Here is a 72,089-nt window from a genome sequence, read left to right as displayed (position 1 = left end):
TTGAAAATGATTTTAATCTTTTCAGATGTGCATTCCATTACACAAGACTGTGACTGCGCTAATGATACTGGACACTTAAAATGATTAAGATTCTAATTTTTATGTTTTGTGTTAAAATACGAGTTAAAAATTATGGTTGCAAAGAGAAACTTAATAAGCCCTTTTATGAATATATGAGTCAGAATATGAAAAACATACAAAGCATGTTAAACTAGCAAAATACCTATATTTATTATTTATATGATTACCAAGGTGATTTTAAAAATAGTGCTCTTAAGGGGGTATTTATGTACTAATTCAGTACTAATTAGTTTCTAAAATTAGCTCCCACAATTCAAAATCATATCATTGTTTTAATTCTATTTAAGCAAGTAAGCAAAGAAGGAAAATATACATTTGATAATTCTGAACCACTTCCACTTAACTGATGGAAGGAACTCAGTGTGATGTAAGCAAAGTAACTCTTAGAGTTCAGGATTTCAGTATTAAATACCATGGGCACACCTGGATTAGTGTTTAAATTTTTCATGAAGCTATGAAATATCAAAGAATGCATGAGGGCAGAGTTTGTTTTGTAATTTTTATCCTAAAATGAAAATGCAATGGTTTATGAAGAAAGAGGGTGACTGGTGATCAGCATAATATATTTACTTCATAAGTGATTTTTTTGTTTTCATCGGAATTGACAGACTTTTGTTTTTCTCAATATGTTCTGAAAGATGCTGATTTGTTTATCTGACCTTATTTTTTTAATAAGTCAATAGTACACTGAAAATTTTAAGAGAAAGACTGCTCTAGCTGAAAATAGAACTATGGAAAGCATCCAGCCAGGTTGTGTCACAATGAGTTACAGCCACACATCTATACTACTGCTGTTTCCCTACAATCACAGCAATGAATTACAGTAATACATTCAATCCTGATGAATGATCTACTCAGCTTCTGCTTAAATTAAACTGACTGCAATCTGGATGAGTGCAGCCACATATTAACGCTGGGTCCACCATTTCTTGTCTCTATCCTGGTGAATTATGGAATGGTAGTCCTAGCTTTATGCATTGATTAACACTGCTGCTACAGCTTTTTCACAGATCAATGTTCAAGTGGAATGAAAAGTAGGCTCCAACATTCTGCTGCCACATTTAATGCTGTCATCATAAAATAAATGTGTAGTGTTTAAAATAAAATCTTATAAATAACTGTAGACATAGCCATGCCGCAAAATATTAATCACTAATTTCTTTTACCATTGCTATCTTTTTCCTACCACTATGAAGATGATATTCCCGATTGTCAGTATAGGTACCTAAGGAGTGACGACTAGCTTTTTTTCCATAAAATGTCTTTGCCTTTTTCTCAAGGATCTATGAAATACTCTCAAGTTGAATGCGTCAGTATATTTTATACTATCCAGTTATAAAAACTCAGTCAATTGTGTTTAACTTTTTTGTTGTAGAATGTGTGAAACACACATACATATATAATTCTCAGATAAATGGGGTTAATTTCTTGATAAAATAATACTATCATATTAATGATATGCATACATTCTAGCACATTTTTATTTTGTCCATGACTCATTTGAGCTTAGAATTTAATGAGGTACTTAAACATTTGGCAACAAAAGCCAAGATTAGTTGTATAATCATTTTCCACTGCTATGTGTTTAGATGGTACAACTACAAATATTCACTCAAAGTCACCTCAAAATTTTACAGAGATGGTGGCAATAAAGACATCACAATTATGTGTTATGTAGATAAATAGCTTTTGTGAGAGGTGCATGATTTCTACACATTAAAGTTTATAATTAAAAGTATAATACTATAATGCTAAAATAATAGCATATCTTAAATTTGGAAATTGCTATTTTATAATATATTACAATTATTCCAAACTGTTTTTTCTGAGAGCTTTTAAAATAATGTTAGACTAAAGTTGAATACTATGAAAAGATTTTGGTAGTGTTTTAAAAGTAGGAGTCAAAGTTCCAGGGTTTCCAAATTGAAAGAGGAACAATTATAGATGAAATCAAGATGGTGGAGTAGAAGGACATGTGCTCATCTTCTGCTAAAACACCAAAATCACATCTATCTGCTGAACAATCATTGACAGGAGGATGTTGGAAAACATCAGAAAAAAATAAAAATGAAAAAGATATCCCACATTCAAGGACAAAGGAGAAGCCACAAGGAGACAGTAGGAGGGGTGTGTGTGTGTGCGTGCTTAACCACTCAGTCATGTCTGACTCTTTGTGACCCCATGGGCTATAGCCTGCCAGGCATCTCTGTCCATGGGGATTCTCCAGGCAAGAATACTGGAGTGCTGCAATCATGTTAAGATAAAAACACCATACTGTCTAGGTATATAACTGAAAAACTGGAGAAAATCATACCAAAGAAGGCCCCGCACTTTTGCAAAGGTTCTAGGCCCCACATCAGACTTCCCAACCTGGGGATCCTGTGAAAGGACTGGGAATTCCTAGGGAATCTGACTTTGAAATTCAGTGGGATTTGATTGTAGCGCTTCTACAGACTAGGGGAAACAGAATAATAGCGGGCACAGATAAAACCTTGTGTGCACTGGTTCCCAGGGTAAAGGAGCAGCGACCCCACAAGAGACTGAGCCAGACCTGCCTGTGAGTATTTTAGGGTCTCCTGTGGAGGCATGGTCAGCAACGGCCTGCTGCAGGAAGAGGGTCACTGGAGACAGCAGTCCAGGGAGGGGCATGTTGGCATACATCCTCTTGGAGGTTGCCTTTAGCCCAACCATAGAGCCTGTAGACTTCATGAGTGGGCTGCCTCAGGCCAAACAACTAACAGAAAGGGAGTACAGCCCCACCTGTCAGCAGACAATTGGGTTAAAGATTTACTGATCATGGCCCTGCCCACCAGAGCAAGACCCAGTTTTCCCCACAGCTAGTCTCTCCCATCAGAAAGCTTGCACAAGCCTCTTATTCTTATTCCTCAGAGAGCAGATGGAAGAAGAACTACAATCCCACAACCTCCAGAATGAAAACCACAATCATAGGAAGTTAACCAATGTGATCACATGGATAATAGCTTTGTGTTATTCAATGAGACTATGAGCCATGCCATGCAGGGCCACTCAAGATAGATGGTCATGGTGAAAAGTTCTGACAAAACGTGGTCCACTGAAGAAGGGAGTGGCAAACTACTCCATTATTTTTGCCTCAAGACCCTATGAACAGTATGAAAAGGCAAAAAGATACAGTACTGGAAGATGACACCAGCAAGTTGGTAGGTGTTCAATATGCTACTGGGGAAGAGAGGAGAAATAACTCCAGAAAGAATGAAGAGGATTGGCCAAAGCAGAAATGATGCTCAGGTATTGATGTGTCTGGTGGTGAAAGTAAAGTTCGATGCTGTAAAGAACAATACTGCAAAGGAACCTGGAATGTGTGGCCAAGCAGGAGATGGCAAGAGGGAACATCAACATCTTAGAAATCAATGAACTAAAATGGACATGAATGGGTGAATTCAATTCAGATGATCATCATATCTACTATCGTGGGCAAGAATCCCTTAGAAGAACTGGAGTAGCCCTTATAGTAAGCAAGAGTCCAAAATACTGTAAGTATTTGGGTACAACATCAAAAATGAGCCAAGAATGATCTTGGTTCATTTCCAAGGCAAACCATTTGTCATTACAGTAATCCAGGTCCGTGCCCCACCACTAATGCTGAAGAAGCTGAAGTCAAACAGTTTTATGAATACCTGCAAGACCTTCTAGAACACCAAAAAAAGATGTCATTTTCATCATAGGAGATTGGAAATAAAAAGTAGGAAGTCAGAAGCTATCTGGAGTAAGAGGCAAGTTTGACCTTGGAGTACAAAATGAAGCAGGACAGAGGCTAACAGAGTTTTGCCAAGAGAATACACTGGTCATAGCAAATACCCTCTTCCAACAACACGAGATGACTTTATATATGGACACCAGATGGTCAATACCAAAATCAGATTGATTATATTTTTTTCAGCCAAAGATGGAGAAGCTCTATACAGTCAGTAAAAACAAGATCTGGATGGAGCTGGATGTGACTCAGATCATTAACACCTTATTGCAAAATTCAATTCTGGTATTGAAGATAGTAGGAAAACCACTAGGCCATTCAGGTATGACCAAAATCAAGTCACTTATGATTATACAGGGAAAGTGACAAATAGATTCAAAGGATTAGACCTAATAGGCAGATACCTGAAGAACAGTGGACAGAGGTTTGTAACATTGTACAGAAGACAGGGACAAAAACTATCCCAAATAAAAATAAATGCAAGAAGGCAAAGTGGTTTTCTGAGGAGGCCTTACAAATAGCTGAGAAAATAGGAGAAAAAAAGACAAAGGAGAAAGGGAAAGTTATACTCAACTGAATACAGAGTTCCAGAGAATAGGAAGGAGAGATAAGAAAGCCTTCTTAAGTAAAAAATGCAAAGAAGTAGAGTAAAACAACAGATTGGGAAAGACTAGCGATCTCTTCAAAAAAAGTGGAGATATCAAGGGAATATTTCATGCAAAGATGGGCACAATAAAGTACAAAAACCACAAGGTCCTAACAGAAACAGAGGAGATTAAGAAGAAGTGCAAGAATACACAGAAGAACTATAGAGAAAAGGTCTTAATGACTTGGATAATCATGATGGCCTGTCTCTCACCTAGAGCAGACACGCTGGAATGTGAAGTCAAGTGGGCCTTGGGAAGAATTGCTATGAATAAAGTTAGTGGAGGTGATGGAATTCCAGCTGACCTATTTCAAAAACTAAAAGATGATGGTGGTAAAGTGCTGCATGCAATATGACAGTAAATTTGGAAAACTCAGCAATGGCTATGGGATTGGAAAAACGTAACTTTCATTCCGATCACAAGGAAAGGCAGTGCCGAAGAATGCTCAGACATACAGTTGTGCTCGTATCACATGCCGGCTGGGTAGTGCTCAGCCCTTCAGGCTGCTCCTTAAGTAACATGTGAACAGACAACTAGTAGATGCACAAGCTGGATTTAGAAGCGGCAGAGGAACCAGAGCTCAAACTATCGACATCCACTGGATCATTGAAAAAGCAAGGACATTCCAGAAAAACATCTACTTCATTGACTACGTTAAAGCCTTTGACTGTGTGGATCACAGCATACTGGGGAAAATTCTTCAAGATGGGATTACCAGAATACCTTACCTGCCTCCTCAGAAACTTGTATGCAGGTCAAGAAGCAACAGTTAGAACTGGACCTGGAACAAAAAACTGGTTCAAAATTGGGAAAGAAGTATGTCAAGGCTATATATCATCACCCTGCTTATTTAACTTATATTCAGAGTACATCATGTGAAATGCTGGGCTGAATGAATCACAAACTGGAATCAAGATTGCTGGGAGAAAAATCAACAACCTCAGATACGCAGTTGATACCACTCCAAATGGCAACAAGTGAAGAGGAACTAAAGAACCTCTTGATGAGGTTGAAAGAAAAGAGTGAAAAAGCTGGCTGAAAATTCAACATCAAAAAGCAAAGATCATGGCATCCTGACCCATCATTTCATGGCAAATAGATAGGGGAAAAGAGGAAACAATGGTATATTTTATTTTCTTGAACTCCAAAATCTCTGAAGACAGTGACTGAATCCATGAAATTAAAAAAGACACTTGCACCTAGAAAGAAAAGCTATGATAAACCTAGACAGCATATTAAAAACCAGAGATATCACTTGGCCAACAAAGGTATATATAGTCAAAACTATGGTTTTTTTAGTAGTCAACTACGAATGTGATAGTTGGAGCATAAAGAAAACTGAGCGCCCCAAAATTAATGGTTTTGAAATGTCATGTTGGAGAAGACTCTTGAGAGTCCCTTGGACAGCAAGGAGATCAAACCAGTCAATCCTCAAGAAAATCAACCCTGAATATTCACTGGAAGGACTGATGCTAAAGCTGAAGCTCCAATAATTTGGCCACCTGATATGAAGAGCCAACTCATTGGAAAAGACCCTGATGCTGGGAAAGATTGAAGACAGGAAGAAAAGGGGGTGGCAGAAGATAAGACATCTTCTTAGATGTCTTCACTGATTCAATGGACATGAGTTTGAGCAAACTCTGGGAGATAGTGAAGGACAGGAAAGCCTATCCTGTTATAGCCCATGGGGTTGCAAAGAGTCAGACATGATTTAATGACTGAACAACAATACTAAAAGGCAATAACACACAGTTTGAAGAGAGATTCAGAATTTAAAATATATATGATTAATATGGTAACAGGTCTAACAGATAAAATAGACAGCATGTAGGAACAAATGATCAGTGTAAAAAGAGTGATTTTTTCAGAAGAATCAAAAATAAATGTCTGAAATCAAAATCTGTGCAAGAGATATGAATGATACTTTTAAAAAAAGATTTGTTTATTTATTCATTTATTTTTAGCTGTACTGGTCTTTGTTGCTGCATATGTGCTTTCTCTAGTTGCTGTCGTTGTGGCTACTCTCTAGTTGTGGCGCCTGTGCTTCTCATTTTGGTTGCTTCTCTTGCTGCAGAGCATGGGCGCTAGGGTGCATGGACTTCAGTAGTGCAGTACGTGGGGTACGTAGTTGGAGCTTGTGGGCTCTAGAGCATTTGGCTCTTCAGTTGTAGAGCATGGGGTTAATTGCTCCAACGCATGTGAGATCCTCCCAGACCAGGGATCAAACCCGTGTCCTGTTTCTCAACCACTGAAACACCAGGGAATCTCCAGAATAATTCCTTTGATGTGCTCATTAGTGGACTCCACAAGACTGAAGAAAGAACAACTGACTTGAAGATACGGCCAAAGAAACTTTCAAAATGAAAGGCAAAGAGGAAAAAAGACTGGAAAAAAATCCGAATAACAAAGAACTATGAGAAACCTAAATAAGGTGTAAAGTGAAAGTGAAATTCACTAAGTTCTATACAATTCTTAGCAACCCCATGGAATTCTCCAGGCCAGAATACTGGAGAGGGTAGCCTTTTCCTTCTCCAGGGGATCTTCCCAACCCAGGGATCAGACCCAGGTCTCCTACATTGCAAGTGGATTCTTTACCAGCTGGGCCACAAGGGAAGCCCAAGACTACTGGAGTGGGCAGCCTATCTCTTCTCCAACTGATCTTCCCGACCCAGGAATCGAAACAGGGTCTCCTGCATTGCAGGCAGATTGTTTACCAACTGAGCTCTCAGGGAAGCCCAAATAAGGTGTAACATACACAAAATAGGAAACTAGACAACAGGCAGGAAAAGAGAAACAGGAAAAAAAAAAAAATGAAAGCAGTAAAGATAGAGAACCTTCCCAAATTGATGCCAGACAGTGTATGATTCCAAACAGTATTCCAATATAGTGTTCTAAAATAGGCACAATTATGGAGACAGTAAAAAAGATTATTAGTTTTCAGGAGTTAGAGGAGAAGGAGGAATAAATAGGCAAAGCACAGATTTTTAGGACAGTGGGAGAAAACAAATATATAACTATTTATAGTTTATTTATAGTAAATATAACTAAATATAGTAATGATTCCAACTCTAATTCAATAGCATGTGGTTTATCCTATTTGATTTTTATTGCCCTATTTTTTTACCTCCAACACTATTTCTGCTAAAATAATTTTTCATTAAATAGGTTTATATAGTATCTAATATGCAGTGCACATCTGCTTTTTCCTCATAGTACTTTTGTTTATACTATACATATTTACTTTTATAAAGAACTACCGATTCTCTCCTCTGAGTCAAATTACATTTTTCAAATTATTTAATGTACATTTTAAAGTATAGGAAATCCTAAATCATTAAATTTTTAAAGCTTCACAATAATATTTCGTTACAGATATTATGGACACACACTGAAGGTATGTTACAATGCCTGGATTATGTAATGTTACACATAATATATTTGAATCCTTTACAGAGTATGGATTAATAACATTCTAGGACAAGGTAAAGATCCATATAAGATGATTTCATCCAGTTATACCACTTCATAATGCTGTTCCAGGAAACTGATTCTTTAAAACATCTGTATCTGCTAATTCATCAATATAAAACGTAATAATATTAGGCATATTTAAAGAAGATTGTACAGGATAAATGTACATTTTCACCAAATGGCTTGCACTGTCCTTATAACAACAAAATGCAGACCAGTGTGTTTAAATCTTTGCATAGTAGCTAACTGAAAGTTTCTTCAGTAAATGATACTTCTACAAATTATTTTTAAAGCAGTTCATCAGCATTAATACCAGAATGCTTAAGTTTTTAAAAGTAGGTTACAGCCCTTTATATGTAAAATGCAATCCCAGTTATTAATTTGTCTGAGAGCTCTGCAGATCGAGTCAAAAGTCTCACAGAGACCTTGGGGCAACTAATTAGTATACAGGAACATACCTGCCTGAGGATGTGGTTACATCTGGATAGGGAGAGAAGAACAAAATTTACCTTTTTGAAAAAAGAAAAGAAAAATGTCCTTGAGTGTCTTAACTATTACTAGCTCAATTTAAAGTTATTCTTTCTATGTAGAGAAATCTTAATTATATGTTTTATTGTTTAGTGAAGAACATTTTATAACATGAAGAAATGTTAATGCAAAAATGATTATGTTCTAGTTAGTGTCATAGGCTACTGTGAATGAAAAATGTTGTGCACTCTTTATCAGTAAACAAAAAGGATGTTGCAGCCATCAAGTCCCTGCAGCCCTCCCCCACTCCCCGTGGTGAGCCCTGAGGGAATTCAGGGTGGAGACAGAAGAGCTGCCGTCAGCCACAGCAGCCACCCCGGACTGTCCACCCAGACGGAGCTCAGGATGAGAAGGGATACTGGCCCTAGATAGTGAAGGTGCACATCAAAGGAATGATGCCTCTGGTAAATACAAAAATGCTAAATTCATTAACATGACAAATCTGGCTTTCTTTAACAGTAATCTTTTGAAGTTTCAACTCCCTGGTCTTTGTTGCCAAAGTTCCCGTCTATCCTGGCTCCTCCCTTCAGAGTCTCAGAGCTAACTGGGAGGTTGTGCCCCAGCTTAAGTCCTCAGTTTTATCTGCCAGATGAAAGGTAAATCTCAACTTTTAGGCTGTGCATTTTTTTCATTGAGACAAATCATCATTTAGAACTGGATTTAATAAAATTTTTGCAATTGTTACCTTTTCTAAATTTAAGTTAAACTGTTTAAAATCATAAAGTTCACTTTTACACTATCATTTTTTAAAAATATATAAATGCAGTATATTTCCCAGTGATATTTTTTTATTCATCCATTCTGAAAGCACTTAAGAAACTTGTAGTGAGACTTTAGGCACTAGTGGTAAAGAATCTGCCTGCCAATGCAGGAAACATGAGTTTGATCCCTTGGTTGGGAAGATCCCCTGTAGGAGGAAATAGCAACAACCAACTCCAGTATTCTGGCCTGGAGAATCCCATATACAGAGGAGCCTGGTGGGGTATAGTCCATAGGGTCACAAAGAGTCATACACGACTGAGCACCAGCACAACAGAGACTTTATCCTATCATTTCTTAGAAAATTGCTTATACAATACTGACATTATCAGTGAATCGTAAATAATAGAAACTATTAACATACATTATAGTGTTTTGGATTTTATTGTATTATCTAAATTCCGTGGATAGTAGAAAGCTTAAAAATCAGAAAAAAATGAATATACCATATTACCACTTTTATGTAGCAGTAATGAAGTTTGAGCAATGTGTAGTGAGGATGTTTTTAATTTACACCTAGTAATGTCCAACATCATGTATCAGTGTTTAGTGAGTAGAATATATTTGTGATTCCAGGATGTTAAAAATGTCATCAGTTCAAATTGCACCACTGTATTATAAATTACCATATTATTTTAGTAGTAGCAAGATATCTAGTCATTGCAATAATAGATTAAGTAAAGAACATATGACTTCATTTATACTTTGCTTGAGAATATTTCCTGTTGACTGAGGAAACACAAGTTTTGTACTATCAACGTATCTAATTAATATAATTTACATTTTCCATATTTCTTCTTTTCACTTAAAATACATGTTCCAAGTATATCTTTTTTGAAAAGTGAATCTTGCCGTTGTTTTTACACACAGCTGGATAGTGATGCCTGGGATCATTGTAGGTGGACTTGGCCTGCAATTACTTGAAGTGTGTCTTAGGTTCCCAGCCAGAGATTAAGGCCAGGTTTCGGTGGTTAAAGCACCAGATCCTAGCCACTAGGCCAGTGGTCAGTGACAAGGGCCCTGGCCCTTCAGCTTTGCAGAAAAAAACTTCCATGAACATGGCAAGTAGTGAAGCAAATAAAGTATCTATTAAGAGTATAAAGAGTATCTGCCTCAATGCCGAAGACACAGTAGATGTGGCTTGGATCCCTGGTGGGGAAGATCCCCTGGAATAGAAATTGGCAACCCACTTCAGTATTCCTGCTGGGAAAATTCCATGAACAGAGGAGCCTGGTGGGCTAGAGTTCACAGGGTCACACAGAGTTGGACATGACTGAAGTGACTGAGCATGCACCTGTGGACAGAAGCACAGGCAGACCCAGAGTAGCTGTGTCTCTCCCTCATGGAAATTTGAATTACTTTTATGGGACACTTCTTCTGTGTTTCCTTCAGCCAATCATTTGCCTGCTTCATGGTCTATATTTGATATATCTCAGGATCCTCCCGTGTGTGCAAACACCTCTCTTAGCCAAGATAGATTTTACTGAAGAGGTCTGTGGGTAGCCTGGCATTAGTTAACATCACTCCCCTTTGACCTCCAAGGAGTTTTTCTGTGTATATGTGCTTAGAGAGATCTCCTGATTTTGAGAATAAGAAATATATGGTTTGTCAGGGCCCAGCCTCTTCCTCCATTGTCCTGCTAGTCTCCTGTTGAAGTTTGGTCCATAGGAAATGAATCTCCAATCATATTACCCTGCGGGTGTGGTGGGGCATCTACCTCCTGCCTCAGGGAGACTAATGTCAATTAGGATATTTCTCAGAATATCATGTTGAGGAGACCCTTCATATGTGATAATCTTCTACATCATCGTCCTGTCCTACAGAAAAATGACTTTCCAAAATTGTTTCAGTTTGCAGTTCTACCATAATGAAGATTTACCTCTGCCTTTCCAGTGCTTGGTACTATAAAGGTATTTCAGCCTTAGCCATCCACTGCAGAGTAGTCTGGAGGGATTTTATCAGCTGGGCCAGGAAGCAGAATTGCCAAGGAACATACATAGCATTCCTTTCTGAGTTTACCTAGAAATATTGCAAGTTAAGTTTATCTCCTTAGTCCAATTCCCATTTTTAGCTGTACCATAAATGAATATATTTACTTAACAAAGGACGGGCATTAATGCCTTTAAAAACAAGAAAGCAGTATATAAATGACGTAAAGCCTTGATTATGCATAATCTTATCTGTTCACATAGATTATTTAACAAGTATTGTGATGTGCTGAATATAAAGACTGACTTCACAAGATGACTCCAAGAGTGCCTGAACCAAAACATCAAGGTCATCTGCAATTTGTAGTATCATGTACATATTGATTGTAAAGAGAAAAATTCAGATTATATGTATATTTCTCTACTTTGTTTAATTTTCAGGGAGTTACACTTTTGGAGAAAAATAATTTCTCCCTTTTGAGTCTTTGTAAGTTTTTGTTTCTGTATATTTCTCTACTTTGTTTAATTTTCAGGGAGTTACACTTTTGGAGAAAAATAATTTCTCCCTTTTGAGTCTTTGTAAGTTTTTGTTTGTAGACTCCCAGGGGATCTTCTCAACTCTGGGATGGAACGTGTGTCTCTTGTGTTTCCTGTATTGGCAAGAGGATTCTGTACCACTGTACCACTGGCAAGCCCAAGTTGTTGTTTGATTTCTAGTAACTAATATTTGTGAAAGTTAAAATCCTAAAAAGATGAAAGTTCTTTGTACATTCTAAGGTGGCTCAGTGGTAAGGAATCCACCTGCCAGAGCAAGGAGACACAGATTTGGGTTCAGTTCCTGGGTCAGGAAGATCTTCTGGAGGAGGAAATAGCAACCCACTCTAGTATCTTGCCTGGAGAATCCCATGGCAGGCTACGGTCCATAGGGTTGCAAAGAGATGGAAACAGCTGAGCAACTGAGCGTGCGTGCTACAAGATCTAAAACCATATTGTTTTTGGACATTAGAGGTATTTATAGAGTTTGGCTGAATAGAGTTCAGATGATTTCTAGATCAAACAATATTGAAAGTTATCTTTTGAAATTAAAATCTTTTAAAATTAAAACTATCTTTTTAGAAAAATATTATAACATTATACATATATATATATATATATAGTTTGAACAGCTTTAAAATAAAAGACAATTTTTATACATGTATATGTTCATATTATATATGTGAAGTCTTTATTAAAAAAGCACTCATATTTGTAAAGGGTCCATTTCATGACAAAGCAGTCATTTAGGTAGATTTTTAGGTATGTGTAGTGTTATTTTGAAGTTAAGACCAGCAAGGAGAACTTAGCAGTATGTTGATATAATTTTATTGTTGATATAATTTTATTGTTGATATACTGGACTTGAAATTTTCATGGCTAGAGGATAAATTTCAGAATTAATTGAATATGTCTTGACAAAAGGAAAAGCTTTTTAGAGCAGGTTCACAAAGAAGTATTTTGTCAAAGTGAGTGAATTACCAGCAGAACCAATAAAAAGGAAATTGGTTCTACATGTAAAAAATTCCCCTAAATCCATGCCTAAAGTATCACTGAAAGGATCAATATTTTTTGTATTATTCCTAATCCAATTACACATGCCTTTAAATCACTATAGTTACAGTACAGCATTCTGATTTGGTACCATAAATTCATTAAAAAAAAAATTTAGCCAGTGAAAATTGGGTTGCTTTTACAGGAGGTTAAAGGAATAAGCTACAAACTATGTTATCCAATTAGTTTTGTATTTCCACAGAAGTAAATCTTGCTATCAATTCCCAGTATAGCAGATAATTTCAAGTTTGTGTTAAATATGTAGCAGCTGGAGGTTGCCAAATGAATGTGTTGAATGAGTGTATTTTAGTGAAGTGTGTACTATCTTTTTTGACATGCATGTAATGATAACATATTTTCTGGCAGCTGGATTCCCTAGGGCAAAATGAAGCTGTAATAGAAGATAAAACAGCCAGCTTGCTTATGTGATGATCATAAAATAGTATATATATATTTCAAGAAAAAAATGTCTCAATTGGGTGACTGACTTTAGCTGAGGTCATGTTTTATAATGCATATTAGTCAAACATTTTTCAATATCTTGAGTAGAATTGTAAACAGTATGATAAATGCAATTAACTAACTTTAGCTTATAAACAAAAATCTCAAATTTTATTTAACAGTCATCAAACTACCTTAGCAAAGCATTTTTTAAGTGAAAAGAAAGGATGATTTAATTTTTCCAACCACGGTATAACAAAGTCATGTGTGCTTGGTGATTTTTATTCTTTTTATATAACCTGATCTTTAATACATGAAAAATTTTCCCATGAAACACTAGTTAGAAATGATGACTTTCCCACCCCCCCCCAAAAAGGTTTATAGTCAGCCACCAATTTTGAATAGTGATTTTATAAGAACTATATTATTTATCAAATCTACATTATTAAATATATTTGCATCTGTCATCCTGTTTCCATTCTTATACAACATGACTCATTTTAATTCACCATCATTGTAATGTGGACTTCAGTTATTTGAGTATGTTTAATTATACTATAGAAGAAGATAAAATAGTCTTTCAAATAAATGAAATTCATAAGATGTGCTGGTATATATGATGAATATTCCATCAGATTTCAAATATAAGTAGAACCTACAAAATACCTTAAGTATGGATGCAACCTGTCAGGCATTATAGAATAGGCATTAAAATATATCATATATGACAAAAGATTCAGAGAGAATATCCCTAACTCTAAGAGGATTGATAATAATAAACAGGAAGCTTAACATTTGTGTAGACTGTGACAAAAATGAGAAAAAGTGACTAAGAAAAGCAGAAGCAAGTAAAATTCTGAGGGCAATATTAACTTTCAGGCATATAATGTAGTAGTGGGTTAATAACAAATAATAAAAAGGATGGTTTTTCAAAAGGTAATAACTTGAGTTGTTTTTAAATCTCTCTGGTGCAGATTTATTTACTTATCTTACATATTTACTTATTTGTAAATACAAAGTATGTGGCTATATAGGTTCTACACACAATGGCATATTGATGTATACAGTATTTTGCTCTTTGAATATACTTTATTATACTGATTTTCCATCCATAATATTGATGGTTTTGTCATTTCTCTAGTTTCCATTGCTCAGTCTTATCAGAAGCATTTTTTTTTCCTTACTAAGTTGTATGCCTGAAGCAAATATAATGTTGGAAAACACCTATATTTCAATTAAGAAGACAAGAATAAAAGTATTTTAATAGAATTACTTCTTAGATTTTAAAATTTACCTTGCTCATCCTGATTTTTACTTAATTTATTCTTTATATATATATAGTATCTGCTTCCTAAAGAACTAATATTAGTTATACTATGTTTCAATTTCAATAGTTCAGTGACTTATTTAAATTTACTTTCTATTTAATAATAATAATTTATGAGAAACACTTTCCTCTGAATACTGCTTTGTGAACATTCTGTTTGCTTTTTTGGATCTATGGCTCTTGATTAATACAAGAGTCATTTAAGGTAGTGCTTGTACAGTTGTATTATTTTAGGGGGATGATTTTGATTTTTTGTTATTAGTTAATGGTATTGCATTGTAATTAGATAATGCAATATTTCTACCTCAACCCCCCTACATATATACATTTTTATATAGTTCATTTATAAATGTGTAATTTTACATAATATACATGAAACCAATGTTTTAAAGTATATTCTTCAAACTTTATCATGTTCTGTGTTTTTAAAATGATCTAGGAAAGATTTAGCATTTTATTTACTTTATTCCTAGAATTTATATTTTATTGAATATATTTTGATCCATCTGTTCAAATTTACAAAAGCTTAGAATTCATATATTCATTGTAAATTTTGCCCTTCACTATAACTCTCATAATTCCATTTAAATCTTCTTCTTTGAATTATCTTTTTGTTGACATTAATACTGAAATTACTACTTTATTGATTTTTTTCCACAAATAAAACAATTTTATTTTCCACAAAATAAAAGTACACTATGTATTTGGATTTTATAGTTTCACTATAGAAATTTTTGTCAGTTTTTGGTGGTTTATTATTTTATCTTATTATTAACTCTTATACTTGATCTTAGTTCTCTGTGTTGGTTCTAACTTGGTGTTATATGATTCAGCATATCAAATTACATACAAATTGGTCACAGTGTGATTTACCACAACTGTAATTTGCACTTATGTTGCATGTATCATCTTCTGATTTTACTGTTATTTTAAAGAACTGATAAAGTATTTGGGGTTTCCCCTGTGGTTCAGTGGTAAAGATTCTGCCTGCAATGCATGAGACTCGAGTTCAATCCCTGGGTGGGAAAGATCCCCTGGAGGAGAGCATGGTAACCCACTCCATTGTTCCTGCTGGGAAAATCCCAAGGACAGAGGAGCCTGGCGGGCTACTGTCCATAGGGTGACAAAGAGCTGATTGTGACTGAGTACAAAGTATTATTTATGAGCTAAAATAATCAACAAAATTTATATTTTTGAGTTGATTATGCTACTTATGTTTTTAAAAGTTATGCTTTCAACATCCATGAAATAATACATTATATATAATGTAGAAAGGGTGTCCAGTTTTACATTGCTGCCTGTTATGATTTCTGATGGGAATATTTGGATATCTAAGATCTTCAATATCAATTTATCTTTCATAGGTTATTTCTCTTTCCTGATTGGTTTGTGTATTGTTTTTAATTTTAGTTAGGTAGAATTTTTCTGTCTTTTTAGTCACCTTCATGAGGTTTTGAGTTACTGTAATAACAGTGTGTCTTCCCTTCTGGCTCAGTTGGTAAAGATAAAGAATTCACCTGTGATACAAGGGTCTTGTGTTCAGTCCTTGGGTCAGCAAGATCCCCTGGAGAAAGGAAATGGCAACCCACTCCAGTTTTCTTGCCTGGGAAATCCCATGTACAGAAAAGTCTGGCAGGCTACAGTCCATGGGGTCGCAAGAGTCAGACACGATTTAGCCAACTAAACCATCACAACCACCATGAAATTAATGGAATAAAACCAGTAATGTTTTGTGACCATATTGGGGCAATACGGAAAAATAAATTTATTTCAATAAATGATAATAGAACAACAATTATACATAAAAGTATAAATATATATATATATTTTTTTCTCAATGAGTATTTAACTTTATGAGAAATCAATGATATGTTGCTTAATTCATCCTGGTGATCCTGGTGTTTTGTCTGCAGTAATGCAATCAAAAAGAAGTATGAGGATAATTTTCAAACTGTAAAAGCAGTCAGAATTGATCAGACTTTTAAACTTGATCTTAGTATACTGAATATTTTAATCATTGGCTTAGATTTAGCATACAAATAGCATATTAGATACTGTAACCTTTTGCTGTTGTTAACATGAAACACTGCAAAGCTGTGTTACAAAAATGATTTTGACAGACTAGAACAATAGACCACATTGACAAGTGACATTTAATAACTACAAATGAAAACCATGAAATTGATTTCAAAGTATCATATGGCCAAAGAAGCAGATTGTATCAAAAATTCTTAGGGAGTTTAGTTGACACAAATCTCAAATGACTTAATAATTTGATGTGAGCACCAACTAGCTCATATGTTCCTAGTCTAAATTATTAGAAGCACAGTGGTCAGCATAAAATACATAATACATAAAATATAGTTTATTCTTCCTAGAACATATTGCATAATTATTTTGTTTTTTTATTATTTTTAGCACTGGTAACACTAGGACAATTGTGGAGTAATTGGATTTAATGTAAGGGACTATAAACATTCCAGGAAACCATTGACTAAGGGAAAAAGACTAGCCTCTTTTTTTTTTTTTTTTTTTCAGTGGGTTTTGTCATACATTGATGTGAATCAGCCATAGAGTTACACGAATTCCCCATCCCGGTCTCCCATCCCACCTCCCTCTCCACCCGATTCCTCTGGATCTTCCCAGCCCAACAGGCCCGAGCACTTGACTCATGCCTCCCACCTGGGCTGGTGGTCTGTTTCACCACAGATAATATACATAGCCTCTTTTGAAAAAAAAAAAAAATCAAACAAACCAGTAATTGCATATATTCAAAGAGAACCACAAATATTGGCACAATAGCCATAGTTTGTTGAAACTTCAGAGAGTCCAATCATAGCTGGAGTAATAGTCTTTTTTCCCCATGATTATATGATAGCTAATTGCAAAGTATTTAAAACATCTTTCTTATAATACGTCTGCTTTCTATTAAACTTTATGTACAGAAAGTGGTTGTTTAACAAATTAATAAGTTGTTTTTATCCTCCAAATGGTTCAAAGTTCTAGGGAAAAATCAGCTATCAAGTGGGAATGAATAGACTGAATGAAGAAAAATTTGGAGAAAATGAGTGATTAAAATAACTTTCAGTAGACAGTAGTAAAGGAAAAAGTTTTCTAGGCAGATATTTCTGCTTCAGATTAATAAATAATATCAATTCTTCTCACATTATCCACTTGACTTTTCTTCATCCACTTTCACAACACTTTTAGCTCTCAATTGTAGATCTCAGATATTAACAGTTTCTCTCCTTGTGCTTTCTTCCATTTATTTAGTATCTTATCACCAATGGCATTAGGTCTGAATTATTAGTAATAATGTAATAAGATCCCAGTATCCAATATAAAAATGAAACTATACAAGTCCTAGAGGGAAACAATCAATCAGAGTTTTCTCTAAGTTTTATATATGAAGATTCTTTAAAACTAAAGTCAGTGGGAAAAAATTAAAATTCAAAATTTGACTATATAATATTTAAAAGTAATAAAAATTAAATAATAACTGGAAAGAACACATTTTCAACCAATGTCAACATAGGGGCTTCCCTGATAGCTTAGTTGGTTAAGAATCCCCCTGCAATGCAGGAGACCCTGATTTGATTCCTGGGTTGGGAAGATCCTCTGGTGAAGGGATAGGCTACCCACTCCAGTATTCATGGGCTTCGCTTGTGGCTCAGCTGGTAAAGAATCTGCCTGCAATGGAGGAGACCTGGGTTCCATCCCTGGGTTGGGAAGATCCCCTGGAGAAGGGAATGGCTACCTACTCCAGTAATCTGGCCTGGAGAATTCCATGGACTCCATAGTCCATGGGGTCGCAAAGAGTCGGACACGATTGAGTGATTTTCACTTTCACTTTTCTTCCAGTCAGTTCAGTTCAGTTGCTCAGTCGTGTCTGACTCTTTGCAACTCCATGGACTGCAGCACACCAGGCTTCCCTGTCCATCACCAACTCCCAGAGTTTACTCAAACTCATGTCCATTGAGTCCGTGATGCCATCCAACCATCTCATCCTCTGTCATCTCCTTTTCCTCCTGCCTTCAATCTTTCCCAGCATCAGGGTCTTTTCAAATGAGTCAGTTCTTTGCATCAGGTGGCCAAAGTATTGGAGTTTCAGCTTCAACATCAGTCCTTCCAATGAATATTCAGGACTGATTTCCTTTAGGATGGACTGGTTGGATCTCCACATATCCATAAAAATAAATGATATTCTATAGACATTGCTTTGAAAACATTTTGTGGCTTTTCATTAGATCATAATTAATTGGAGGAAAATTGCTTTACAAGGTTGTGTTGATTTCTGCCATACAACAGTGTAAGTATACACATGCTTCCTCCCTCTTGAGTCTCCCTTCCACCCCTCTCACCCCATCCCATCCCTCTAGGTTGTTAACAGAGTATTGGGTTGAGTACTGCAACTTCCCAAGAGCTATCTAATTTGCATATGGAAATGGTATTTTTCAGAGCTGCTCTCTCCATTCACCCCACCCTCTCCTCCCACTGTGTCCACAAGACTGCTCTCTGTGTCTGTTTCTCTATTTCTGTCCTGCAGATGGACTCATCAGTATCATTTTTCTAGATTCCATATACATGTATGTGTGTTATTATATGATATCTTTTTTCTCTTTGTGACTTACTTCACTCTGTATAACAGGCTCTAGGTTCATCCACCTCAGTAGAACTGACCCCAATCCACTCCTTTTTATGGCTGAGTAATATTCCATTGTATAAATGTACCACACTTCTTTATCCATTCATCTGTCAATGGATATCTAGATTGCTTCTATGTCCTATTTATTGTAAATAGTGATGCCATGAACATTGGGGTATATGTGTCTTTTTGATTTATGGTTTTCTCAGGGTATATGGGCTTTCCAGGTAATGCTGATGGTAAAGAACCTGGTTGCCAATGCAGGAGATACAAGAGACTCGTATTTGATCCCTGGGCCGGGAAGATCCCCTGGAAGAGGGCACAGCAATCCACTCCAGTATTCTTGTCTGGAGAGTCCCATGCACAGAGAAGCCTGGTGGGCTACAGTCCATAGAGTCACACAGAGTTGGACATGACTGAAGTGACTTAGCACTCACGCATGCAGGGTATATGCCCAGTAATGGAATTGCTGGGTCATATGGTAGTTTTATTCCTAGTTTTTAAAGAAATCTCCATATTGTACTCCATAGTGGTTGTATCAATTAACATTTCCAGTAACTCTGTAAAACTGTTCTCTTTTCTCCACATCATCTCCAGTATTTATTGTTTGTAGATTTTTTGATGGCTATTCTGACTGGTGTGAGGTGATGCCTCACTGTAGTTTTGATATGTATTTCTCTAATAATGAGTGATGTTGAACATTTTTTCATGTTTGTTGGCCATCAAAATCATAATTTCTTGATGTTGCAAATTGTAAATAAAGATAACATCTACTTCATATTTGCTATGAAAGTGTGAGAATGTTAGTTGCTTAGTCGTGTCTGACTCATTGCATCCCCACAGCCTGGAGCCCACCAGGCTTCTCTGTGCATGGAATTCTCCAGGCAAGAATACTGGAGTGGTTGCCATATCCTTCTCCAGGGAATCTTCCCAACGCAGGGATTGAACCCAGGTCTCACCATTTGAGCTACCCCTCTAGTGAGTATATTCTCATTATACTCTATTTTTTATTATAATGGTATATATAAAATAACAGTTATTACTTAATTTAAAAATCTTCTTAACATACATCCGGAAATCTACCTCTCTTTCACTCTATTGTTGTTCAGTGGCTAAGTTGTGTCTGACTCTGTGACCCCATGGGCTGTCTGTCTTTATATATAAAACTGAATAAACAAGTTCATGCTGATATCTCTAATACATTTGATAAATATTTAGACACAATATATTTACTTATTTGCTAAACCCTAGAATATACATAAAATAATTTCAATTCTTAAATCAAGTTATGAGTAGCAAATGTACTAATGGAAGTATAATAATTTCATTCTGTTCTTTTTGGCTCCAGCTTCACATAGATAATCAGAATGATCTATTCCATACTTATCTAAGTTTGTCTCTCCTTTCTGTTTATATGTGTTATGGTTATTTCATTTACTTATAATTGAATGAATCATTTACTTCTATTTGAGTTTCAATTTTGAGTTTTCTTTTCCTTTTTGATTTTTTTTTCAGTATGTGAAACATGAATATGGTTCTAAAAGATCTGTATATATAAATATATATATTCAGAAAACCATTATCATTTATTTTATATTATTTTATTATCAAGTCATAATTCACATGCTATAAAATTCATTCATTTAAAAGTGTACAAATCAGTGCTTTTGAGTATATCCACCATAGTTCATTTTCCCATTCTTTCCATCCTGTCTCCTATCCATATCGACTATTAAAAAATGTAATACATTATTTAGCTTAATTCTGTTGAGTATTACACTTTGCATCTATAACTTATTTTTACATATATAAACTTCACTTATAGATGAGGATCCTGAAACTAGGAGAGACTGTAACTTTTATAATATATTAACACTGTGTTTATAAATTGGGTTTAGAACCCAACTCCTCTGAGGCCAGGATCCATGTATTTAATAACTCCCAAACTTCTCCTCTATTCCTATAATCCTGGTTCAGGTTTCACAATACAACACCTGGAATTTAGTAAATGCATCCAAATGGTGTCCTTGTTTCTGTCCTTCCCTCCCTTTAGTCTGTTTTTTGCAATGCAACCACAATAATCTACTGAAAGACTAAGGTGAGTTCATGTCTTTTCTCTGCTTGAATGCATGCAAGCTTTCCCATTTCAAAGAGAGTGAAAGCCAAAGTACTTAACTGGTCTAATATTTCAATATGATTTTCCCACCCACATTTCTATGGTTTCATCTCCTAACACTCTATCATTAATGCATCAGCTGCACTGGAATCATTCCTAGATATCAGTTTCTCCTTTTTAAAACTATTGATATTATTATTATTACTTATTTTTAATGCTCATATCCTCATGAATTGTCCACTCTTCTTACATGTATTAATTTATCAGGGAATCATTTTCAGACAACAGTCCACTTTTGCCCTGTCCCAGCATTTTTTTAATCACCTGTCTTGTTTATTTTTCTCTGTAGCACTTATTACTGACAGAGATTAAAAACCTATCTTCATTCTTCTGCCTCCACCATTAGAGTGTGGCCAGGGAATATGAAGGTTTTGTTCCCAACATTATCCCCAGTACCACTGACACATACTCCTCCAACAAAGCAAAGATTAGGCTTTCACAGGCCAAAGACAATGATGAACTATGAAATGTGAGGTAGATTTAGTTATTGTCTACTTCAAAAATACCAAAAGAAAAGAAACAAAATAGAGTATAATAACATCCAGTACTGAACTGATTCTAATTATACTAATGATTTTGATATTGTCATTTTCTACCATACTAAAAAATAAATAATATCTTATTTGCATGTATCTAGATATGTTAAATCATTCAGTTGTGTCTGACACTTGTAATCCCAAGGACTGTAGCCCTCCAGACTCCTCTATCCATGTAATTTCCAGGCCAGAATACTGTAGTGGGTTGCCATTTCCTTCTCCAGGGGATCTTCCCAACCCAGAGATCAAACCTAGATCTCCTGCACTGCAGACACATTCTAAGCAACTGAGCCACCAGGGAAGCCGGTATCTAGGTATAAATTAATACAAATAAGAAAGTAAGTGAAAGATAACTCATGAAAATTATTGTGAACAATGAATTGTTTAAGATTTTATTTTAAAGAATTTTAGAACTCTACAAACTTTGCTAAAATTTGCTTATTGAAGAAAAAAATACAAGAAGTTAATGGAGCATTCTGTTGCTGGACATGTAGTTCTGAATAACAGACATTCATTGCATGAAGAGCTTTAGCTAAACATGGATTAACATGGATCTTTTGGAAAATAGAAACTGCTAAATATTCAAAAGTTATTTGTTCACATCTAGTTGAAAAGTAAAGTTGAAAGAAATGATGTTTAATAGACTCTGACAAGCATTTAGAATAAAAGCATGTCATGAATTATATTACAACTGTGGAAGTGCGTGGGAGTACTTATCACTGATGAACTAAAGATAAAATTATCTTCATTTCTTTTGATTGATAAAAGGAATATTAAACATATTTCATTAAAAATCTACCTTGATTCTTTGCTTTAAAATATCTCATATGTGGAAATTTGACCTTTGCTAATGCATAGTGACAGAGCTAAGCTTGATATCTTCCTCTACTTTGTTTTTTTCATTTTATACTTCCCCAATGGCGCATTTCAAATAACTGAGGAAAAAAAAAGTCAAGTATGTTGATGAATACCTGTGTTTCGTTGTCTGCCTTGGTGTAGTTTGTGTTTTGTTATGAAAATAGACTTTCAGATCAAAAAGAGAGAGAGGTATAGTAATGCAAGGGTTTGGCAGATGAAAAGTAAGGGAAAACATCTTATAATTTTGTATCATTTTTAATTCTATTCCATCATAATTTGTGATGCCTGATATAAAACATTTTAAAATGTCATATAAAAAATGAAGAATTTTATCATTAAAACCCATTTGAAAAACAGTTTTTACATTAAAAAGGAGGTGGAAACCCTAAAACATGATGTGAGATTGTGTACTATTTGGAAATGCTCAATTTTGATAGAAACAGCATAAAAAATAACAAGAGTACTAAAAAAACATTAAACAGATAATAAGTAATCTATTTGCCCACAATATATAGATGCACTTATAGGATGCTTTATTTTGTTTGTTTTCTTTTTATATTTTTACTTTTAGGATTTTATTGTATCTCTGAGAAATTAGTGGTAAAACACATGGTTTAAAAAGTAATATGTGACTGCACTTAAATTCACATAAAAATAGCCTTTTACAGCCATACTGAAATTTAATTTTTTACACAAATTAACATAATGTTTCAAAAGAAAAATTAAACATTGAGTTTACCTTTGAAAGGAGAACAATGAAAACTTTTTTTTCAGAATTTTTACAAATGGTCACCTGTGGGTCAGTTTACTAAAACAGAGGAACAAAGATGTTAAAATATAGCTGTCCTCAACTGAGTTACATATCCACATTGCAGTATATTACTTGATATCAACCTTAAGTCAAGATTTACAACCATTTCAAGAGACAAGACCCTAAATGTTTTAGCCACCTCAGTAAAAGGTGTTCTCCTTCCCCAGTCAAGGCTTAATTAAAAGATTAACTATACATAAGTTTTGTTTCCTCATCATACCTTCAGTTCAGAATACTATTATTATTGATAATATGGACTATATCTGTCTGATAGGGATGATGTGGTTCAAGAAGTGGGGCTTGAGAGGAGGACCCTGCATTTGTGGAGGAGGAGGTGGCCCTCTTGGTGCAGGCTACATACCAGGGCTCATTCCTTGTGGTTGTATAAATGGAAGGCTCAGAGTTCTTTGATCTTCAGTGAACTGGGGTGAAGAGTGATGGTTATAATGGTGAGGAGGATGTACAGTTATAGGACGACCTCCATGTTGAGATGGGGGAGGTCTTGGAGGATGATTCATATAAGATGGCATCTAGGCAATGATATGCCCAGGGGAGGGGTAATTGGTGGTGGAGCAGAGGTAATTGGTGGAGGTGGAACTCAGCCTTACATCAAGTGAGGAGTACCTGTGGCCTGGGGAGGCTGTGGCACTGAATGGTTTATTGGTGGTGGAGGAGGTCGGGGTAGTACATATTATTGCTGTGGAGACATAATATGATAAGGATGTGAGACCATTGGTTGACCCTGATATTCAGGATGATGGTGAGCAGATGCTAGGGTAGGAGGTGATAGTTCTTTCACACCTGAATTTGAGTCATCCTGAATCAGGGGGGTTATTAAGTTGCTGTTGAATATTTTGTTGAAGATTAAATCCTTGTTCAATGAGGAAAGGTTTCCTGACTGAACAAGGTAGAGGTGGAACAGTTCTGCTGGAGGAGCATGAATATCCGTGTGTGGCTGATTACAGTGCTCGTGGGGCACATCTTGCAAAGGAGGTGCTGGCATCCTGACGTGTTGCTGTGTTGCTTTGATAGAATATGGCTCATGTGGTGCTTGTCTGGTGGCATTATAAAATGATCAGGGATTTCAACTGGTGGCGGGGCAATAGGAGGAGGATGGACATTTTCTTTCTCCAAGATTCAAGATTGCCAGGAGAAATAGCAATAACCTCAGATATGCAGATGGTACCACCCTTATGGCAGAAAGCAAAGAACTATAAAGAGCCTCTTGATGAAAGTGAAAGAAGACAGTGAAAAATTTCACTTAAAACTCAACATTCAGAAAACCAAGCTCATGGCATCCGTCCCATCCCTTCGTGGCAAATAGATGGGGAAACAATGGAAACAGTGACAGACTTTATTTTGGGAGGCTCCCAAATCACTGCAGATGGTGATTGCAGCCATGAAATTAAAAGACACTTTGCTCCTTGGAAGAAAAGTTATGACCAACCTAGACAGCTTATTAAAAAGCCGAGACATTACTTTGCCAGCAAAGTTCCATCTAGTCAAAACTATGGTTTTTCCAGTAGTCATGTATGGATGTGAGAGTTGGGCCATAAAGAAAGCTGAGTGCTGAAGAATTGATGCTTTTTCATTGTGGTGTTGGAGAAGACTCTTGAGAGTCCCTTGGACTGCAAGGAGATCCAACCAGTCCATCCTAAAGGAAATCAGTCCTGAATATTCATTGGAAGGACTGATGCTGAAGCTGAAACTCCAATACTTTGGCCACGTGATGCAAAGAATTGACTCCTTGGAAAAGACCCTGATGCTGGGACAGACTGAAGGTGGGAGGAGAAGGGAATGACAGAGGATGAGATGGTTGAATGGCATCACTGACTCAATGGACATGAGTTTGATTACACTTAGTACAGTTCTATTTTGTTCACCAGCTCAGCTCAAAAATTTGGCAAGCTACAGATGTTGGTAAAGCATATATTACCTATTTTTGTGCATCATTGTAGTAAAAGATGTGGGTGTCACTGGCCCAGCCATGGTTCCATCTGTTGGAATCCATTTGTTCAAATTTTGATTCTCATTCTTATACCCAGGTCATATTTGGAGAAGCTGTTGAGGAGGAGAAAGTAAAGGAGAGGCCAAAAGAAAGAGGGGAAGAGAGAGAGATTGAGAAGGAATATGACCATTGCATATCTCAGAATCCAGATAGTATGATTCTTCCACCAATAAGTACCTTTCCCTAAGTGTGTTTATTCCCCTAGTATCTTTCTTCTTGCTTCTCTTTGTGAGCTTCAATTTAGTTTGAGAAGTAATATGTTCTAATCACTTTAAATCAGTCTGTGAGCGTTTCTGTTTCATCGCATCTGGGATTTTCACTAGTGCACTTGGAGACAAGAATTTCGTCAATGTACCACTATCTTTTCAGCATGGAGAAAGGCCATCTGCATCAGTCCCATGTTTTGCAGCCTACTAGATTCCATTTCTACACATACCACTCCACATCATCCAAGGGAAAGTTTCCACTTAGAGCCTGTGCCTCTACTTTTGGAGGTCATACATGGGATACTTGAGAGTGAAATTCTAAATTCAAATGATTCTAAGACCAATACCTGAGTTTGCATGGACATTTACCCCAGGTCTGTCCACAGACATAGTGGCCAACTCAATTTGTTTTCAGGGTATATGAACAAAACTTGGTCTTAAGGGAAACTGGTTCACCTGCATATGTTCTGATCTTCTCACAGTGCAGAAGGGAGCCATGGGTGGGAACAGAATGTGGACTGCAAGCAGGCTGGCTCTCTACATAATATCATACATTATTATTCTGGAACTATAAGAAGTCCAATATTTCCAAATTTTATCCTGACTTTCCAGGACTTATGAAGATATATTTGTCAAGGCAGAAGGATAGAATATACTTCATTTCACAATCTGTTAACTGGATTTTAACTTTTAAGTATCTGGACATATGGTATGTGGGCCACCATTTATACCCAACGTTCTTGCTAGTGCTAAGACTGGGCCTGCCTTTAGGCTGTTATTTATCTATATAAAGAAATAAAGTATAATAGCATGTGAAAGCAGAGTGGTTTTTTGAAGCAATAGCAGAATATTAAAATATTACATAATTTTCAAATAATTTCCTTCATTTAAAATCATTTAGCAAATAGGTTAAGTTTGGGGGGTATCTAAAACAGAAAACAAAAACTGACTTTGAAAGAAAACCAGGTTTAAATGGATAAATGATGCAACAAAAATATGGGCAAATCAGGGTTTGGTGGCACAAAGGCTCTCCTGAAGAAAGGCTCTTCTGGAATAGGATAAATTTTGAGAGAGTGTATGGCTAAATTTTGATATATATATACAATATTTCAGTCAGCTGTTCAGAAATCAAATCATACTGTTGAGCAAAACAAATTCAGGGCAAAATCGACTACTTACCTACCTGGCCTGGTACTTGTTCTAGACTTCATTGTGCTTTTTTGGGCTTCTGCTCACTTAGTCATGTCTCTTTGCGATCGTGACCCTTTGCAACTGTGACCCCTGAACTGTACACTGCCAGGTTCTTCTGTCCATGAATTTTCCAGGCAAGTATACCAGAGTGGTTTGCCATTTCCTACTCCAGGGGATCTTCCCAAACCCAGGGATTGAACCCGTGTCTTGTGTCTCTTGCATTGGTGGGTAGATTCGTTATCATGGCACCACCTGGGAGCCTCTATATGGATTTCAATAGCTACCATTTGGTTTTTTTTTTTTTTACTTTCTACTGCCAATGTTATTTAATATGTAGAAAAGTAATGATCACATGTGTTTGTGAATTTTGAATATGCCATGTGGAAAAGTGTTTACAAACTTTGAATTTCCTGACATTTTCTGCAGATGTTGAAGAACATAGTCATATTTGTCAGAAGTTTAAACTGTTGATCAGTCTTTATTAAAAAACTTAAAAATTCATTTTCTGTCTATAATATATCATTTTATCATCTGTTGTAGATACAAGGAAACTGAGAACCAATAAAAGAGAAAAACAAAACACAAAGAAACAAAGATAGTTTGAGGCACAGAACTTCGAAAAATATGAGCTTCTGAAAGTTTTCAGGGAATATTTTGCATAACTAATGACAAACTAATTTCTATGAAAGAACGGTAACCTAAGAAACAGTGGGTTCATGAATATTTTAAAAAGGTGTATTCTGTGCTCATTCCTATAGAACAGATATATCTAAAGAATCAGTTGTATCATACAAATGATGAAAAATTTAAGTATAAAAATATGCGAGCCTATATGGCTTACGTTTAATTAGTTTTATTTTTAGAAAAACAACGAAGAATAAGAAAGGAACCAGGATAGGAAAAAACAACAAAGATAAATAAAATGTTTCTTTAAAAGTTAATGTCAATCTAATAAAATTACATATTTTAAAATGGAGAAACACTAGCAAACTGCCAAATAATTCTAATGAATTTTGGCATACATAATGATGTAGCCAGGAAGAAAAATTAACATTTAAAAAAAATCCAAATATACACACACATACCTGGGAATTCCCAGGTTGCTCAGTGGTAAAGATGCCTGCTAAGCCATTCAGAAAATTAAGATCTTGGCATCTGGTCCCATTAATTCATGGCAAATAGATGGGGAAACAGTGGCAGACTTTATTTTTGGGGCTCCAAAATCACCACAGATAGGACGGCAGCCATGAAATTAAAAGACAGTTGCTCCTTGGAAGTGGAGAAGACAATGGCAACCCACTCCAGTACTCTTGCCTGGAAAATCCCAGGGACAGAGGAGCCTGGTAGGCTGCAGTCCATGGGGTAGGTAAGAGTCGGACATGACTGCGCGACTTAACTTTCACTTTTCACTTTCATGCATTGGAGAAGGAAATGACAACTCATTCCAGTGTTCTTGCCTGGAGAATCCCTGGGACAGGGGAGCCTGATGGGCTGCCATCTATGGGGTCGCACAGAGTCAGACATGACTGTAGTGACTTAGCTGCAGCAGCAGCAGGAGCTCCTTGGAAGAAAAGTTATGACCAACATAGACAGCATGTTAAAAAGCAGAGACACTATTTTACCAACAAAGATCCATCTAGTCAAAGCTATTTTTTTTCCAGTAGTCATGGATGGATGTGAGAGTTGGACTATAAAGAAAGCTGAGCCCTTAAGAATTGATGGTTTTGAACTGTGGTGTTGGAGAAGACTCTTGAGAGTCCCTTGGACAGCAAAGAAAACCAACCAGTCCATCATAAAGGAAATCAGTCCTGACTATTCATTGGAAGAACTGATGCTGAAGCTGAAACTCCAATATTTTGGCCACCTGATGTGAAGAACTGACTCATTTGAAAAGACCCTGATGCTGGGTAAGATTGAAGGCAGGAGGAGAAGGGGACAACAGAGGATGAGATGGTTGGATGGCATCACCGACTCAATGCACATGAGTTTGAGTAAACCCTGGGTGTTGGTGATGGACAGGGAAGCCTGGTATGCTGCAGTCCATGGGGTCCCAAAGAGTCAGACGTGACTGAGCGACTGAACTGAACTGAACTGAAGCCTTTGAGTGACAAACTATGAGGAACTTTGGAAATTAGTGTGTAAATTATCAAACCAACAAAAATAAAGTAAAACTATTTCATCCAGTTCATCCAAGCCAAATGTTGCTGCCTTGAACACAAGTTCCTGATCTTCCTCAATAACTTATTTTATAATATCATGGAATTTATGCCTAAAATTCCAGCTTATTCCCTGGAAAAAGACAATAAGTCAAATAATGAAGCCCATTCTGGAAGCAATAAGACAACAAAATTTTCAGATCATTTAAAAATGCACCTCTAAAATGATCATTATCTGATATAGATTACAGTTCATTTTTATGAGCATATAGGATTTATACTCAAGATGTTCAATGAAAGTAGATTTAATGCAGCTTAAACATTAGCTGTCAGAAGTAACACAGGTATGACATAGCAGGGGTACATTCATCATTATGAAAATAAAATATTCTAAAAGTGAAGGTTAGTTATCTGTGTAACCCAACTAGGAAGAATGAAGACTCACTAATTTCTATTACATATGCTAAACAAATATGTAAAGCTTAAACATAGCATAGTGTGGAAAGTGTAGTAAGTATTCAATAATTACATTGTTAAAAAAAAAGAACTGATTGTAGGTCATTTGTATATTTTTATGCAGGTGTCACTGTGGTAATGGTGACATTAATTGAAATGTTGCCTCCTTAAAATCTGTCATATAACAGATACATGTTAATTTGTATGAAGACATACAAGAATAGAATAGTGAAAAAATACTACCTTTTAATGAAATTGCATAACATGGAACTCATTTTTAATATGACAAGTTTTCATCACTGGAGGAGGTAGAGTGGTCAAGATATATTTCAAAGTCTATTTTATGTACCTGGGGAAGATCTGTGCACACAACAATCAGTTATTTGTGAAATTATTATAAAAAGATTGCCTTGATAAAGATTAATGCCCAATCACATTATGTTAACAGGGTTTGATGTAATCTGACATTATTAACAGCTCTCCCGTTGGAAGGTAAATCATAACAAGGTTAAACAGTTTACTTCTTATTTCTGGATATAAAGGTATATAATGTATACATTAACAAATATTTATTTGTGGAGAAATATAAAGAGAAATAAACAATGGGAAGTGATGGTGACAATTAAGAAAACTGCATGCAGCTACGTCAATAGAAAACCACAGAAAACAGTACTGGTATGTGACTATCACAGCACAAAGAACTGCTGAATTGTACAAACACCCGGAGGCTAGAGTGTAGTAGAAGATGCAAGAAGGGGTGAATATGTGCTTTGTATAATACATAGAAATCTTGGCAAGCAGGAAATGGTGTCCAGTGTCTAGAGATGCGGGACTAGTGTCGAGAGATGCTGTTTCATCCCTGCTTATGCAGAAAACACTAAGGTCACGTTCCTTTAAATCAAGGCAAACCGAATAGATGCTTCTACATACAGACTGTGGGGCACTTTCTGGGCCTTGGGAATCACAGAATAAACAGTGATTAGAGGATAATATGAAGTAAGTCACTTAATCCTTCTGTATATTTTGATAATGATTAAAGTGTCAATGGCTACACATTTTTCACTTCATTATAGTACTGAGGAAATTTGAAGCAAGAAAAGAGAAGGAAAAAAAAAAGCTGAAGTGATGAGAAAAAGCTAGAGAGAAAATGAATAGCAACTTCACTCTATTAAACCTACTCTGCCTTCACCCTGCTTTTGAGTAAATGTCATGTGCATCATCTGTGAAATAGGAGTGTCAGTGTCCAGGGATGTAAGATCAAATGGTAAGGTGGGGATTTTTCATTTAGGGCAGCTATAGGTCGAGGACTTCAGGTTCTACTCTGCCTCTTCTGGGGCTAAAAGGATTACTCAGAATAACCCTAATTTACCACGTTGCTTCGGATAATTTCCATCAAGGTTGTACTCTAAAACAATATTTATGCTCACTTTCACCTTATTTGGAAGACAAATTATAGGCTCAACCTTGTTTTGGGACTTACCGTGGCTCATGTGGACACAATGACTTGTAGTGAAATGGCAAAAGGATGAATTGACAGAAGTTGGACCCTGGCCTTGCTCCCACTGTGGGTGTGTGTGTGTGTGTTGTGTCTAAGGAAAGCAAACTGGTTGGCATAATAGTTTGGCTTGGAGGTAGGCTGAAAGAAGGAAATTCTCATCCACATGACAATGTACCTGGGAAGTAGGAGGGATTTTTAAACTGTGACAATTAAGAAACAGAGTGTTCCATGGTTCTTCATAGAATAAGGGTAACTATTTATGTCCACAATAGCAGTTATATATACCACATAAGTACACTTGGCACTTTAACTGCATTACACATTTAAACTTGATGTGAACCTTAGGAGACAGGAAATCTTAGTAGAGTTATTTTCTGGAGGAGGAAACTGAAGCAGAGAATTCTGATTGTCCTAAGTTACATGGTAGTAACTGAAAAGACAATATGTTAATGTAGCCTCTTTGGAGTTTCAGCAGGCACTTTCAAAAAAAATCTCTCCCACAGCATTGCTTAATATTTCTTGAGCAATGATGGAAATATTCCACCATGCTGTCCAATATGATAGTCACTGGTCATTTTCAGTGATTGAGCACTTGAAATGTGGATACACTGATTGATAAATTTAAATGTAATTCTATATCATTTCAGTATCAAATATGCTAGTGGTTACAGTATTGGGGTCTCACCAGAAAAATAATTTATTAATAAGAAAATAATACATTTTGTGGATCTTGGGTTTTTATTTTTCATGACCTATTCCACATTATTAACTCAAAAACATTGGTTGTCTGTATTTCAAACAGTTAAAACTTTTTGGGGTACAGAGTATAATTTGTAGATTATGATGATATTTCAAAAACACCTTTGTCTCAATTTATCTAATGAAAATATCTTCGTTAAGCACATACTTATTGGAAATTTATATACAGTGTCTGGAACCATAGAGTTTACTAATATTTGTTTCAAAGATCTATAAAATTTTTTTTTTTTTTTGTAGTTACTCTTTTTTTTTTTTTTTTTTTAAATTTTATTAGTTGGAGGCCAATTACTTCACAACATTTCAGTGGGTTTTGTCATACATTGACATGAATCAGCCATTGAGTTACACGTATTCCCCATCCCGATCCCCCCTCCCACCTCCCTCTCCACCCGACTCCTCTGGGTCCTCCCAGTGCACCAGGCCCGAGCACTCGTCTCCTGCATCCCACCTGGGCTAGTGATCTGATTCACCATAGATAATATACATGCTGTTCTTTTGAAACATCCCACCCTCACCTTCTCCCACAGAGTTCAAAAGTCTGTTCTGTACTTCTGTGTTTCTTTTTCTGTTTTGCATATAGGGTCATCGTTACCATCTTTCTAAATTCCGTATATATGTGTTAGTATGCTGTAATGTTCTTTATCTTTCTGGCTTACTTCACTCTGTATAATGGGCTCCAGTCTCGTCCATCTCATTAGAACTGATTCAAATGAATTCTTTTTAACGGCTGAGTAATATTCCATGGTGTATATGTACTACAGCTTCCTTATCCATTCCTCTGCGGATGGGCATCTAGGCTGCTTCCATGTCCTGGCTATTATAAACAGTGCTGCGATGAACATTGGGGTGCACGTGTCTCTTTCAGATCTGGTTTCCTCGGTGTGTATGCCCAGAAGTGGTATTGCTGGGTCATATGGCAGTTCTATTTCCAGTTTTTTAAGAAATCTCCACACTGTTTTCCATAGTGGCTGTACTAGTTTGCATTCCCACCAACAGTGTAAGAGGGTTCCCTTTTCTCCACACCCTCTCCAGCATTTATTGCTTGTAGACTTTTGGATAGCAGCCATCCTGACTGGTGTGTAATGGTATCTCATTGTGGTTTTGATTTGCATTTCTCTAATAATGAGTGATGTTGAGCATCTTTTCGTGTGTTTGTTAGCCATCTGTATGTCTTCTTTGGAGAAATGTCTGTTTAGTTCTTTGGCCCATTTTTTGATTGGGTCATTTATTTTTCTGGAATTGAGCTTCAGGAGTTGCTTGTATATTTTTTGAGATTAATCCTTTGTCTGTTTCTTCATTTGCTATTATTTTCTCCCAATCGGAGGGCTGTCTTTTCACCTTACTTATAGTTTCCTTTGTAGTGCAAAAGCTTTTAAGTTTCATTAGGTCCCATTTGTTTAATTTTGCTTTTATTTCCAATATTCTGGGAGGTGGGTCATAGAGGATCCTGCTGAGATTTATGTCGGAGAGTGTTTTGCCTATGTTCTCCTCTAGGAGTTTTATAGTTTCTGGTCTTACATTTAGATCTTTAATCCATTTTGAGTTTATTTTTGTGTATGGTGTTAGAAAGTGTTCTAGTTTCATTCTTTTACAAGTGGTTGACCAGTTTTCCCAGCACCACTTGTTAAAGAGGTTGTCTTTTTTCCATTGTATATCCTTGCCTCCTTTGTCAAAGATAAGGTATCCATAGGTTCGTGGATTTATCTCTGGGCTTTCTATTCTGTTCCATTGATCTATATTTCTGGCTTTGTGCCAGTACCATACTGTCTTGATGACTGTGGCTTTGTAGTAGAGTCTGAAGTCAGGGAGGGTGATTCCTCCAGTTCCATTCTTCTTTCTCAAGATTACTTTGGCTATTCGTGGTTTTCTGTGTTTCCATACAAATTGTGAAATTATTTGTTCTAGTTCTGTGAAAAATACCGTTGGTAGCTTGATAGGGATTGCATTGAATCTATAGATTGCTTTGGGTAGAATAGCCATTTTGACAATATTGATTCTTCCAATCCATGAGCACGGTATGTTTCTCCATCTGTTTGTGTCCTCTTTGATTTCTTTCATCAGTGTTTTATAGTTTTCTATGTACAGGTCTTTTGTTTCTTTAGGTAGATATACTCCTAAGTATTTTATTCTTTTTGTTGCAATGGTGAATGGTATTGTTTCCTTAATTTCTCTTTCTGTTTTCTCATTGTTAGTGTATAGAAATGCAAGGGATTTCTGTGTATTAATTTTATATCCTGCAACTTTACTATATTCGTTGATTAGCTCTAGCCAAATAAATAACCTAACTCTACACCTAAAGCAGTTAGAGAAGGAAGAAATGAAGAACCCCAGGGTCAGCAGAAGGAAAGAAATCTTAAAAATTTGGGCAGAAATAAATGCAAAAGAAACTAAAGAGACCATAGCAAAAATCAACAAAGCTAAAAGCTGGTTTTTTGAAAAAATAAACAAAATTGACAAACCATTAGCAAGACTCATTAAGAAACAAAGAGAGAAGAACCAAATTAACAAAATAAGAAATGAAAAGGGTGAGATCACAACAGACAACACTGAAATACAAAGGATCATAAGAGACTACTACCAGCAGCTCTATGCCAATAAAATGGACAACTTGGATGAAATGGACAAATTCTTAGAAAAGTATAACTTTCCAAAACTGAACCAGGAAGAAATAGAAGATCTTAACAGAACCATCACAAGCAAGGAAATCGAAACTGTAATAAAAAATCTTCCAGGAAACAAAAGCCCAGGACCAGATGGCTTCACAGCTGAATTCTACCAAAAATTTAGAGAAGAGCTAACACCTATCTTACTCAAACTCTTCCAGAAAATTGCAGATGAAGGTAAGCTTCCAAACTCATTCTATGAGGCCACCATCACCCTAATTCCAAAACCAGACAAAGATGCCACAAAAAAAGAAAACTACAGGCCAATATCACTGATGAACATAGATGCAAAAATCCTTAACAAAATTCTAGCAAACAGAATCCAACAGCATATTAAAAAAATCATACACCATGACCAAGTGGGCTTTATCCCAGGAATGCAAGGATTCTTTAATATCCGCAAGTCAATCAATGTAATACACCACATTAACAAATTGAAAGATAAAAACCATATGATTATCTCAATAGATGCAGAGAAAGCCTTTGACAAAATTCAACACCCATTTATGATCAAAACTCTCCAGAAAGCAGGAATAGAGGGAACATACCTCAACATAATAAAAGCTATATATGACAAACCCACAGCAAGCATCACCCTCAATGGTGAAAAATTGAAAGCATTTCCCCTGAAATCAGGAACAAGACAGGGGTGCCCACTCTCACCACTACTATTCAACATAGTCTTGGAAGTTTTGGCCACAGCAATCAGAGCAGAAAAAGAAGTAAAAGGAATCCAGATAGGAAAAGAAGAAGTGAAACTCTCGCTGTTTGCAGATGACATGATCCTCTACATAGCAAACCCTAAAGATCTATAAAATTTTAAAGCCTAGTTTTTAAAATTATAAAATTTTTGCGAGTTAAATATAACTATTTACACAGTATGGTAGTATTTTGTTTGTTCTATCTTAATAAAGTCACAAACTAGAAAATTAACATTTTTCCTCCAAGTCTTCTTAAATTATCCTTAATAATTAAAAATTAAAACTTCTTTATTCATTTGGAATATACTAAATCATTTTATTAGTGCTTTTATAACATTGAAATGTGGAACGTTGGTGTTGGCTTTCTCTAACTATCTTGGACTGAAAATTTATTTTTTAATTAATTTTTTATTAAAGGATAATTGCTTTACAGAATTTTGTTGTTTTCTGTCAAACCTCAACATGAATCAGCCATAGGTATACATATATCCCCTCCCTTTTGAACCTCCCTCCCATCTCTCACCCCATCAACCCCTCTAGATTGATACAGGGCCCATGTTTGAGTTTCCTGAGCCATACAGCAAATTCCCATTGGCTATCTAGTTTACATATGGTAATGTAAGTTTCCATTTACCCTTGCTATACATCTCACCATCTCCTCCCCTCTTTCCATGTCCATAAGTCTATTCTCTATGTCTCTTTCTCCATTGCTGCCCTGTAAATAAATTCTTCAGTACCATTTTTCTACATTCCATATATATGCATTAGAATATGATATTTATCTTTCTCTTTCTGACTTATTTCACTGTGTATAGTAGGTTCTAGGTTCATCCACCTCATCAGAACTGACTCAAATGCATCCCTTTTTATGGCTGAGTAATATTCCACTGTGTATATGTATCACAACTTCTTTATCCATTCATTTGTTGATGTACATCTAGGTTGTTTCTATGTTTTAGCCATTGTAAATAGTGCTGCAATGAACAATGGGATACATGTATCATTTTCAACCCTGGTTTCCTCAGGGACTATGCCTAGGAGTAGGATTGCTGGGCCATATGGTGGTTTTATTCCTAGGTTTTTAAGAAATCTCCATACCATCTTCCATAGTGGCTGAATCAATTTACATTCCCACAACAGTGAACACCCTCTCCACCATCTATTGTTTGTAGACATTTTGATGATGGCCATTCTGACCAGTATGAGGTGATATCTCATTGTTGTTTTGATTTGCATTTCTCCAATAATGAGTGATGTTGAGCATCTTTTCATGTGTTTGTTAGCCATCTGTATGTCTTCTTTGGAGAGATGTCTGTTTATGTCTTTTTCCCACTTTTTGATTGAGTTGTTTGTTTTTCTGGCATTGAGTTGTATGAGCTGCTTGCATATTTTGAAAATTAATCCTTTGTCAGTTGTTTCATTTGCTATTATTTTCTACAGTTCTGAGGGTTGTCTTTTCACCTTGTTTACAGTTTCCTTTGCTGTGCAAAAGCTTTTAAGTTTAAACAGGTCTCACTTGTTTACTTTTGGTTTTATTTCTGTTACTCTAGGAGGTGGGTCTTAGAGGATCTTGCTTTGATTTATGTCTTCAAGTGTTCTGCCTATGTTTTCCTCTAAGAGTTTTATAGTTTCTGGTCTTACATTTAGGTATTTAATCCATTTTTAGTTTATCTTTGTGCATGATGTTAGGAAGTGTTCTAATTTCATTCTTTTACATGTAGCTGTTCAGTTTTCCCAGCACCATTTATTGAAAAGGCTGTCTTTGCCCCATTGTATGTTCTTGCCTCCTTTGTCAAAAATAAGGTACTCATAGGTTCATGGGTTTATTTCTGGGCTTTCTATCTTGTTCCATTGGTCTATATTTCCATCTTTGTGCCAGGACCATACTGTCTTGATGACTGTAGCTTTGTAGTATAATCTGAAGTCAGGAAGGTTGATTCCTCCAGCTCCATTCTTCTTTCTCAAGGCTGCTTTGTCTATTTTCAGTATTTTGTGTTTCCATGTGAATTGTGAAATTATTCTTCTAGTTCTGTGTAAAATGCCATTGCTAATATGATAGGGATTGCACTGAATCTGTAGATTGCATTTGGTAGTATAGTCATTTTTGTAATACTGATTCTTCCTATCCAGGAACATGGAATATTTCTGTCTGTTTATGTCATCTTTGATTTCTTCATTAGTGTCTTATAATAATTTTCTGTGTACAGTTCTTTCATCTGCTTAGGTAAGTTTATTCCTAGACATTTAATTCTTTTTGTTGCAATGGTGTAGAGGATTGATTCATTAATTTCTCTTTCTGATTTTTCATATAGTTAGTATATAGAAATGCAAGTGATTTCTCTGTATTGATTTTGTATCCTGCAAGTATGCTAAATACACTGATTAGCTCTAGTAATTTTCTGATAGTATCTTTTAAGGTTTTATATTTACAGGATCATATCATTTACAAACAGTGAGAACTTTACTTCTTTTCTGATCTGGATTCACTTTGTTACTTTTTCTTCTCTGAAGGCTGTAGCTAGGACTTCCAGAACTATGTTGAAAAACAGTGGTGAAAGTGGACCTCCTTGTCTTGTTCCTGATCTTAGGGGGGATACTTTCAGTTTCTCATCATTGAGAATAATATTTGCTGTAGGCTTATCACATATGGCCTTTACTATGTTGAGGTAGGTTCCTTCTATGTCCATTTTTTGAAGAGTTTTAATCATAAATGTGTCCTAAATTTTTTCAAAGGCTTTTTCTGCATCTATTGAGATTATCATATGGTTTTTATATTTCAAGTTGTTAATATGGTGTATCACATTGATTGATTTGCACATATTGAAGAATCCTTGCATTCCTGGAATAAACCCAACTTGATCTTGGTGTGTGAGGTTTTTGATGTGTTGCTCAATTCTCTTTGCTAAAATTTTGTTGAGGATTTGTGCATCTAGGTTCATTAGTGATATTGGCCTGTAATTTTCTTTTTTTGTGTTGTCTTTGTCTGGTTTTGGTATCAGGGTGACCGTGGCCTCATAGAATGAGTTTGGAAGTGTTCCTTCCTCTGAAATTTTATGAAAGAGTTTTAGAAGGATAGGCATGTTTGATAGAATTCCCCTGTGAAGCCATCTGGTCCTGGGCTTTCTTTTGGGGGGGAGATTTTTTACCAATTTTTATCAATTTCAGTGCTTGTAATTAGGTTGTTCAAAATTTCTATTTCTTCCTGGTTCAGTCTTGGAAGATTTAACTTTTCTAAGAATCTGTCCATTTCTTCCAGGTTATCCATTTTATTGCCATATAGTTATTCATGATAGTCTCTTATAATCATTTGTATTTCTTCATTTTCTGTTGTAACTTCTCCTTCTCCATTTTAATTTTGTCGATTTTATTCTTCTTTCTTTTTTTCTTGATGAGTCTGGCTAAAGGCTTGTCAGATTTATCTTCTCAAAAAACCAGTTTTTAGTTCTATTAATCTTTACTATTGTTTCTTTCACTTCTGCTCAGATCTTTATGATTTGTTTCCTTCTATTAATTTTTTTTTTTGCTGTTTTTCCAGTTGTTTTAGATATAAAGTTAGGTTTTCTATTTGATGTTTTTCTTGTTTCTTGAGGTAGGATTGTACTGCTATATACTTCCCTCTTAGAATTGCTTTTGCTGCATCCCACAGGTTTTGAGTTGTTGTGTTTTCATGGTCATTTGTTTCTAGAAAATTTTTTATTTCTGACTTCTTCAGTAACCTGTTGGTTTTTTAGAAACATGTTGTTTAATCACCATGTGTTTGTGTTTCTTACAGTTTCTTTCTTGTAATTGATATCTAGTCTCATAGCATTGTGGTTGCAGAAGATGCTTGATACAATTTCAGTTTTCTTAAATTCACTGAAATTTGTCACTGAGTTCAGTTCTGTTCAGTTCAGTCACTCAGTCATGTCCGACTCTTTGCGACCCCATGAACCTCAGCATGCCAGGCCTCCCTGTCCATCACCAACTCCCGGAGCCCACCCAAACTCATGTCTGTTGAGTCGGTGATGCCATCCAACCATCTCAGCCTCTGTCATCCCCTTCTCCTCATGCCCTCAATCTTTCCCAGCATCAGGATCTTTTCAAATGAGTCAGCTCTTCACATCAGGTGGCCAAAGTATTGCAGTTTCAGCTTCAGCATCAGTCCTTCCAATGAACACCCAGGACTGATCTCCTTTAGGATGGACTGGTTGGATCTCCTTGCAGTGCAAGTAACTCTCAAGAGTCTTCTCCAACACCATAGTTCAAAAGCATCAATTCTTTGGTGCTCAGCTTTATTTATGGTCCAACACTCACATCCATACATGACCAGTGGAAAAACCATAGCCTTGACTAGACATAACTTTGTTGACAAAGCAATGTCTCTGCTTTTTAATATGCTGTCTAGGTTGGTCATAGCTTTCCTTTCAAGGAGTAAGCGTCTTTTAATTTCATGACTGCAATCACAAAAGATGTGGTCTATCCTAGAGAATGTTCCATGTGCACTTGAGAAGGTGTATTCCTCTGCATTTGGATGGAATGTCTGAAAATATCAATGAGATCCATCTCATCTAATGTATCACTTAAGACTGCTGTTTCCTTATTAATTTTGTTTTGATGATCTGTTCATTGATGTGAGTGGGGTGTTAAAGTCTCCTACTATTATTGTGTACTGTCAATTTCTCCTTTTATGTCTGTTAGTGTCTGTCTTATATATTGAGGTGCTCCTATGTTGGGTTCATAGATTTCTACAATTGTTATGTCTTCCTCTTGGATTGATCCCTTGATCATTATGTAGTGTCCTTCCTTATCTCTTGTAATCTTCTTTATTTTAAGGTCTATTTTTCCTGCTATGAGAATCACTACTCCAGCTTTCTTTTGCTTCCCATTTGCATGGAATATATTTTTCCATCCTCTCACTTTCAGTCTATATGTGTCTTTAGGTCTGAAGTGGGTTTCTTGTAGACAGCATATATATGGGTCTTGTTTTTGTATCTCTTCAGCCAGTCTGTGTCTTTTGATTGGAATATTTAATCCATTTACATTTAAAGTAATTGTTAATATATATGTTCCTATTGCCATTTTCTTAATTGTTTGGGGTTGATTTTGTAGATCTTTTTTCTTCTCTTGTATTTCTTGACTAGATAAGTCCCTTTAACATTTGTTGTAAAGCTGGTTTGGTGACACTGAACTCTCTTAACTTTTGCTTGTCTGAAAAGATTTTTAGTTATCCATCAATTTTGAATGAGATCCTTGCTGTGTACTGTAATCTTGGTTGTACATTTTTCTTTTTCTGTACTTTAAATATATCCTGCCATTCCCTTCTGGCCTGCAGAGATTCTGCTGAAAGATCAGCTGTTGAGCATATGGGGTTTCCCTTGTATGTTACCTGTTGCTTCTTCCTTGCTGCTTTTCATGCTCTTTCTTTGTGTTTAGTGTTCATTAGTTTGATTAGTATGTGCCTTGGCATGTTTCTCCTTGGGTTTATCCTGTATGGGACTCTTTGTGCCTCTTGGACTTGATTAACTATTTGCTTTCCCATGTTGGTGAAATTTTCAATTATAATCTCTTCAAAAATTTTCACACACCCTTTCTTTTTCTCTTCTTCTTCTGGGACCCCTGTAGTTCAAATGTTGGTGCCTTTGATATTGTCCCAGAGGTCTCTGAGACTATCCTTAGTTCTTTTCATTCTTTTTAGTTTATTCTGCTCTTCAGAAATTATTTCCACCTTTTTATCTTCCAGCTCACTGATTCATTCTGCTTCAGATAGTCTGCTATTTATTCTTTCTAGAGTATTTTTAATTTCAGTAATTGTGTTGTTTATCTCTGCATGTTTATTCTTTAATGCTTCTAGGTCTTTGTTAATTGATTGTTGCATTTTCTCCATTTTGTTTTTAATGTTTTTGATCATCTTTACTATCATTATTCTGAATTCTTTTTCAGGTAGTTTGGCTATTTCCTCTTCATTTATTTGGACTTCTGTGTTTCTAGTTTGTTCCTTCATTTGTGTAGTATTTCTATGCCTTTTTATTATTATTTTTTAACTTATTGTGTTTGAGGTCTCCCTTTCCCAGGCTTCAGGGTTGAATTCTTTCTTCTGTTTGGTTTCTGCCCTCCTAAGGTTGGTCCAGTGATTTGTGTAAGCTTCATATAGGGTGAGGTTTGTACTGAGCTTTTGTTTGTTTGTTTTTCCTTATATGGGCAAGGCTGAACGAGGTGGTAATCCAGTCTGCTAATGACTAGGTTTGTATTTTTGTTCTGTTTGTTGTTTAGATGAGGCGCCCTGCACAGGGTGCTACTAGTGGTTTGTTGGTGCCAGGTCTTATATTGAAGTGGTTTCCTTTGTATGAGTTCTCACTATCTGATACTCCCTAGGATTCTTTGGTAGTCTAGGGTCTTGGAGTCAGTGCTCCCACTCCAAAGTCTCAGGGCTTAATCTCAAGTTTTGCATGGGTCTATATATTCTTTTCCTCTGGTCAGGTATACCTGTCCACTCTGAGCTGGTGTTCTGCATGCACTTCTGTGTCTGAAGATGTATTCCTGATGTATCCATGCTGAGAGATGTACTCCATGTCCACCTACTTCGCCATCTTGTTCTCTGTGAAAATTTATTTTTTATTTCATCTGATTTATTGGAATATAGTTGATTTGCAATGTTGTGTTAGTTTCAGGTATACAATGAAATGAATCTGTTATACATATACATATATTCATTGTTTTTTAGATTATTTTCCCATATAGGGCTTCCTTGGTAGCTCAGCTGGCAAAGAATCCACCTGCAATGCAGGAGACCCTGGTTCAATTCCTTTGTTGGGAAGATCCCCTGGAGAAGGGATAGACTACCCACTTCAGTATTCTTGGGCTTCCCTGGTGGCTCAGCTGGTAAGGAATCCACCGGCAATGCCCTTGCAGGCCACAGTCCATAGGGCCACAAAGAGTTGGACATGACTGAGTGATTTTCACTTTCACTTTTTCATGTAGGTCACCACAGAGCACTGGGTAGAGTCCCCTGTGTTATACAGTAGTTTCTTATTAGTTACCTATTTTATATAGAAAGAAAGTGTAGTCACTCAGTCATGTCCAATTCTTTGCAACCCTATGGACTGTAGCCCACCAGGCTCCTCTGCTCATGGAATTCTCCAGGCCAGAATACTGGAGTGGGATGTCACTTCCTGACCCAGGGGGTCTTCCTGACCCAGGGATTGAACCTGGTCTCCCACATCACAGGCAGGTGCTTTACCCTCTGAGCATCAGGGAAGCTGTTTTATATAGAGTAGTGTGTATATGTTAATCCCAATCTCCTAATGTATTCCTCCCCTTCCTTTTGACTTTAATAAATTTATTTTCTATATCTGTGACTATTTCTGTTTTGTAAATGAGTTCATTTGTACCATTTTTTGACTCCATATTTGTGATATCATGTAACAATTTGTCTTTCTCTGACTTAATCTCTAGTCCAACCAGGTTGCTGCAACTGACATTATTTCATTCTTTTTTTATGGGTGAGTAATATACCACATCTTCTATCTCCTTTCCTTGATGGACATTTAAGTTGGTTCCATATTTGGCTATTGTAAACAGTCCTGCATGAACATTGGGGCCCATGTGTCTTTTTGAATTATGTTTTCCTCAGGATATGTACCCACAAGTGGGGTTGCTTGATCATATGGTAGTTTTATTCCTAGTTTTTAAAGAAATCTCCATACTGTTCTCCATAGTGGTTGTACAGTTTACATTCCCACCAACAGGTTATGAGGGTTCCTTTTTTCCTGGAGTAAAATTTGTGAAGATATTTTAACATACTGACAAGCTAGAGAAAGATTTCACAACTGGAGTCATCTGAAAACTATTTGTTATTTGTCAGCTCTGCTATATGGTTCCTCCAGTGTTGCTCCTGTAATTGTTATTGTTTTTGTGACTGCTGGGTTGTTTTGCTTTCCTTTTTTAGTTGGTAAGAATAAAAAATCTAAGATACAAATATTTTGGCATCAAATAATTCAATATTTTTAGTTAATAAAAAATTTGCTCTTTTGGCAATAGCCGAAGGGTAAAACATGTGAAAATTTATTTTTAATAAACACATATTTTCCACTTCTATGCAAACTCTATGCATATTCATCATATATTCATCATAGCTTATCTACTGTTTGGGGGAAAATACATATTTTATATATTCACATATATTGAGTATATAAATCAACCTTTGTAAAATGAATAATGACAGAACAAATATCATGTTATCATTCAATATTAGTGTGTATTAGTGTGGAATAATTTTTCTGCTAATAATGAGGAAAATTTCTTATTCTCTGACATTTGAAATGAGTAGTAAAGTGTATGTGTCATTTTGAGATAACTATCAACATATGAAAAATACAGTTTCATTTCATATACTCTGCAGACATGAATTTTGGAATGCTTAAAATAGCATATTGTGGTACTGTCATATAATAAAATATTACAAAGCTTTAAATGAAATTACTGAAGCACTCAATGAATTAAAATAATATATTTGGTTTTTAAAGCTAACTGATACTAATAGCTTGTAGCAGTAGGAGGAGAGTTACTAAACATACAATGAATAAAACGGAGTACAGGACAAAGCATTGTTCAGTCAAATATTAATAGTGCTAAGGTTGGCAAGCACTAGTCTAGATGTAAGAAAGTCAGTTATTAAACTTTTAGAAAAAAATTAGAACAAATATTTACCTTATATTAGGCAACACTATTATAATAGGATGACAATGAAAGAAGCAAAAAGCCACTTTGTTTTATAAAATATAAAAAATGTTTGGTCTTCGATATTCACCATTGTGAGAGTGAAAGTCACTCAGTCCTGTCCAACTCTTTGAAACTCCATGGACTGTACAGTCTATGGAATTATCCAGACCCGAAGACTGGAATGGGTAGCCTTTCCCTTCTCCAGGGGATCTTCCCACCCCAGGGATCAAACCCAGGTCTCCCACATTGCAGGCGGATTCTTTACCAGCTGAGCCACAAGGTAAACCCGAAATGGAAAAGAAGACCCAGTTACAGACTGGGTTTTCCAAGTGGCTCAGTGGTAAAGAATCAGACTGTCAATGCAAGGAGACACAGGAGACAAAGTTTGGATCCCTGGGTAGGGAAGATCTCCTGGAGGAGGAAATGGTAACTCACTCTAGTATTCTTGCCTGGAAAATTCCATGAACTATAGTCCATAGGGTCACAAAGACTCAGACCCAACTGAACAACTGAGCGCATGAGTGTGCGCACGCGCACACACACACACACGATCACAGATTAGGAGACAACATTTTAAAAAATATCTAGCCAAGTACTTGCAATGAAAATTTATAACAAGAAAAAAACACACCTGACAAATATGATAATCACAATTAAAATTTAATTTGAACAAATAGACCTAGAGATAGATACATGAAATGCATACTCATAAAAGATACATGAAAATAGTATTATTTAAATAAATGTAAATTAAAAGAACAGCAAAACATCACCATATCTCTAATAGAGTAACACAAATTAAAGGAAAAAAAAAATTAAAGACTGAACATACCAACTGTTAACAAGAGTATCATGTGAAATAGCTGGGATTCTTAGCACTGCTGATAGGAATCTAAATGGATGTAAATGTTTTGGATCAGATATTGGCAGTTTCTTAAAGTGTTAAGAATATATCTACCACATATACTCAAATACTAGGTGTATGACCCGAAGTAATAAAAACATATTTCTATACAAGGACATAGACACATACGTTTGTAGTAGCTTGATTTTAATAGCCATAAACTGGAAACAACCCAAACAACCAATGAGTGATTACATAAACAACAACGGGTGAAGCCTAAAATGGAGTCCCCATACATCACTCAAAAGAACAAAGTATTTTTGCACCTAGCATGGTAAATGACTTTAAAAGTAAATGCTGAGTAAAAAGAGCCAGGTACATGTAGTTCATACATTTTACTCAGTTATTACTAAATTATTAAAATATATCAGCTTTTATTAAAGTGAGAGAAATGAAGCTAGTCCTTACACCCAGGGATTATTTCAGCTAAAGATACCTAGAAACTGAAGAACACAGTTTGAAAGATAGTAATGCCTTTATAATATTTTCAAATATGTCTGCTTTAACTATAATTAGATATTTCAAAATTTTGCAATCACTAAATTCTAACATACACACAAATATGAGCTTGTGTGTATACATAAGCCTATGTGTACATAAAAACATATCTATAATTACTTTTTTTCTGATATAAATGGGCAGTTATGTCATAGTACTAATTCTTGGAAATATGTATGCTAAATAGACTGATGAAGGTAATGTGAAGAAAATTAAAATTTCAGTTCAAATAATAAAAATAAGAATTTTCTCCTGAAAACATGGCTTCAACTTAATCTAGTACAAGCTAATGATGCCACTTAAAATCAAATTTATTCCTTATTATAAAGCAATGAACTATGAAAGAATTTCCACTTATAATTTGCAACTGAGATGGACACAAATAAATCATTATAGATAAATAGTGAAAGTATTGAGTATCAACTGGAAAGACTTTCAGAACTTACAAAATAATGTAACAAAAATACCAAATGCAGGAAATCAGTTATACTGCTTGCTCTTTTATCAGGTGCTTAATATTCTAATTGCTTGAGAAAGCCCAATATGCATAAAATGTTTTGAAAATGTAAATCGTATACAAATATGAGGAAATTTTCACTACTATCTTTTAAATATTGAGTCCTATCTTAAATGAGATTGGGTGCAACAGCTTAAAACCTGAAGTTTTTCCTGTGAAAAAGAATTGTTGTCTAATGAAAGAGATCTGTAATGTGTAGAATATTGTACATGTGAAGTCCATGTGAAAATCTTCAAATGAATGGTGGATGAGTTTTTGGAGAGTCTGAGGTCAGTGTTGTAAGGATAGTCTGTAGAAGCTTTATTAGAATATTCCTTGAGTAGTAGACTGTTCAGTTATTTTTGATACAATATTAAGAAAGAAAGTTAGAACTGAAGAAAGAAGTCTAATGGATGGCATTTTTAGCATTGTACTGTACAAAAATACATCCATTGTTGCATTGGTATAACACACCACAGGTAGTATCACATTTTTATGTGAATGTACCAAATGTACAGCAGCTACTGATGATAATTTTAGCAAATGTAAAAACACATACACTGCACTGTCTGTTAAAAAGTTTATAATGTGGTACTATTTAAACAAAACATTTCTTGAAGAAAACTCAGGCTCTCCTGGCTGCCAATTTGCAGCCCCGTGATTCAAAGACATGGTGTAATTTCTGGCTCTCTGCATTCTGGTGTATGAGAAGATTCTCTTACTTGCCTTCATCTAGTAGGATGGAACTACGTGACTATTACTGATGTTAGAGCTGGTAGCAGAAAATATATGTATAAATTCCTTTCGACTGAGGTATTTATTTGATCAAGAGGGTAAAAGAGGGTAAATGTATACAGGAAGTCTGCACTCTTTCTAACTTTTTAAAATAAATCTAAAACTATTCTGAAATAAAATGTTACTTTTTTTTAAATGTAGCAAATCAAATTCAACAGTATATAAAAGGGGTGGCTCAGATGGTAAAGAATCTGCCTGCAATGTGGGAGACCTGTGTTCCATCCTGGTCGGGAAGATCCCCTGGAGAAGGGACTGGATACCCACTGCAGTCTTGTTTGGAGAATTCCATGGACAGAGGAGCCTGGCAGGCAACATTCCATGGGGTCTCAAAGAGTCAGACAGGACTGAGCGACTAACACTTTTTTTTCCCACTCTGACACACTTTTCTTTTCACCCCAATCAAGTTTGTTTATCACAGAAATGTGGAGTTGGTTTAATATTTGAATATTAATAAATACAACTCACATTACTAAATGAACAAAAACATGACTATCTCACTAGATGCAGAAAAAACATTAGACAAAATTCAAAACTACATTCTTGTGACAAACTGTTAGCAACTTATGAGTAAAAGGTAATCCTTTTTATCTCACAAAAGGTATTTTTATAAAACCTACAGCTAACATCATCTTTAATAGTAAAAGATAATTATTTTTTTCTCCTAAGATAAGGAACCAACCAAGGATGTTGACTCTCACAACATCTAGTGTGGTTGTAGCCAGTGGGATGAGGCAAGAAAAATAATTAGTCATCTGGGAAAAAACTAAAAATTTTCCTATGTTCTATGTAGAAAATTGTATTAAGTTTACAGAAAAGCTACTACAACTTGAGCTTGATAAATGTGGTAGACAAGAACATTTCTGTATTGATTGTGATGTATCAAATCCAGCTTACAGTTTTGTTTATGCATGCACCTCTTTACGAAGTAGATGCTATGCTACTGCATGTTCCCTCTGAATCCTTTATCCCAATGCCTGTGTCTTCTGTCTTTGAATTAACCTCTCATTTTCTCACTCTCCCTTCCACACTCCTACTGCCTCCCTCCTTTTATCTCTCTCATTTTTCTATTTTCACATATTCTTCATGTTGATATTATTAATATACTTTATTGTGACTTTTAAAATGGAAATGAAGCTGAGCAAAAAGTGAATGAACGAGTTAAATTTTTGACTTTTTATTACAAATTATCTAAAACATTTCAACTGAAAGGACTTTTTAAAACTTACTCTTATACAGCTTAAATGATTTGCAAATTACAAAGGGTCACAGTCTTCAATTTAAAAAACAGGTTTCAACTTACTTTTAGATCAGTTTTCATTGTATTTATATTTATATAACAATTTGAGAAATTTAATTGCAGGAATTTAATGTTAATGTATTCTCTATACACTTCATAGTGTTTTACTTGATTATATGGAAAAACTACCATATACTGTCAAGCATTGTTAGAAGTGCTTAACTTTCATATATACTGCTTAACTTCATATAAAAAGCAATACTTTCATTATATTAGTGTAAAATGACAGGTGCTAATTTACAGTCTTAAATACAATTGAAACATTGGGAGCTTATTTGTTATATTAAAGTTAGAGTTTATCAAAAGAATGAATATAAGTGCAATGTGGGGGTAGCACAATATAATCATAGGTTTTCATAAATATAATAGCTAAAGAAATATGGGCAGAATATTAATAAATTTGGTGATATATTTATTGTTTATAAAAAATAAAAATATGTCAAATTCTAACTATAATAGAAATACAAAAACATAAACAAATGTTTACTATTTCAGTTAGTTTGTGTAATTTATGAAGTTGTTTCACCTATAGCTCTTCAATGTTATAGGTTCTATATAGATTGATTTTTAATCTGTGAACTGGAGCATAAGTTCTATGATTTTATAGTGTATAAAAAGTATCAAAAGAATATTTGAGCCTTATCAAGGTCAATAAAAATAATTCTGTTGCTAATTCAGATAATGTTAGGCACTTTGTTATGTTCAAGTTCATTTAAAAAAATGTCCATTCTTTCAGGAAGTAATTTGTACAAAAACACAGTGAGTTATTTTGGCTTCTCAACATATTGTTGTCACGCTTTTAATTAAAGGATACTCATTAATCATATAAACCAATCTTGGTATTGATTCTTTGAATGAATTACAAATAGATAGTGATCATCCTGAAGGTCATTATTTCCAAATTGCAAAGAATCAAGCAATGATTATCAAGGTACAAGAGTGCTTGATAACACAATCAAGAATTTACATAATTCATTATGATCTCTTTATCCAGGAAGATGTAATGATAGCATGCAGTAGGGAGATAAATTATAGAAAATTATCTGTTTACAGCTTCATACATATTTAAAAGAAATATTATTTTTCTGATAAACCAGGCCCTGCATTTTCAAGACTGTTTTGTGCAAAGTTATTATGCTTCTATTGTTATAGACTCTAATGCTCACCTTGATCTTCTCAGCACTCATATCTAAAAGTATCTTTATTAATATTGTTACTTACAACATATATACATATAATGTGTATATAGTAGTTGTTTTTAAGTTTAAAATGATCACTAGTCATTCTTTTAACTAAACCAAATGCACTCTTTTCTTTCTATAATTTTTTGCCTGTCTTCTTTAATTATTGCTGCTCATTCTAAAATTCCTTTAAATGTAAATCCATGGCTGATTCATGTAAATGTATGGCAAAAACCACTACAATATTGTAAAGTAATTAGCCTCCAACTAATAAAAATAAATGAGAAAAAAAAGACTGTCAAAGAACAGAAAAAAAATAAAATAAAATCCTCAATGGAAACTTAATGATGAATTTAATAAGGCAGTTGAAGTTTAAACAATGGTATATAGTAGCAATCATTTGCATTTTAATTCCAGCTATGACATGAGAGCCTTTGATATTTTGAGCTAGCTATTCCTTCTGAATCTCAATTTAAAATATGAAATAAAAATTAAATATATAACTCCAAAATAGATTAACACAATCCCACATTATTTTAATATAATAAATATTTTATTGAAAGGAAGACAGCCTTATTTTTCATTGGATATATATCAAATGTCAAATAGTAAAACCTGATGAAATGTTTTCCAGTTAATTGTATCATAAAGCCTTTGTTATTGAATTGTTTCTTATAAATATGTATATTTGATCACTTGTTTTGCACCCCTGATATCTCCTAAGATAGTATGTGCACTATCTTGGATATGAATCATGCAGATATGAAGAAATAAAACCACAATAACATCAACAATAATAATGTCATTTTTCTAACACAGCGGGTTGTCTCTATATGATACCCAAAAAGATTTAAACCATCCTCCAATTTTTCTTCCTTTATATCACCTCCTCTATCTGTTTTACTTGTTTTGGTCAATTATTTCAATACTTTTCTAAATTCCCAAACTGTTTGCATCCTCAAATCCTATGGTATTGCAATCAGAGATAAACTTCTAAAGATATATTTTTACATAAATCCTATGCTTGAATATTCCAGTAATTGTTTCTTGTCTCAAAATAAATATTAGTCTACTTATAATGTAGCATCCTAAAATTTTATGACAGAATGCCTCTTTGTATTTTCCACTTTGTACTTCATTCTTGTTCTCTGGTTTTTCATTCATGTTTCATTTCTTCAATTGTCTCCTAACTGGCACGCTTGCACTTCTTCCTATGATATTTCTCTTTATTTTACCTTAAAGCTGAAATTTTCCCTTTGGTTAATAGCTTTGATTTCACATCTCTGGTCACCTTATTGAGTCCTAAAATCTGGACAATAAATGGTCAAAATCTCCATAATCTTTCAGAAATCCCTGTAAGTATTTCTGTTGAGAGATTATGTCACATATTTGGAATACTTGTTTCTCATTTTACTCCACTAATAGATGCACATATTCTATAAGGTACCAAGAGCCTCAAAGTGTTGTACAGTGACTGAATGAGACAAAGATAAATTAATAGAGTAACTTATTATTGTCTTCTCTCCTTTTTTTTGCTGAGAAGTTAAATCTGGGATAAAAGACCTTAAAATTTAATTCTAAGATGTATGTTTCCAAAATGAAAGAAAAATTCTCTTTCTTCTGTGATCCATATTCTAACAGTGTTCATTTTGTCAAACAAATGAATAAGCATAATGGGCAGCCCATATTGAGAAGTCAAGACCAAGAAATTTTGATTTTTGAGTAAATAAATAAAAGAGAAGAAAATGAATGAGATACAGGAGCAGATAATACAGTTGTGAGATCCAAATTAAAACATGTATATTTATGAGAGAGTAGATCCTAAAGGCTCCTGTCATAAGAAACAAAAGCATATATGTATAAATGTGTGGTGATGTGTGTTAATTAGGCTACTGTGGTGATCATTTCATAATGTATAAATACTACATCATTATTTTGTAGAACTGAAATTAGTATGATGTTACATATCAAATATATATCAATTAAAATAATAAAATATGTATGCTTACACTTGAAACAGAATCTTAATATTTCTTCTGATTGTGGCTAATTCTCAGAAATGGGAAATAAGATAATCTCTAGTTATCCAAGATGGACGTTCTGTATTTTAGACCTGTTCTGAACTCCTCAGTCTTTTTAATCATTTTCTCAAGCTAAAGGATGAATATGGACAGGGACCATTTTAATAGAGTAGTGAAAATCAGTTACTATATATGGAAACCACTGTGGCCCAGAGGGTGAAAGATCTGCCTGCAGTGTGGGAGACCTGGGTTCAATTCCTGGGCTGGGAAGATTCCCCTGGAGAAGGAAATGAAAACACATTCAAGTATTCTTGCCTGGAGAATCCCATGGACAGAGGAGCCTGGCAGGCTATAGTCCATGGGATCACAAAGAGGTGGACACAACTGAACAACTTACACTTTCACTTTTTTCACAGGGTAGTCAGATTAGCTGTCTCTAATGAAATACAAATACGAATGTTTTTAAATGAAAAATAAATTATCTTGAAAAGTATCCCTTTTAATGAGAGTACAGAAAGAGCTACTGAATCTTACCTTATGCTTATAAAGATTAAGTAATTTCAACCTTCTCATTACCCTTCATTGTATGGGGAAAAAAATTGAAAAAGAGAGGAAGAGACAAAAATTAGAAATGGCTGTAAATGTAAAAAGAAAGAGGGGAGGATGGGAGATAAGTGATCAAAAGACCACTGTCTTTGATGGAGGAGCAGTTAGAGGAGATCAGGTAAATCCTTATTTTTTTGGTCATATATCCATATAATTACTGACCTGTATTTACCCTTGTTTTGATATAAGAAACCAATACTTATGCCACAAAATAAGACTTTTGGACTCTGTCGGAGAAGGCGAGGGTGGGATGTTTCAAGAGAACAACATCAAAACATGGATATTATCTATAGTGAAACAGATCACCAGCCCAGGTAGGATGCATGAGACAAGTGCTTGGGCCTGATGCACTGGGAAGACTCACAGGGATTGGGTAGAGAGGGAGGTGGGAGGGGGGATCGGGATGGGGAATACATGTAAATCCATGGCTGATTCATGTCAATGTATGACAAAACCCACTACAATATTGTAAGTAATTAGCCTCCAACTAATAAAAATAAAATAAAAAAAAATGTCATTTCCCAAGAATTCTTTAGCAAAGAATTTGACTCACATAGTAAATGTGGAGATCATGCCATGAGCTATAATTTGATTCGAGGGAGGAATCGATATCCTGATTTTGGAGACTAAAATACTTTATGGTATCTTGGGGCACCTAAGGCACTTCTCCTCTATATTCTTTATAAATAGGAAGTGTTCCCTCATTTAAAATGACCTGCTTTAGTGCTAGAAGAGAAGAGCTAAGGGTTAAAAACCCATCCGTCTTTGAGGAAAATTCTTTTTGTTTATTTGGAGAATGATTACTTGTGTTTACAGAGTATACAAATTAAAAACAGAAAAATAAACCTAGCCATCCTTTTTCATGGAACCTAGTAATAGCTAATTGTATTAATATATATACTTACTCATCTGCAAAGCAAATGAGTAACTATACATTTTTGAGTGCATAAACTGATTAATCTCATCAGTTAGAATTCTAGATTGCTCCTTAATATTGCAGTTAAAAAGTATTACAATAGAGAGGGCAATTAATGCTAACATGCCACAGGGAATCTAGATGTGTGACATCTAGTTCTGATTGAGAGCAAGTTGACATTGGCAGAGGCACTGCAAATCATGGTCGGTATGCCCCAAATATCTAGATTCCCTCTTGCATTCCCTGGTGGCCCAGACAGTCAAGAATCCACCTACAATGCAGGAGATCTGGGTTCGAATCCTGGGTCAGTAAGATCTCCTGGAGAAGGGAACAGCTATCCACTCCGGTATTCTTTCCTGGAGAATTCCATGGACCTGGTTGGCTACAGTCCAGAGGGTTATAAAGAGTCAGACACAACTGAAAGACTAACACTTTCACTTTTCATACTCCCTTAGGTTATAATAAATTTCAACAAAAGCATCAAATAACTTTCTGGATATTTGATATTGTTCTGTGATGTTATTTTATTCATGCAGTTTTATGTATCTAGGTCAGTTTTTTGGTCCTTTTTGCTTCCATCTGCTCAGTTAGTCCTATATAGGTCTATTAGAATTATTCTATTAGACACCATTGTTGTCATTGTTCAGTCCCTAATTCTTTTCTGACTCTTTAGCCTATAGCCCGCCAGGCTCCTCTCACCATGGGATTTCCCAGGCAAGAATTTCCTTTTCCAGGGGATCTTCCCAGATCAGGCATTGAATCCAAATCTTCTGCATTGGCGGTGGATTCTTTATGTCTGAGCCATTAGGGAGGCCCATTAGAGATCATTACTGGTGCTCAAAATATACTAACCTTTATTTGTTGTTTTCAATAATATCTGTATCTTCTATCAGATTACTAAAAAACAAACAAAAAAAAATTAAAAGCAACCACAGAGAAAACCCTTAACTTTTTCACCTACTTTAACAAATCCTTTCACGTGTTAGGCAAGTTTTGCCAAATAAAGCAATATGCTATCTTTGTGAAGCAATAAAATGTGTCAAAAGATGCAATAGAATGTCTGCATGATTTAACATCTAATAGAAAGGAAAAAGGAAATTATAATTATGTATCAAATGAGAACCATCATGCTGAAACCTGAAGGAAATACTTGCAGAGAACATTCGGTTCAATAATATTCTCCAATTCAGTGGTTTAAGTCGAATTCTCTTTCTTGGGTAAGCAGAACCCCCTTGGACTAGACATTTATATTGTTTAGTGTGAAACTGAATATTCAGTTAACTTGGATTTATTTTTACCTACTCTCGTATACTTCAGAGATTCCACAAATATTAATTTTATATTTATCATAAGTATTTAATCACCTACATCCCATAGATAAACTGGATAAATTAAAGTGATCATTGACACTCTTCTCTCTTCATTTCTTGATAATATTCATCTCATATAATGAGATTCTATGATTTCCTTTAACACTCACATATGATCTGGAAGAGAGGCTGAAATTTCCCAAAATAACTTACAAATTATTTCTGTCTTAATGTAATTGCTTCTGCAAATGTAATGCCCTGGTAGTTTATTGATCACAGTTATAATGTGCTTTTTATACTCTGGCACTGTAGACTACTACCCTTCATTGCTACATTAACTTACACCATTTAAAACTCATTTTCTTTTCTCTTAACTCTGTACTAATAAAGTCTGACAAAGTTTTGAGTTCTCCTTTAATATTTTTTCCTACAGAACACGATTACTGGTATTGCATAGTAGTTAGATGGATGGGCTAGGGAATTAGATACATCTAGGTTCACATTTAAATGATGCTGGTTTTAAATTTGGGAAGTTGAGTAATTTAAATTTACTGCAACTGATCACCTCACTTCAAAAATGATAATTAGACTATGTCACCCTGGTGGCTCAGATGGTAAAGCGTCTGCCTACAATGTGGGAGACCCAGGTTTGATCCCCTTGGGTCGGGAGGATCCCCTGGCGAAGGAAATGGCAACCCACTCCAATATTCTTGCCTGGAAAATCCCATGGACGGAGAAACCTGGTAGGCTACAGTTTATGGGGTCTCAAAGAGTAGGATAAGGCTGAGCCACTTCACTTTCACCCTACATTTTAAGTATTATATGTGTAATGTGTGAAAATCATTTAGCCCAATCTTGGCTAAAAAAAGTAAAGAAAGTGAAGTTGTTTAGTAGTGTCTACCTCTTTAAGACCCTATGCCATGGACTGTAGTCCACCAGGCTCCTCGGTCCATGGGATTTTCCAGGCATGAATACTGGAGTGGGTTGCCATTTCCTTCATCCAGGGGATCTTCCCGACCCAGGGATTGAACTCGGGTCTCCCACATTGTAGGCAGATACTTTACTGTCTGAGCTACCTGGAAAGCCCAGTGTTGGTTATTGTGAGTCTAATTGCCTTCTGGGTGGTGTTGTAAGCCTAAGCATTTGTGCATTTGGCCATCTGGGTAATATGATAGTTCCTAAATATTTTAATGAACAGAGAATTAAAATCATCTATGAATGATATCTCTCTTTCTTATTACTTATTTTCTATCATTTTATTTACTTTCGTAGTTATAAATTTAAACTGTTTGTTCTTGGTGGTATGATAAGGTAACAAAGTTTATAAATGGTTTATTGAATGGAAAATACAGTATGAATTTCTGCTAAGATAGACTTCACTTCCAAATTTTCATTTTGTATAGTATATGAAATATACAGCTAGCAGTTCCCATTTTATGAAATCCAAAACAGAGAATTTCTTTTAGTTTTCTCATGAAGATAAGTAACTGGGAAATGTGACAAAATTCTTTTAGTATAGACAAACTGATCATGGTGATAGTGACTTAATATGAATTGAAAACAGAAAACAATAGTCTCTTCAATGACAGTTGAGACATCAATTATTGAGTATACATCAAATTGAAATGCTAAGCAATTATTAATAGTTAATTGTTAATTTTCATAAAACCCAAAACACAATCATCTCTCCTAGGCTCTCAAAATTAGAACATGTGCTTATTTATTTTTATAGACATATGCATTTACCCTAATGAAAACAATTCAATGTATCTTTATAATAATTCTCATATATTATATTCAATAGTGACTTGATAGACCCTACATAAATATGACTTCTAATAACAAAAAAAATTTAAGTTTATACAAGACAAAAGAAAGTTGATCTCTCCCTAATAATGTAGATAATATTAAGAAAATTACTATGTTTAATTAATTTGTATCAACTGTATTTCAGTCTGCTTTTGTTGTATGATAAACAACATTTTAGTGACATAAAACAATATCATTTATTTTTCATGTACATTTCTATAAGTTGGCTGGTGTAAGGCTCATCCAGGTTGGACTCAGCTGGCTTTGGCTCCAAGATAAGGAGTGGAGCCAAGCCCACTGTAGGTATCTATGTATTGACTTCATTGTATGCATATATTTTAAATGTAACAATTTAAATATTTCAAATATGTGTATATTTAAATTATTTCAATAACGACAGATTGCTGTATTATATTTCATGGTATGGGCATAGGTTACATTTACTTAATCAGCTTCTAACAATGTGTATTTATGTTTTCTTACATTTTCACTGTTAGAAAAAAATGTTCCCCCAGGCATTAGTGTACACACATTGTTAATCTTACATAAGGCAAATCCTTAGAGACTAAAAAGAAGTAAAGTAATTGCTATAATAAAAGATATGCACATTTCTAATGCAATAGATTTTTTCAAACTGCTTTCTATAGAGCAATTCAATTTTTACTCTGAACAACAGTTGGTATTATTAAAACCTGATGGCTAAAATATGCTAATAATATTCTAATCTGCCTTCCTTTTTATTATTAATGAGATAATGTGCCCTTTTATGGACCATTTTTATTCCCTCTTTTTTGGCTCCATTTCATAATTGCTTCCCAATTATTTAATTGAGTGGGTTTTATTTTCTTTCTTTGCTTTGTAGGAAATGTTATATATCCTGGATCTCAATACTCTGTATGGTAGACATGTGACAAATGTTTCCTTTCAGTTGCTGCTTCTCTATTAACAATATTTATGGTTAATCAGAATTTTAATTTTGATAAAACCAAGTTTATCAAAGTTAACTTGATGACTATTACTTTTTATGTCCTGTTAATATTTTTCTCTCCCATAGACACAAATATTGCATACTAATTTTTATTCTAATTCTTCTAATATTTTTAAAGCATATACTGTAGAATTATAATCTTATGCTTACATCCTAGTATGCAATTTAGTAGCTTTATGACATTGAGTGCTTCACTTTCCTAAACTACAAATTAGAATTATAATAAAAAACAGCATACTTGCTACTAGTGGTGACTAAGTGACATGTTAGAGAAACACATACTCAGTTATATTGTATTGGCTTATCCATTGTGGAAAAAATGTATGGTTCTATTTCTGGATCTGGGCACTCAATTTGTTCCACTTACCTATTTGTCTATCTAAGGTGACCAATTGTCAGAGTTAGCTCTTGAATTTGATTTCAATGAACATATTTTGGATTGCTAGTAAATAGAAACTTACTTACTTTTTGTGTGTGTTTTTTGCCTTTTATTCTTTTTCCTTATTAAACTCAATAATTAGTTCTAGTAGGTTTTGTTTATTTTTATAGATTTTTTGGAACTTTCTATGTAGACTAGAATGCTATCCATATATAAAGACAGGATTATTCTTCCTTTCTAACCAATTTGTTTTATGACTGATAAGTTTTAAAATACTTCAGATTTAAAATACTTCTGTGGTTTAGGAAGCTCTGACCTTGACATAATTAAAACTTACAATATATTAGTATACCTACAAAAAAGCATTTGGAAGAAAAGTCTGTCTCACTAAATTCATCAGTTAGTCTGACACAGCGTTCCCAAAGCTAAAGCATGGCTGAATATATGCTTACAATCCAAGTCTTTAAAAAAATGAGAAATATACTATTACTCAGTATACTATGACAATATAATTGATAGTTAATAGTTTTCTCATAAGACTTGGTAGATAAATATAAGTAAATGAAAACATAACTATGATTCACTGATATCTTAATTATATCACTTTGTATTTGTTGTTGTTGTTTAGTCACTAAGTTGTATCACACTCTTTGTGACCCCCATGGACTGCAACATGCCAGGCTTCCCTGTCCTTCACTGTTTCCCAGAATTTGCTCAAACTAGTGTTCATTGACTCACTGATGCCTTCCAACTGTCTCACCCTCTGTTGCCTCCTTTTCCTCTTGCCCTCAATCTTTCTCAACATCAATGTTGAATTTTTGCATCAGGTGGCCAAAGTATTGGAGCTTCAGATCACTATCAGTCCTTCCAATGAATTCTCAGGGTTGATTTCCTTGAAGATTGACTGGTTTGATCTTGTTGCTGTCCAAGGAACTCTCAAGCGTCTACTCCAGTACCACACTTTGAAAGCGTCAATTGTTAAGGTCAGTTTTCATTCCAACCCCAAAGAAAGGCAATCCCAAAGAATGCTTGAACTAGTGCACAGTTGCATTCATCTCACTACCTAGTAAAGTAATGCTCAAAATTCTCCAAGCTAGGCTTCAGCAGTATATGAACTCTGAACTTCCAGATGTTCAAGCTGGATTGAGAAAAGGCAGAAGTCCCAGAGATCAAATGACCAACATCCTTGGATCATCAAAAAAGCAAGAGAGTTCCAGAAAAACATCTGCTTCTGCTTTATTGACTATGCTAAAGCCTTTGACTGTGTGGGCCACAATAAACTGTGGAAAGTTCTGAAAGAGATGGGAGTACCAGACCACCTGACCTGCCTCTTGAGAAATGTGTATACAGGTCAGGAAGCAACAGTTAGAACTGAACATGGAAAAACAGACTGGTTCCAAATTGGGAAAGGAATACATCATGACTATATATTGTCATCCTGCTTATTTAACTTACATGAATACTACATCATGAGAAATGCTGGGCTGGATGAAGCACAAGCTGGAATCAAGATTGCCAGGAGAAATATCAATAACCTCAGATTTGCCGAAGACACCACCCTTATGGCACAAAGTGAGGAAGAACTAAAGAGCCTCATGATGATAGTGAAAGAGGAGAGTGAAAAATTTGGCTTAAAACAACATTCAGAAAACTAAGATCATGGCATCCGGTCCCATCATTTCATGGCAAATAGATGGGAAAATAGTGGAAACAGTGATAGAATTTATTTTGGGTGGATCCAAAAGCACTGCGGATGGTGACTGCAGCCATGAAGTTAAAAGACACTTACTCCTTGGAGGAAAATTTGTGACCAACCTAGACAGCATATTAAAAAACAGAAACATTACTTTGCCAACAAAGGCCCATCTAGTCAAAGCTATGGTTTTTCCAGTAGTCATAATGTGAGAATTGAATTATAAAGAAATCTGAGCACTGAAGAATTGATGCTTTTGACCTGTCATGTTGGAGAAGACTCTTGAGAGTCCCTTGCACTGCATGGAGATCCAACCAGTTCATCCTAAAGAAAATCAATCTAGAATATTGATTGGAAGGACTGATGCTGAAGCTGAAATTCCAGTACTTTGGCCACCTGATGGGAAGAACTGACTTATTTGAAAAGACCCTATTTCTGGGAAAGATTAAAGTCAGGTGGAGAAGGGGACAACAGAGGATGAAATGGTTGGATGGCATCAATGACTCAATGGACATGAGTTTGAGTAAACTCTGGGAATTGCTGATGGGCTGGGAGGCCTGGAGTGTTGCAGTCCATGGGGTCACAAAGAGTTGGACATGACTGAGGGACTGAACTGACTGATAGCTTAAATGGGACTTCCCCGGGGACTCAGTGGTAAAGAATCCCTCTGACAAGGCAGGTGATGCAGGAGACAGGGATTCAATCCCTGGGTCAGGAAGATTCCCTGGACTAGAAAATGGCAACCCAGTCCAGTATTCTTACCTGAGAATGGAAGGAGGAGGCTCCTCCATGGAAGGAGGAGGCTGGCAGGCTACAGCAATGAAGTCATTAAGGAATCGGACATGATTTAGCAACAAAGCAACAATAGCTTAAAAAAGATTTTTCAGGGAGATATGTCCCATAAATTATTTCTTTCTAAATTTGTTTAATATAAGTAAACCTAGGCAAATGAGATTCAATCTGCTGAGAACTTTTATTCCATAGATTAGGATCCTTCTTTGAGGAAATGATATTGGCTTGTTTGCCAGGAATTCTGTTGTTTGTATGTATACAAGGAGATTAATTAAGCTACCTTTTTTTTATTCCAGAAGTGATCCCATAGAAAAAGGAGAGGATCAACAGCTGTCTAACCATTTCTTCCTCATTGTTTAATGCAGGAACTGCAAAAGTTGGGACAGTGGGAATGTGTATAAGTTTGGATTCTCCAGAGAAATATAACCAATCTAATCAGTCAAAAGAAAAGCTTTGAAAGCAAAAATGCAATGCAACTTTGAGGCTACCCAAGCTCTGTACCTGCCAGCCTGCTATAGAAGATTTCAAATTTACCAGTTCCAACAATCACTTGAGCCCATTTCTTAATTCTTTTCTCCAAGAAGGTCAGTTTTTGCTCCTAAGGCTTTTCAGCCAATTGAATGAGGCCCACCCACATTATCTAAGGTAATCCTAGTCAAAGTCAACTGATCATTGGGGGTATACACACATGCAAAACCCCTCCACCACAAAACTGAGATTACTGCTCAGTTAAACAACTTGAGTGCCATAGCTAAGCAAAGTCTATACACAAACCATCACAGAATGTGGGTCGTCTGCTGATACAAATGATTCTTTCATTGGAAAAGCATTTAAACCTTTTTCTAAACACAAGAAACTCACTTGATAATGGATTTCTGTTAATAAGCTTGATTTTATGTTATGACTGGTTAGAAACTACTCTGTTTATTATACCTAGTTTCAATCAATTGCCATCTGGAAACTCATAGTCTACTGGTGTTTAATATTTTTTGAGAGATATCTCAAAATATTGAGATGTCAATATTTTTTATATTGATATCAAAAATATCAATATCAATATCAAAAATATTGCCTATATTGCCTATTATAGTGTGGCTTTGCTATATCTGGGTTTCCCTGGTGACTCATATGGTAAAGAATTTGCCTGCAACGCAGGAGTCCTTGTTCAGTCGCTCAGTTGTGTCCAACTCTTTGCAGCCCCATGGACTGCAGCATGCCAGGCTTTTCTGTTCTTCACCATTTCCTGAAGCTTGCTCAAACTCATGTCTATTGAGTCAGTCATGCCATCCAACCATCTCATCCACTGTTGTCCCTGCAACGCAGGAGACTGGTTTTAATTCCTAGGCCTGGAAGATACTCTGGAAAAGGGAATTGCAACCCACACCAGTATTCTTGCTTGAAGAATTACATGGTTGGAGGAGCCTGGCGAGCTACAGTCCATGGGGTTGCAAAGAGTCAGATGTGACTGACTGATTAACTTTAGTCTATATGGTGCTGCGAGCGGTAAAGGACCCACCTGCCAGTGCAGGAGACACAAGAGGCCTGGGATTGATCCCTGGGTCAGGAAGATCCCCTGGAGGAGGGCATGGCCACCCACGCCAGTGTTCTCACTTGGAGGAGCCTGGCAGGCTGCAGTCCATAGGGTCACACAGAGTTGGACATGACTGAAGTGACTTAGCCACACACTCAGCACACACACATGCCATATTGCATTTTCTAAAGATGGCCACAGCAATACCATGCAGCTCACATACATTCTACTTTGTTATCATGACATTTCCCCCACTGAGAATAACTTAGAGGAAAAAGCTATTATATAATTGTATCAAAATATTGGTTTTCAGATGGATAACATATCTTAATGTTAAGATATTTAGCATTTTAATGATCTATTACATTTTTTTAAATTTCAGGTTTTCTCTTTATGTTTTTGCTACATATATATATATATATGTATATATATATATACACACACACACATATATATATATAAAACTATCCTTAAAGTACTTAATCTAAAAATTTTAATATACTTCTCTAGCCTTTTGGACTTGATTCTAAATGTTACTGTGCTGTGTGCTTAGTAGTGTCTGACTCTTTTGAGACCCCATAGACCTTAGCCCACCAGACTCCTCTAACCATGGGATTATATAGACAAGAATTATAGAGCAGACTGCCATTTCCTACTCCAGGCGATCTTTCTGACCCAGGGATCAAACCTGTGATTCCTGTGTCTCCTACAGTGGCAGGAGGATTCTTCACCATTGCACCACCTGCGAAGCCCCACATGTCACCATGTCTAAGGTATTTTGTACTAGGTGTTCTCAGGTAGCCCAAACTTTCCTGCTTTATGACTCTCTGTGACTATGAAAAGCTCTGAGCTTTTGGCTCCTAGTGTCATTATCCTGTAAACTGATAAATGCCTCAGTGGAAATGATTTCTAGAATGCTATTAATCTCTGTTATTTTACTTCTCTATAGGATTTTATTTAGCCCTTCATTTCATGAATTTTCTCTTGTTTTCTATTTCCTTTTACTATTGCTTTATATCAAGGCTTAAGCGAACTCCTTTTTCTCTTTAATGTTAGACATAATTCCCTGAAACTTAAAATGCTTTATGCTCCATGTTTATATACAACAAAACACTATAAAGATGAATGAAAAATTTGTGTGTTGTCAGTGGCTTTGTTACACAGCTTTTTAATCACCCTCATAGCCATACTGGTCAATGTCTTTTCCAATAGGTTTTTTTTCAAGTAGGGAATCCTAAATCTTAGCCTATTGTATAAAATCTGGCTGCCATGTTCTGGGATATGAGAGGAAAAATGCGACGAGGGACAGTCCTATTTAAGCTTATATCACATATATTCCTTCCTCACCTATACTTACAGTAAATCTCCGGAATCTTGCTAAGTTTGAATATTTGTTTTCACTTGGCCTCCTGGTTTAGAAGAGGGTATTTAAGAATCTTATTAAAAATCCTTATTAAAAAAAGATCAACTTGTCTGGGTTCAATCTAGTTTTTAATTCAACCTGTGTGAGTTGAGGACTTGATACATCTAAATTCTGAGCACTGGGGGATGAGGGAAGTGGCATGTCTTTGGGGCAGATTGCTTAACTTCCCAGGGCTCCCACTTCTTGCCAGTTTAGATTACATCTTTCCCTGGCATCAAATAACTGTGTATCTGATACTAGCTCCTTCTACTGTCTGTTATTTTCTACTCACCTATTTGTCTTTCTGGGTTCTTGATCTTTCATTCCACATGTTCACTGCAGTAAGTTTCTCTGATGGAAAGGTTACATTCCTTTATCTAATCCATCATAATTAATTGTTACTCTGCCTTAGACTTTCACCTGACTTCTAAAGACCAAAAAAAAAAAAAAAAAAAAAAAAAAGCAACAAATATAACTATGCATTTCCATTTATACAGGTAATACTTAAGTCATGGAGCCTTTTTCAACCAAGCCTTTATTTAAAATATGAATAAAAAGTATTACAGAGACATAAAAATGTTAACTCTAGATAAAACACTTTGTCAAGCAAACATGGCATGTGCTGTGTTTTCTTGACTTCTGTATTTGTCCATTTCACTTCAGTTCAGTCGTTCAATCATGTCCGACTCTTTGTGACCCCATGAATTGCAGCATGCCAGGCCTCTCTGTCCATCACCAACACACAGAATCCATCCAAACCCATGTCCATTGAGTCCATGATGCCATCCAACCATCTCATCCTCTGTCGTCCCCTTCTCCTCCTGCCTTCAATCCTTCCCAGCATCAGGGTCTTTTCAAATGAGTCAGTCCTTCACATCAGGTGGCCAAAGTATTGGAGTTTCAGCTTCAACATCAGACCTTCCAATGAACACCCAGGATTGATCTCCTTTAGGATGGACTGGTTGGATCTCCTTGCAGTCCAAGGGACTCTCTAGAGTCTTCTCCAACACCACAGTTCAAAAGCATCTATTCTTCGAAGTTCAGCTTTCTTTATAGTCCAACTCTCACATCCATACATGACTACTGGAAAAACCATAGCCTTGACTAGAAGGAACTTGTGGACAAAGTAATGTCTCTGCTTTTTAATATGCTGTGTAGGTTGGTCATACCTTACCTTCAAAGCAGTAAGTGTCTTTTAATTTCATGGCTGCAATCAACTTCTGAAGTGTTTTGGAGCCCCCAAAAATAAATTCAGTCACTGTTTCCCCATCTATTTGCCATGAAGTGATGGGACCGGATGCCATGATCTTAGTTTTCTGAATACTGAGCTTTAAACCAACTTTTTCACTCTCCTCTTTGACTATCATCAAGAGGCTCTTTAGTTTTTCTTCACTTTCTGCCATGAGGGCGGTGTCATCTGCATATCTGAGGTTATTGATATTTCTCCCGCAATCTTGATTCCAGCTTGTGCTTCTTCCAGCCCAGCGTTTCTCATGATGTACTCTGCATATAAGTTAATTAAGCAGGGTGACAATATACAGCCTTGATGTAATCCTTTTCCTATTTGGAACCAGTCTGTTGTTCCATGTCCAGTTCTAACTGTTGCTTTCTGACCTGCATACAGATTTCTCAAGAGGCAGGTCGGGGGTCTGGTATTCCCATTTCCTTCAGAATTTTCCACAGTTTATTGTGATCCACACAGTCAAACGCTTTGGTAAAAGCAGTAAAGCAGAAATAGATATTTTTCTGGAACTCTCTTGCTTTTTCAATGATCCAGCAGATGTTGGCAATTTGATCTCTGGTTCCTCTGCCTTTTCTAAAACCAGCTTGGACATCTGGAAGTTCATGGTTCACATATTGCTCAAGGCTGGCTTGGAGAATTTTGAGCACTACACTACTAGTTTGTGAGAACAGTGCAACTGTGAGGTAGTTTGAGCATTCTTTGGCATTGCCTTTCTTTGGGATTGGAATGAAAACTGACCTTTTCTAGTCCTGTGGCCACTGATGAGTTTTCCAAATTTGCTGGCATATTGAGTGCAGCACTTTCACAGTATCATCTTTTAGGACTTGAAATAGATCAACTGTAATTCCATCATCTCCACTAGCTTTGTTCATAGTGATGCTTTTAAGGCCCACTTTACTTCACATTCCAGGATGTCTAGCTCTAGCTGATTGTGAGTGATCACAACATCATGATTATCTGGGTTGTGAAGATTTTTTTTGTACAGTTCTTCTGTGTATTCTTGCCACCTCTTCTTAATATCTTCTGCTTCTGTTAGGTCCATACCATTTCTGTCCTTTATCGAGCCCATCTTTGCATGAAATATTCCCTTAGTATCTCTAATTTTCTTGAAGAGATCTCTAGTCTTTCCCATTCTGTTTTTTTCCTCTATTTCTTTGCATTGATCACTGAGGAAGACTTTCTTATCTCTCCTTGCTGTTCTTTGGAACTCTACATTCAAATGGGTATGTCTTTCCTTTTCTCCTTTGCTTTTCACTTCTCTTCTTTTCACAGCTATTTCTAAGACCGCCTCAGATTGCCATTTTGCTTTTTTGCATTTCATTTTCTTGGGGATGGTCTTGATTCCTGTCTCCTGTACAGTGTCATGAACCTCTGTTCATAGTTCATCAGGCACTCTGTCTATCAGATCTAGTCCCTTAAATTCATTTCTCACTTCCACTGTATAGTCAAAAGGGATTTGATTTAGGTCATAACTGAATGGTCTAGTGGTTTTCCCCACTTTCTTCAATTTCAGTCTGAATTTGGCAACAAGGAGTTCATGATCTGTGCCACAGTTAGCTCCTGGTCTTGTTTTTGCTGACTGTATAGAGCTTCTCCATCTTTGGCTGCAAAGAATATAATCAGTCTGATTTCGGTGTTGACCATCTGGTGATGTCCATGTGTAGTCTTCTTTTGTGTTGTTGGAAGAGGGTGCTTGCTATGACCAGTGCGTTCTCTTGGCAGAACTCTATTAACCTATGTCCTGCTTCATTCTGTACTCTAAAGCCAAATTGCCTGTTACTCCAGGTGTTTCTTGACTTCCTACTTTTGCTTTCCAGTCCCCTGTAATGAAAAGGACATCTTTTTGTGGTGTTAGTTCTAGCAGGTCTTGTAGGTCTTCATAGAACCGTACAACTTCAGCTTCTTCACCATTACTGTTCAGGGCATAGACTTGGATTACCGTGATATTGAATGGTTTGCCTTGGAAACGGACAGAGGTCATTCTGTCATTTTTGAGATTGCATCCAAGTACTGCATTTCGGATTCTTTTGTTGACTGTGATGGCTACTCCATTTATTCTAGGGATTCCTGCCCACAGTAGTAGATATAATGGTCATCTGAGTTAAATTCACCCATTCCAGTCCATCTTAGTTTGCTGATTCCTAGAATGTAGATGTTCATTCTTGCCATCTCCTGTTTGACCACTTCCAATTTGCCTTGATTCATTGACCTAACCTTGAGCTAACATTCCAGGTTTCTATGCAATATTGCTCTTTACAGCATCAGACCTTGCTTCTATCTCCAGTTCCATCCACAACTGGTTGTTGTTTTTACTTTGGCTCCATCCCTTCATTCTTTCTGGAGTTATTTCTCCACTGATCTCCAGTAGCATATTGGGCACCTATCGACCTGGGGAGTTCCTCTTTCAGTGTCCTATCATTTTGCCTTTTCATACTGTTCATGGGGTTCTCAAGGCAAGAATACTGAAGTGGTTTGCCATTCCCTTCTCCAGTGGACCACCTTCTGTCAGACCTCTCCACCATACCCGCCCATCTTGGGTGGCCCCACATGGCATGGCTTAGTTTCATTGACTTAGACAAGGCTGTGGTCCGTGTGATCAGATTGGCTAGTTGTCTGTGATTGTGTTTTAGTCTATCTGCTACTGATGCCCTCTCTCAGCAACTTCTGTCTTACTTGGGTTTCTCTTACTTTGGACGTGGGTTCTCTCTTCACATCTGTTCCAGCAAAGTGCAGCTGCTGCTCCTTACCTTGGACGTGGGATATTTCCTCTTGGCCACCGCCGCTGACCTTGGACGTGGGGTAGCTCCTCTCGGCCGCTCTGTTTTTGCACCGTCACAGCCACTCTTGGCATTCATTAATTACAGCACCAAACTGATGGTCAAAATTATTTACATTCCCTGTGCCATCCAGGGTCCATAATCGTAACCATTCTTTTATCGCATTCTCTCATACCAAGCCATTATTTCCCCTGTCCTAAATCACCCAGGTCCAGCTCTGAGACAAACTGAAGACCACTATAGCTCAGAGCCCCCCTACGTTATTGAAATTATCAAATTGTAAGCCATTTCTTCTGCCCTATCCGGCCATTCTTGCAAAGACTCTGGCCTGGGCTCTCCTTTGTTTCTCCTTTCTGCTTCCTGACCAAACCCATGTATGTGTCTCTGCATGCCATGGTGAGCCCTCTCCATGACATGGTATGCACCCTACTCTTAGGAAATTTCAGTAAGAAAACTCTTTCAACAACATTACTTCTTCCACATCATCATTCAGGTGTCTCTGAATTAAATATCCTGAAGATACAGTTGCCACACAGTCAAAAGAACCTTGCTGATAAGCATGAAACCTATTTAAAACAAGTTTTCAAAAATTGGGGGCTTTGTTATAACAAAATTTGTATACACTTGTTTTAATTCATATGAAAGGAAAAATAATATGAAGACATTTAATCTTAGAATCAAATATTGATCACTACAGCTGAATTAGGAAATATTTGCCAATATCTAATATAGAAACAGACATTAAAATAAAGATGTGAAAACTCGTAAGTTATCCATCCATATCGTAAGTTATCACAACTTATCCAAGTTATTCCAATAATTTTTTACAACCGTAGTGGAAATGATTTTAAGGAACTTATGCACTATGTAATGAAGCTAATGAAGCAACATATGCATGAAATGTGGACTCTTTATCTCTTTCTAAATACAAGTATAGTCAATATATAAACTTTGATATGTATATATCATGATTTCATTCTGTAGAAACCTTTCTTTCCACCAATCCCCGCCCCCCCCCCCCCATGTGGTCATTGAATTTGGGGGCAAGTGATATTGGAAAGAACATAATAATTAAAAGGCATTACATGCCTGCCTGTCGAGTTGCTTCAGTTGTGTCCGACTCTTTGTGACTCCATGTCTCTTTATGTCTCCTTCATTGGCAGGCAGTTTTTTAATTCCAGTAATTTTTTATAAACTTAGTGGAAATTTTAAGGAGCTGATACACTATATAATGAAGCTAATGAAGCAACATTTACATGAATTTTGGACTCTTTGCTGCTGCTGCTGCTGCTAAGTCACTTCAGTCGTGTCCGACTCTGTGTGACCCCATAGATGGCAGCCCACTAGGTTCCTCTGTCCCTGAGATTCTCCAGGCAAGAACACTGGAGTGGGTTGCCATTTCCTTCTCCAATGCCTGAAAGTGAAAAGTGAAAGTGAAGTTGCTCAGTCATGTCTGACTCTTCGAGAACCCATGGACTGCAGCCTACCAGGCTCCTCTATCCATGGTCTTTTCCAGGCAAGAGTACTGGAGTGGGGCGCCATTGCCTTCTCCGTTTGGGCTCTTTAACTCTTTCTAAATACAAGTAGAGTCAATATATAAACTTTAATGTATACAGTTTATGGAAAAATATACACTTGAGTAAGATGAGTTGTTTTGTTGTATAATCATTAGCTCTGGGCTTAAAGAAAAAAAAAGTTTTATGTGACTAAGACAAAGGAATGTAGGAACAACAACAACAACAAAAAGTGTATCCTTTTCTTCTCCTCAAGAGCTCTAGACCCCTCTTTCCCCTTGGGGGACCCCAGACTTCTTATCAACCTACCTGAGAATGAACTCTCTGATTCCATAATCACCCCTTTTTCTTTTCTTTTAAACCACTGGCACGACCTGGGAAGCCCTACAAGACATTACACTAATAATTAAATGAAGGGATTTCTAGAAGATAAATATCATCAGAACTGATGGTGTTGATAGAGGTACACATATAACCTTAACCCATGGTAACTGCTGAACTTCTTTTGTGTCTGGTGTTAAAGTAAGTCTAAGAAGTTGGTTGTACACACACAATTAATGCCCAAGGGTTTGGTGTCACACTTAGGGTTGGCCCTTGTGTGGCAGACAGGATACTAAAAAATGAGGCCTACAAGAGCTGCACCATTAGGGAATGCAGAATGAGTTTACCATTATTTCTCTTGACTTCACCCCTTCCTTTCTCTCTTCAGTTCTAAACTCTGATACCTGGAAACATATGACAGACATTTTGAAACATATGATAGGCATTTTGTGTAAACTTAAATTCTGATGCTGGGAAACTAAGCTACCCTACCTCACTGTGACTGACACACAATACCCCAATCCCAAATCAATGTGGTTCTTCAAAGGGGCATTTTTCAGAACCAAAGAAGAATTGTAAGCACATGTCCAGAGACTTGCATTTTTTGTGCAAAAAATGTTTTCTTATCAAAAAAAAAAAAAAAAAAAAAAAAGCTCTGTCAAATAGAATAGCTAAAATCTTACATTATGTCTTCTTTAATTTTTACCTTTAAATATGGGAAGGGTGCTAATTATGGACATTTATTACTAATCCATGAGACATGGGGATTTGTAGAATTTACTTGATGGTTACATAAAATTTGATGTATATTCATAATAGCATAAGTAGAAATTAACTTTTGCAATATAGCTGGGTCTTTTAAAATACATTCTTTGTGATTCAGTCACTCAGTCATGTCTGACTCTTTGCAACCCCATGGGCTACAGCACGCCAGGCTTCCCTGTCCTTCACTCTCTCTCAGAGTTTGCTTTTAAACTCATGTTCATTGAGTTGATAATGCCATCCAAGCATCTCATCCTCTGTCACTCCCTTCTCCTCCTGCCCTCAATCTTCCCAGTATAATGGTCTTTTCCAATGAGTTGGCTCTTCACATCAGGTGGCCCAAGTATTGGAGCTTCAGCATCAGTCCTTCCAATGAACATTCAGGGTTGATTTCCTTTAGGACGGACTGGTTTAATCTGGGTGTTGTTTCTACTTCCACTCAGTCTCTTCATTCCTTCTGGAGCTATTTATTCACTCTTTTCCACCAGCATTTTGGACACCTACTGACCTGGGGGGCTCATCTTTCAGATATTTTTGGCCTTTTCATACTGTTCATCAGGTTCTTAAGGCAAGAATGCTGAAGTGATTTGCCATTCCTTTCTCCAGTAAAATACATTCTATTATTCCACTTTTGGAATTTGCTTATTAAAGCAAACCAACGTTGAATGAGTTTTTAGTAGTTTCTAGATAATCCAATTAATTATCAAATACTTTTAATAACCTAAAATCTCTTTTTCTAGATCCAGTTTTCTGACATGATATAAATATCCTGGGGTCTCAAAGAGGAATGCTAAAGTCTAACAGGGATATTGAACAGTGAACTAAAGCATATAGTATCTTCAAAATATCTATGTTTAAAGTTTTTGGTATGCTTATTTATTATGGTTCTGAATTCATGAAAGATGTCTACTTTAATTTAAAACAGATACAATTGTTTAGTGATGTCATAGCAAAGAAATCTAAGAGAAAGGGTATAATGAGGATGTTCAAGAATGCTGGAGAAAAATAAATTTCTAGGAAAGGGAGTTATAAAGTGGATAAAGTGCTTGAGGACCATGGGAGTTGAATAAGGTTTCAAAAATGGAAGATTAACAGAAACATCGAGAAAGGACATTGAACATGGGTATCCAAGCAGCATCTCTTAAGGAGGCAGAAGCTTTTCTGGAGGAGTGAGCTGAAATCTTTGAAAACAATTTGTTAGTTAAAGAGAAAGAATTTTTTTAAAGGTGTAAAAAACACTGCAAAAGAGAGTGAAAGAGAGAAATGGGATGACTGAAAGTTTTGCTAAGTAAAGAAAATTCAATTTTCTTGTGGACAGAGGTCCAGTGTGACTATTACATTTATCAAACATCATGAGATATGTATGACACCCTCCCTTATCAATTCCCCTTGTCCCGTTTTTCCTGTTATTACCTTTACCTCTCCTCTTTCATGAAATTCTGGCATTGGGTCAATATCATTTGGAAATTACTGCTGCTGCTGAATTTCATTTAGAGAAAGTGACAACACACATCTGTGACTATGACATTTAACCTACTAAATATAAAAGTAAAAGAGCATATTAACAAATGCCACCACCATCACAGAAATAAAGAAAAAATTGGCTCAGGTTATATTGAGAATATTTAAAAACACAAATGTATTATAAACCTGAAAATAGGCCCTAGAGGAAATTATATTTTATTTCTGTGGTAATTTATTCACCTTAAGTGAAGAGTGATGCACTGTATATAGTTTATGGGTTTACAATTTTGGTAATTAACGCTTTAAACTTTCATGACACTTTAGCTTCTCTGATTTTCAAATTATTTTACATTCCATTAGAATCATACATTACTGGATGGGGACAATCAGTAATTTATTTATATTGATTTATGTCAGAGAGGGTATAGTTTTGATGTCTGAGGTGAAATAAAGCATTAGGAATCAACAAAAGCTAATTTTGTTACTGCAGTCTTAAATAATTGTTCAAGTGAAGAAAATATGCATGTAATTCAAATATCTCATTTCTATTAATGTAGAAGGGAATTGAATCATTACCACTGTCTCATCAATTGGGCTTTAGAAGCACTGGCCAGATAACTTCATTTATACAGCCAATTTAAACTTTCTTTAGCCTTGACTCATTGAACAGTGGAATTTAGTACTTTGTAATAAACTGGGATTTTAAAGGAAAAGAAAATTGTATTGGTTTTGTATTGGTTTTCTACTTCTTGACACATACCCTTGCAATGGAAGACTATTGAATATCAGGAATTCTCCTTCATAGGAGAGATGTGCCTTATGATAAAAATAGTTTTTTAAGAGCCCCGTTTGAGCAGTTTCTCAGTTGTGTGAAATTCCATGTATCTTCATTAGCATAGGGTCTAAGAAGTGTATTTGTTTATAATTCTATTTAATATGATTAATGTGAAGCCAACTATAGCATACCATACCAGTTTCTAGACTCTTCTTTGTGTCTCCTCCTTAAAAAGCTAAAAAACATTTAGCTTTTTAACATTGAAATAGCTTAGAAGGAAAAAGCAGGGATGTAAATGAGACAGGTCTCATGCATATTTCCTGCTAATATTTTAGGTAGAAAATTCTATCAACAATTTGCTCAACTGCTTTCTATTACTTAGCAACATATAATTAATAAAATATTACAAAATCTGATTTAATCCTGCTGAAAATTCAGTTAGGCTTTTTATTAATCTTACCAGGTCTGACAGGAAAGAAAAGGCACAATCAAAAAGTTATTTAAAGATAATTTAATGAAATGCTGTTTACAGCAGTAGATGCAGAGTCGTTGTTCAGTTGCTCAGTCGTGTATGACTCTTTGCCACCCCATGGACTGCAGAACGCAGATTTCCCTTTCCTTCACCATTTCCCAGAGCTTGCTCAAACTCATGTGCATCTAGTCAGTGATGCCATCCAACAGTCGTCCTCTATTATCCTCTTCTCCACCCGCCTTCAGTCTTTCCCAACATGAGGGTATTTCTAATGAGTTGG

At 35.8% G+C, this 72,089-nt stretch overlaps 1 pseudogene; it reads right to left on the bottom strand.

Moving 5' to 3' along the window:
- Positions 1-23,769: 23,769 nt before the first annotated feature.
- Positions 23,770-66,579, bottom strand: LOC136144141 (E3 ubiquitin-protein ligase Hakai-like; annotated as a pseudogene).
- Positions 66,580-72,089: the final 5,510 nt, after the last annotated feature.

Source organism: Muntiacus reevesi, chromosome 11, assembly GCF_963930625.1.
Source record: "Muntiacus reevesi chromosome 11, mMunRee1.1, whole genome shotgun sequence".
Classification (NCBI taxonomy): domain Eukaryota; kingdom Metazoa; phylum Chordata; class Mammalia; order Artiodactyla; family Cervidae; genus Muntiacus; species Muntiacus reevesi.
Note: the sequence above shows the minus strand (reverse complement) of the source record. Positions and strands in the feature narration are given on the sequence as shown.